The sequence below is a fragment of the Centruroides vittatus genome, unplaced genomic scaffold (assembly GCF_030686945.1).
Source record: "Centruroides vittatus isolate TY-2023 unplaced genomic scaffold, ASM3068694v2 contig_3063, whole genome shotgun sequence".
Classification (NCBI taxonomy): Eukaryota; Metazoa; Arthropoda; class Arachnida; order Scorpiones; family Buthidae; genus Centruroides; species Centruroides vittatus.
This window is the reverse complement of record NW_027121966.1, coordinates 286726-358814: the sequence shown is the minus strand read 5'-3', so window position 1 is coordinate 358814 and position 72089 is coordinate 286726. Positions and strand designations below refer to the sequence as shown.

The 72089-nt window shown below is 30.7% G+C and overlaps 1 protein-coding gene across 2 annotated transcripts; it reads left to right on the top strand.

Annotated features, from left to right (window-relative positions):
• The first annotated feature begins 15625 nt into the window (after positions 1-15625).
• On the top strand, positions 15626-62735 carry LOC136972923 (synaptophysin-like protein 2). 2 transcript variants are annotated; one of them, XR_010880416.1, is made up of 7 exons: positions 15626-15840; positions 30896-30959; positions 43626-43741; positions 46330-46543; positions 56807-56995; positions 60824-61155; positions 61704-62735. XR_010880416.1 is itself a non-coding variant. In XM_067267582.1 (6 exons), the coding sequence occupies exons 2-6, from the start codon at positions 30900-30902 to the stop codon at positions 61100-61102; spliced, it is 858 nt and encodes a 285-aa protein (XP_067123683.1). In that variant the 5' UTR covers positions 15626-15840; positions 30896-30899; the 3' UTR covers positions 61103-61608. The 2 variants fall into 2 exon arrangements, 1 of the variants encoding a protein (XP_067123683.1); XM_067267582.1 differs by lacking the exon at positions 61704-62735 and having other exon boundaries at positions 60824-61608.
• Positions 62736-72089: the final 9354 nt, after the last annotated feature.

The following is a 72089-nucleotide window of genomic DNA, read 5'->3' as shown; positions in this document are numbered from 1 at the left end:
ATTTATAAATAAATTTCACTAAGCATCTTTTTTTCTTTAAAAAAAATGGATTTCATAATGTATATTTAGAGTTTCAAAGAGCCCCTCTTTATTTGAATGTTAGAAAAAATATAATTTGGCCACATAAACTGTCATTAAAAAACTTACTGCTCCTGCTAAATTCTATTTGATTACTCAAAGAATAGCATAAAGGGAGCAACTTGTGTCACTGTTGCAGAAATTTGCCTATTGAGGAAATACAACTATGTTGCATGAAATGGATCTCTCTGATATTTTGATGAGATTGATGGACAATTATTTAACTGAGTTCAAACACAGAGCTTCTATATATATATATATAAATATAACAATTGTCATTTGAATATTTTTTAATGAGTAAAGTTCAGCAAATTATAGAAAGGCTATTTTGTGTTATATGTACAGTACATTGTAATATGTTAAAAAGAATGATGCATTCAAAATATTGCAAATTCTGTTATTCTTTAACTTTAATGCTTTTCACTTAGTAGCTGAATGTAAAGCACTAATGTCTATCATATACAAGTGTTTTGGTACAGATTATTTGTTAATTCATTATTATAAGCAACTGTTTTTCAATTATAAAAGTATGATTGTATTTATAAATTTTTTGCTAAATTAAATTGTTAATACAGTAGAGCATCGATTATCCGACCCCCAATCAACTGACACATCGGTTAACCGACCGCGTTCTAGTCAGCAAATTCAAATGTCTGCTAGTGATGTGGCACTACAATATTTGTGTCTTGGCTACTTTAATATTATTTTTGTTAAATTTTTGTGTGTTTTAGCGGCAACACTGGCTCAACCACAAAAGGGAGGCCAGTATTTAAACGAGACTTAATTTTATTTAACGACGCTATGGGTGCATTTTTTTATGCAGCACTTTACAGCTAATCCTCTGAAACCTGTTTCTAAATGGCCAATGCTGCTCGTGACGTCATTTCGCTACACTTTTGCTACATAAAAAAACGCACCCTATCCAATTGCTGTTTTTAAAACATGTGAGACATTTAGTGGCAAAAAAATGAGGATCAGCTGTGAGGCACAAGAAAATTTTGGACTTCTTTTTCTAATGTATAGGCCTACTTTATGTAAAATATGTAACCCAAATATATATATATATATTTTTTTTTGTTTGTTTTATACTGTATTTTTCAATAAACAGTACAGTACTGTATTTATTTTGTGCAAAATAAAAAAATAATTTTTAACGATACAATAGCGACAATTATTATTTTAAAAAAACTTTTGTTAGGCTTAACATCGATGAAAATTCAATGCAAAGTAGGTTAATAGCGATATACTAATATACTAATTACATGGGATATACTAATATACTATACTAATAATGTTTTTTTACATACTTTTCGGTTATCCATTTTTTCAGTTATCCGACCAACCCCAGTCCCCAATTGAGTCAGATAATCGATGCTCTACTGTAGTAACTAAACTGTTTAGCTTGTAACTTTTTTCAGATCATTATAGTCACCAGCTGTGGTTATAGTATATTAGTAGCTGTTTTAGAGTTTGAGAGTTGGCAGTGTTATTGGTCACTGCCTTTTGGGTGTTTTACAATTAACACTTTAATTTTTCTATCTGAAAAATTAAATTGTGTGTGTTAAGTGGTTTTTATTCTCATATAAAATTTTTAGAATTGTAATTTGTGCTGACTATTCCCTGCTATTTTTGGATATGATTATTATTGTTGCTATTGATATTGTTTATTATTATTTTGTACTGTTTTTAACAGGTATATTATTCTGCATTGAATTATTAACATCACTTTTGTTTGATGTGTTTGAATTATAATTGATTAATTGTAATATATTGTATGCTTGTTAAATACAGGATTTCCTTGTACTAAATAAATAGCTTTAGTTTGATTATAAATGTTAAATCAGTAAAAAATGTAATTTCATTATAAATCAATTATTATTATATTTACAAATCTAAACAAAAAATTTACCAAAATAAATTGTTGATTAATAAGATTTGAGAAACAACATTATATTACCAATGTGATGATCAATTTCCACAATTTTTTCAATAGTTGTAGGTTCCATTAATGAAGAAGTTACTCTTTTTTCTACAGCTAGTACAACACCTTCAGAAGTCTGAATACCTATAGCAGTTGATCCAAGCTATAAAAAGAAATAAATTTTTTCCATTAATGATTACTATATGTATTTGTTCATTTTACACAGTAAACTAACATTAACTCTGCCTTAAATATAAAACTAATGTTTTTCACATATTTAATCATTTCAAACTTTCAATTACAAAACATTCAAAACATTCAATTACAAAACATTCATGGTTTACAAATGAATACAACATGTGTTGATTTACCAGCTCAACTCTTGGATCCTCCCCAAGTGACGTACATAAGCAATAAAATAGAAACAAAACCTTTAAATACCAGTAGCAGAATTTTAATGAAAAATGGGTGACAAACTGTGGACTCAGTTCATACAAACAACCTAAAATATTCCAAAAACCAGTAATTCTTTTCACGCATCCATCACCCAGAGATAAGACTTCTTACATTATAGCAGTTGTAGTGGAGTCTTGTTTCTCATCTTTATTGTTATGCTGCAGCAGTGAGAATTCAGCAGCTTATCAAAGACAAAAGATATATAGAGATAATAGTACAGCTGAAAGAAATGGTAAAAGAAATATTAAGAGAGTTTTTTTTTACAGAAACACAAGACAAAGATCCATCAAGATCATCTTTTATTGTGATGGAGTGAGGTGAATTTAGTCAAGTCCAAAACAAAGAAATATCACAGATAAGAGTGGCATGTAGGGAATTGGAAGAAAATTATCAGCCAGGAATAACTTACATTGTTGTAGGAAAAAGGCATCACACAAGAATGGTGCCAATGAATTGCAATGACAGAGTTGGAAAGTGGGTAATGTTTCTCCCAGCACTATCATAGATACCAGCATAACCCATCCAACTGATTCTGACTTTTTCTTGTGCAGTCATTATGGCATTCAAGGCACTATGTCATTCTGCTCACTATGCAGTACTCTGGGATGACAATAATTCCTCTTTAGATAAATTGCAGAAACTGTCATATTACCTGTGCCAGATCTATGTTCGATGCACTCGCAACATCTCCATATCCAGCCTCATGCAGTATGCACATCTAGCAGCTGCTTGTGCCAAACAGCACCTGATCAGTAAGATGGATGTCAACAGTTCAAACAGTGGTTCCTATGGTGATACAACAGACTAATATAGATTTGGAGCTGCTCAAAGTGATAAAAACTTTTTAAAAGTTCCATGTATTTTGTGTAGACAAACTATAGTTCATTTATTTAGAGATGCACAAAAAATATCTTTCTGTTGCTGTTTAGTAATAAATTTCTGTGCATATCAGTTCATTTGAATGTTTTTTGAAAGTTTTCCATTATGCTGTTGACATAATTTGTTATTTATATGCAAAGATGAATTGCAAAGATGAATTCTGTTATAGTACATTGTTATATTTTGTATGACATTATTTATTCAGAACTATCACACAATCATATGACTATTCTCTTTATAATTATTACATTACTTTATAAAATTTTTTTAATTAGTATAGTTATAAATTTAATAATTATGTAATAATTAAGTATTAATTAATATTCAGTCTTAAAATATTTAATGTAAAATATTACACACAAGTTTTATTGTATACGAACAGGATTCACGTCAATAGCGAGGTTGAGGCCGAAGTTTTAAACGCAAAAATGTGTACGTCAGGCTGAACGCCCTGCTTTCCTGTAAGCCTAAAAGTTTGACAATGGCGTTTGGAATGTCGAGCATGATTCCACTGACTTTCCAAACACCATTGTCAAGTCACTTCTAGGCTTACAGGAAAATAGCGCTGAATGTACAACGTACACGTTTTCGCATTTAAAACTTCAGCCTCAACCTCACTTTTATTACAATCAATAAATAATAAATTAATCCTACCTTAATTGCTTCAATAGCATATTCAACTTGAAACAATCTTCCTTCTGGTGAAAAAGTGTTAACACCACGATCATATTCTGATCTTGTTAGAAACATTTTCTGAAATAAGAAAATAGAATTTATCTAATAACAGTCTTCTTCTCAAACTTACTGGAGTGAGTAAATAAACAATCGCTAACAAAACCTTTTTAACCAGTAATTGAACTTCAATTACTGGTTAAAAAGGTTTTGTTGGTGATTGTTTAGAATTTATCTTACAAACATTAATTTATGTGCATGTTACTTATAAAAATAGCATTAAAAAATATATTTTACATTGTATTTTAAATATTATAAGTTATATTTTTATGTTAAACAAACAAAATTTTATATAAGATACAACAAAAGCAATGAAGCACTATTAGTTTTTTCCAATTACTGATTTCTTCTTTAGACAATGTACAAAATACACTCACATTAACAGAAAACAGTTAAGGACCAAGAAGGCATTGAATGAAATGAACCTTTATTAGGACAAACATAATGGTGGTAATAAGTCATTACAATATCTTAGAAAAAGAACAATTTCCTGTGAAAGAGTACAATTTAAACCAATACTATATTATCGTGTACAACTTTCTTTTGGCTGGATACATGCAGCATTAAAGTCAGGAATGGAGACATATAGTGCCTGTACATTGTCTATCCTGTGACAGATTTGCCCACAGATGCAATTGCCACTTCAGATTCCACACACTTATAGACAGCTGAACTGGAATCCCATCTGGTCTCATAAATACTCAATGAATGACAAATCTGGAGACTGGACATACCAAACAACTATGACAACATGCCAGAGATATTCATGACAAATCCTAGCTGTGTGTAGCAGAGTATTATCTTTTCGTACAAAAACTGTTTATATAGTCACAAAAACAACACACCAGGGCATAGAATTTTCTAAACATATTACTTTGCTGTTAATGTCTCTTGCACCAATACTAGGGATTCAGACTGTCACAAGATCTCCAACATGCACTCCACCAGTGGTTCTCCATGCACTAAAACAGTGGTTGTCTGTTCCCAAATAAAACTGGGATTCATCACTAAAGACAATACAATACTGGCAAATACAATACAAAGACAATACTGCCAGTTCATAGCAATCCACACTTACATGTTAGAACACTATTGCAAACAAAGCCAACAATGTTGAGATGCTAATGACAATGCATAGCAGTCACTGCAGATACTAATTTGTCTCTACTAGTTGGCTGCCAGTGGTACAGGAAGAGACATGGTTCTGTAACAAGACTTCCATCTGTGTCTGGATAGTGGACAAAGATGCTGTTGGAGATGTTTGTGCTTATTTCATAATCAGACAATCATCACTTCTTGTGGTCTGGATATCCAGAGCCTGGTTGTCATGTATGTATACTTTCATATATCCACTGGCCCAATACCGGCTCATACTCAGGTCACAGAACAGCTCAGATGCAAACAATTCAGTGCAATAGTCATTCTGTTTCTCTCAGCCTAATGATATGGCCTTTCTCATACTACATCAGTTATGCATAATGTCTGACTATGTCACACAGGCACTCAAATACCTCCATATATAATAACAGGTACTGAAAAATCTAAACACAATGAGCCTGGGCAAGCCTTTTTAAATACAGAAATAGCAATTTCAATGCACTCTGGTGTATATAATAAATTGAATAAGGACAGTGAAGCAATAATAATTAATTCTGAAACTTTTTCACCAAAGAAAAATAATTCTACATTCTATTAAATTTTGTAGCACAAATAAAATTTTATTTCTTAGTTATATGTTGCATTCAATCCATGATATGAAAATCATGATTGAATGCAATATACAACTAAGAACATAATACATACAACTACAGTATTTAGTTCCTTCTTGTAGTTGGTGCATAATGGACCTTTTAGATTAAGTTCTGTTCACCCTTCCATACAGATGACCTTAGATGTAGATGTTTGTTTTATATATATAAAACATTACATGTAAGTGAATTATTTGAATATTAATTTTATTGAATTAATAATAATAAAAGCAAAAATTTTGATGTGAAGGGAAAAAGTATATAAAAACTTTTTCACATTGAACAGATAAGTTTGTACACTCATGGACAAAAAAATTATACATCCAAATAGATTTGTCTGCAAAACTTGACATATAGCTGTGTCTCAGACAGGTATGTAAATAATTCCAGTTGTCTGATTGCACACCAGATAACAGTATCTGTCCGGACTCGACTATATTATATGTACCGGTAATCATTAGTGAAGATTGTTTTCAACTGTATTTATCAACATGGACATTAATCATTAATGTCCACGTTGACAAATATATAATAGTTTCAGAATTCTTTACTATGCCATACTGACATACTGACTTGAGGTTAATATTTCAGTTTTTGCACTATTTGAAGACAATGTTCTTTTTCCTTGTAACAGAATCGCATCATATTATTCACTATAAAACAGCATTTTTGATATATAAAAGTATAATTATGTTATAGTAAACAGGCCTGTTTAAATTGTTTTTGTGATGTTAATTTTTTATGCAAATAAAAAAAACAACTTTTTATAGTATGACAAGGCATATAATTAATAACTTTGAATAGAGAGATTGCAGCAAAACTTCAAACATGTACAGCAAGCAGAAGTATACATCTGGCCTCTGAACTCCAAGAAAAACACATTGTGGTACACTGTTACATTGCTCAACGTATCGCTACATTTGTTGTAAAATGGCAGATGCACTCAAGAACGATAACAGTGACCAGCAAAGGTAAAAAAACAAATCAAACTATTTAAAAATATGTATAGGATGTTTTAATAACACTCAATAATTATTTGTGACTTTAATTAGAATTGTGGTTCCTACCATACTTTTGTTGAGGGAAAAGATGGCTATAAATCCATATAGAGATGACAATCCGAAATAAGCCTAAATTCTAGAAATTTACAAATGAATTAAGCTGTTGATAGTGGAAGATGCTTGAAAGAACAAACCTACTTCTACAATGTTATGATAAACTATTATGAACAGAAATATAAAATTCTATAAGCACTTCACATCACTTGCAAAACATTTGAATAATTAAATAATTTCTGGATTGAAATAGTCTGATTTTACAATGTTATTCATAAATGTTTAAATAATCAATATTTTAATAAAATATGTCATAAGTTTAACCCAATACACAGTAAAATGCAGAGGTTTAAGCTGTACTTCTACTTGCCAAGCTTGACATTCCAAACATCACTGTCAAACTTCTAGGCTTCTAAAAAGCTGACACGAGACATTCAAAGTTCATGAAAACTTTGGCTGCATCCTCTCTAATATATAGTAAATTCTCAACTTATGTAAATTTGTAGATATGCAGATGTGACACTCCAACTTAAGACTAACATTATCCAAATGCTTTTAGCATTTTTGACTGAAAATTTTTTCATACTTGGCACATATGGAAGTACTTACTTCCATATGTGCCAAGTATACTAATATATACACACACACAGAATTCCAATTATCTGAGATAATTTAGACCAATGCTGCTATCTTGGATAACTAAAAACTTGGATAAAATGGATGATCTTGGCCATTTCAGATTGAAAATTAAAAATGTAAAAGATTTTGGATAAAATTTTTAAGCCGCTTTTCATACTGGAGAATTTAATCAAAAATAACATTTTTTACATCATTTATCATACAGCTAATCTATAAAATTCTTTTAAAAATAAAAATATGTATTATTGTAGTTACATTTTAATATGAATGGTTTGTCTCATATTGATGTTAAACAATAAAAGGTAACAGAAACAGATCATTTTGTAATGCATGTTATTGTTTTAAACTTTCCTGAAAAAGTCTTTAGAGTTTTTGATTTTAAAAGTGTTTCCTCCCTTCTTTGCAATAAAGTTCTGCAGCCACCTCAGCAGAAGCCACTTGCTTGGTAGTCAAAGTTAAAATAGCCTACCACAGTACTTACACATTAAGTGCATTCACACTTCATGTCATTACATTTCGTCAAGGAACACCAGCAAAAGAGTGCATTTACATTTATTAACATTAAATAACTCATCGAACGGAGAGATTATAGTCAACTGTACAGACACCACATTACTTCACTGCATTTGGCAATTAGCTGCATTCAGCAGACTCAACAGTCATAACCGAGCAAATCAGTAGCCGTTACGTAACAACCCAGATCTGCCAAACGACGTTGCGTCAGAACAAAAACCCTCATCAAACAGTTTCATGTAGTGATAGGCAGTGGCGTAGCGAGGGGGTGCAAGGGGGTCTATCATGCACTGGGCACCACTCACAGAGGGGCACCCAAATGGTCTCCAAGACAAACTATATGCGTTTCTGGAGGGGGAAGGGGGCACCAATAAAGTGTTGTGCCCCGGGCACCAGTTATGTTTGCTATGCCACTGGTGATAGGTAGCGTAAATGAAAGACACTACCAAACGTGACATCAAAATTCCAAACACGTTCTGAAAGAGCGCAACCATAGGGGGCATTTGGCAGAAAAATACTCAACAGCTCCAGAACCATCAAGTCTGCCCTGAACACAGCCATTATAAAATTACTACTCGGACAAGTGAAGCTTCTGCTTTGGCACTCCTGTTGCACTGCCAAATTCTGCAACGAGTGGTAATTCTACATATTATCAATAGAGAAAAACTCTTGTATCTTCAGGTTTCATACATACTTTAGTAATAAGGAAAACGAATAATTCTGTAATGAATATTAAAGCAGAAATGAATGTTGGTCAAACGTGTTGCTTACGTTTCCTTAAATTTCATCTTACTAAAAAGATTATTGAATTATTTAAAGTCATTGCTGTGCATTTTTAAGGTGAAATTCGAATCATAGAACTAAAATTCTTGTAGTTTCGTTGATTTTCGATACTAACAAAACGTAATTATTAATTAAATTTACAAATTATTCGACACTTTTCGAACGTTTCGATGAATACCGACACAATAAATTTTGATGTAATTGAAAAAATTAACAAAACTAACAATAAACTTAAATTTTACACTCTTATGATTATTTTTTCGTGTCCAAGTTAAGAAGAAATAATTTTATCGATCATTTAGCATTAACATTTTTACCTTTTAGCGAAGAATCAACAAACTTGCAGAATGAGAAAGCGTTTATCGAAATTCGACTAAAGAGCCCTCTGACGATATAATTCTATTCAATGTTGCCAGATTAGTTAAAATCTGTAGTAGTGACGGGAAAAGTAGTTATTTGTAAATAATAGTAACAAGTTGTGTTTGTTATTTAAAAATAACAGGCAAAAATAATAACTGTTATTTTACTTGTTCCCGCGTGTACCGAGTGATTGCCCACTGAGTGTTTTTTTTCTTTCTTTTGGTAACTCCGCCCTGTGGGCACTAACAGGGCCTCTTATAGCAAGCCCATTATGGACCCGGTCAGGCCCACGAATGGGGTGGCCGGACAGTGAGAGACGGGCATCATAATGGGCTTGCTATAAGAAGCCCTCATCCGGACGAACCACCCCCGAAAAATTCCTGGGGATTTTTTGACCCGTCCGGATTCGATCCCAGATTGAGGCTGCTAACCTTGACCGTTCGGCCATCCGGCCACTGCCAACTGAGTGTATAAAACTACACTCATTATACGGCTAGATACAACCGACCTCCAATGAGACCTCAATGCGACGACTCATTGGAGTCTCATTTCAAGTCGAAAAGAGTATTGAGAGTAAAGATTTCGATTAATTGAACCGAGACAAAAGAATAGATGATCTTGTTAGAGACGCGTTATAGCTTTGTAGTTCCAGGAAAATTTCAATTAGGGGTCTCATGTACAGTGTTGACTTCAGACATTTTTCTTAGTAGAATTTTTTTGGGGAGAATGTCCAGTATCCTCGTTCGTTTCAATATCTGTTTTCTGTCTAATCTATGGTTTTAACATTTTTCATAATGCTTTATGCAGTGGACGATTGACGAGTGTTTCTGCTAGCTTTGTAGTCACGTGGTATGCATCCGTGACCCTCTAGCGCGGACTGTGATCTTCTGTGCTGTTGTCGGAACTACACATTCTTACACACGCAACGATATTACAATTCTGCCATCGGTTTTCACGTTCCAGCCTCCGGCTCGTTTCTTTTTGAATGATCCTCATACTATGTCACAAAACTTTTACAGAAACGAAATTAAAAAGCTTTCGACGGTTTATGAGCTTAAATTACATTTAATAGCTAAAGTAATATGTATTTTAAACCTTTTTAGAGTATAAAAATATCAGTTTAATAAAGATTTAAAAAAAATTATACACATATTCTAGAGTACCTATATTATGATAATATGGGTATTCTCAGTGGGGATATTCGAAATAGTTAACAAAGGGTTCGCTAGCAGAAAATTTTTCCCTGACAATCACCGACAAACGAAATGGAAGTTTTGGTTTGAAATAAATACAATATCTTTTCTTGCGATATATCTAATAATCAGTGGTGTATTTGGAACGTAACGAGCCCTGGACGAAGACCAGCTAACAATAGTATATTGTGCTGTCGACCCTTTTTCTTTTTTTAGGCAGAGAAATTTTTCACCCCGAGTGGCACTGCTGATAATAGACAGATGTCATCATCTCTGGAAATACAATATCCTTTTTATTTCGCTGTCCATAGCCCGACACGTGTTCCACAGCCATCTTGTATTATCTCGCGCGCGTGAGATTTGTGGGATCTCTCTTATGACTGGATCTAGTTTCAAGAACTCTCTTGAATCGATCGCGATTAAACCTCGTTTCGGTCGAGAGAGATCGCACCAAGACATAGTCCCCGACCTTGCTCACAATCTAGATTGAAATGCTCGGTGCGAACGGGGTATAAGGCTCTAGTTTAGTAGTATTATATATTCTTTAAAAAAACAAAAAACAAAACCACTGAGAAATGTTCCGTGTGTTTAACAAGGTTCGGAAAACTGAAAATTTTTACAACGGGTTCGGCCGAACCTGTGCGAACCCGCTGAATATCACCACTGGGTACTCTAACATATTCTATTACTTTTAGATTATTTTATGTAAATTTCATTAATTTTATTGAAATTAACACAAATTAGAGTTCAATTAGCAATTGTTGCTAGTGGTAATCAATGGTAAAAATTGGACTTCTACATTACCACTACAGCTGGATATTCGAGTAAGCTCAACCACTTCGTCAACATCCTTGAATGGATGGTTTTTTTAAACTCTTATCCGCTTTGTGGGCACTAAGAGGGCTTCTTTTTGCAAGCCATTATGGGTTCGGCTAGTCCATAATGGGGCGACTGGGTGGTGAGGGACGGGGCCTGACATATCAGGACGGACTGTGGCGACCGAATAATTGTAACGTAGCGCTGCATACGAAAATCTAGGGGGCGCTTTATTGAGAATATAAAAACTCATGCTGGCCGCCGGCCACAGCTCCACTGTTGCCACGTCTACCGATTTTTCGGTAGATCTACCGATTTTGATTCCGGTTTACCGATCTACCGATTGAAGCACCAAATCTACCGAAAAATTTGCGATAATTCAAAAAAGAAATTTTTATTAAAGAAATTATATAACAACCAGTCCAATCGAAAATATTGATTTTAAAAATCCAAGAAATTATTTAGCTATAGAAAACATGTATTTTGGAGCAAAAGCCATCCCTTTAATGACTCAACTGAACCTTACAGATGAACAGATTAAATTTTTTCGATACGTTGTTTGGATTTTTACATTTTTTTTTTTTTTTTTTTTTTTTTTTTAACTCTTTCCGCCCTGTGGGCACTAAGAGGGCCTCTTTTAGTAGGCCCATTATGGGTTCGGCCAGGCCCACAATGGTGCGACCGGGTGGTGAGGGACGGGGCCCGACATATCCGAACGGACCACCCCCGAAAAATTCCTGGGATTATTCGACCCGTTCGGATTCGATCCCGGGTCCCCAGAGCGGTAGGCTGCCACCTTTACCGCTCGGCCATCCGGCCGTCTGGATTTTTACATTGAAGGCTGCACCCAAATTACTGTTAGATTTCCTCTTAAAAACAACTCTATAAAAAAATTTAGTTTTTTGAACCCAACCGTTGTTAAAAGTAGGACTATAGACACAATTACAGATGTTGCTTTGTTATTTCCTGATCTCATAACTGATCGCGAGCTTCAAAGTTTAGATTCCGAATGGAGACTATTAAGAAGTAATCAAGAAATACAGTCGTTTAGCAATGATGTTCGAGTTTTCTGGCGAAATATTAAAACTATTACTCTGGGCGATGAAACTCTTGCTTTTCCAGTGTTGTCTCGTTTTGTTGAGAATATCTTGTGTCTGCCTCATTCTTCAGCTAATGTGGAAAGAATATTTTCGTCAATAAATCTGTTAAAAACAAAACAAAGAAATAAACTGAGGTCTGAAACAATCACTGGCTTACTTCTCACTAAACAATTAGTTGGAAAAAATTACTGTTACGATTTTCCTGTGAAAGATAATTTAATTTCAAAAATAACAAATAGTGTTAAACAACATAGAAACGGAAGATATTGAATAATAATAATTATTATTAATATCTGAAAAATAAAAAGTAATTTTTTGTTAGAAAAATAAGACAAAATGTACCTACTTAATTAGTAAATTATTCTCAATGTCAGATATGGTAGCTGTATATACGTAATGTGAATGTATGTCTCTTTAATCCGAATGAATAAATCCGGTAGACTTCCTTACAGCTATCAGGTTAAGTACACCTTTATTGGAAATTACAAATGCATTTCGGCCTATGTAGCATTTAAGCCCTTCCTCAGTGTAATGCTACAGAAATATTAAAAATAAAAATATCAAAAAACTTAGTTAATTTACAAAAAACGCGCTACATAGGCCCGAAATGCATTTGTAATTTCCAATAAAGGAGTACCTAACCTGATAGCTGTAAGGAAGTCTACGGGATTTATTCATTCCGCTTAAAGAGACATACATTCACATTAGTAAATTATTTTTTTTTACGTAAGTGTTCTGTGTTAGTTTTTTGTTTTTTATTGTTTTATAGTTTATAATAGAATAAATGACAAAAAACACTTTATTGTTTATGTGCAACCCTTTTTCTGCCACAAAACGTCGATCTACCGAAAATTACCGATAATAACCTAAGGAATCTACCGATGGCAAGCTAATCGGCGTGGCAACAGTGCACAGCTATTTTCCGCTCTTATTTGGCTTGTTCACTTCTCCGCGGATGACTTGTATTGTTCTATCTTGAATATTTAGCCGAAATCTCTTTACTCGATAAGTGTAGCGTGTATTGTAGATTACTGTAAATAAATTCATTTGGAAAGAAACCTAGCTTCGGATATTTCAAATCTTAACGAATATTTAAGTGGTGATACTAGACCGCCACACGGATCACTCCCCGAAAAATTCCTGGGGATGACTCAACCCGTCCGGATTCGATCCCGGTTCCCAGAGCAGTAGGCTGCCAACTTGACTGCTTAGCAGTCTGACCGTCAAATGGAAGGTGGTATCACCTGTATTCTTTCTTAAACCATGGTTTAGTCTTTAGAATGCTTAAATTTAATTGTAGTTTTTATTAAATTTTTAAAAATAACAGTTTTATTCTTTTGAAATACTATATAATATTTTAGGAAGACACCAAAAGAGAGAACAATTAACAACACGTTCTAACGGCAGAATGGCCGAAGCAGTCTAGGCATCAATCTATCGTTCTGGGGAGCCGTGGTCGAATTGGGGCTGGTTGAAATATTTCAGGAAATTTTCGGTTGTAGTCTTTCTGGGATACTGTCGGATCCCGTTCCACACCACCAGACTGTCAGCCTGTCTGAACCCACTCTTGCCTGAAAACTCACACTTTTGAACGATTATAGGGTGTAAAGAGTTTTAAAAATCCGGTTCAAAGTGCCGCGGGACGGATGCTCAAACCGTCCCACCTAAAGTCGGATGTCAGGCTATTTTACATGAGAATCTGAAATTAAATCTGATCTAAATTCCTAATAGATTATGAATAGTACAAAATAATCATTTCTATCTTTCATTCATACTAGTTACCCGACCCAGTTCTGGATTAGACCCACCAGTAGCCAAATAAAACTACTGATCATTGGTTATGGATTCACGCATCGAGCAACTGGCTGGCCATATGGTAATTTCCGGGTTTGTTTCAGGTGTCTCACATATCTAAATAGAGATCAGTTTTCCTTAGAAAGTCATTCCAAGAAGCACTCTTTTGATAAATTGTCCACTTTTGCGTTTCCTCATCCCATCAAATCAAACTGTTGTGTATTAGATTTGCCAGCAACGGGCGGAAGTGTAGTTTCAATATGTTAATTTCTCGTAATAAATCAAATCATTTATACCAATATTTCCTATTCTGATATCTTTGTGCCCTTCTTAAATTTCCTTAAGTACTGAGTACCTCTTTATTTATCACAAAAGAAAAAAAAAGTGAAAACTATTCAAATGCAACACTTATCGTAACTTGAACAGTAGAACTCAAATGAAACATGTAATTTATTGGAAATACTGTGTGTACATTTAAAATAGTTCGTTATTACAAATTTTTTCCTAAAATGTCTATTTCTCGCTACTAATTACAGCTGAAGTTATGAGCACTTCGTTAGTTTCATGTTGTGTGCAGTAAGTTTTTGTGCCACATTTAACAAGTTTTTATCTTTGTGTTTTCACGCTTTTGTACTAATTTTTGTATTAATTCATTAATTGAAGAAAAAGAATGATTCCGCCAAATAATAATAGTTTCCTAATGACTTTTAAAAGCATTTTTCTTTCTTTTTTCAGCGAACTTCACAGATATTTACAGATTTATGCGTGCACTGTGTGGCAGCTGCGTAAAACTTCAAACATTCGTAATTTCTGATGTATTGTACTGTACATCCTTCGAAAAAATGTTTTAGATATAAGTTTGTTTTATTTTTGATGTAGAATTAGAATATGCAAATAAAAACGGGTGTTCCAATTTAAGAAAATGCAGTCGACTCCGTTTTCACCGATTGTAGTGTCATGTATGACGTAGGGTACTCTTTTTTTTTTTTTTTTTTTTTTTTTGTAACTCTTTCCGCCCAGTGGGCACTAAGAGGGCCTCTTATAGCAAGCCCATTATGGGTTCGGCCAGGCCCACAATGGGGCGGCCGGGTGGTGAGGGACGGGACCGACATATCCTGACGGACCACCCCCCGAAAAATTCCTGGGGATTTTTCGACCCGTACGTAGGGTACTCTAGTATGAAGAAACCGATAGTCCCCTCTTGTGGTACCCTTGCAGTCTAACATTTTGTTTGAACGATGCTTTTTGTAGAATGCATATTTTTCGAGTTATTCTACTGGATTGATTAAAACGGTCTTCCTTATATAACCGAAAATTGCCACGTACAGCGAAACCTCCTGAAGACCTATGACATCCCCCCATTTTGGGAAACATTAGATTCCCCCCAATTCCTCAATCGGAGATTTCTAATATGAATCAATTTTAATTAAATATACACATAAAAATTAAACATTAAAGCTATTTATTAAAATTTATTTATTTAAAATAGATTTTTTTTTACAGATAATTATATTGAATTTTATAATAATCAATAATTTCAGATGGCGCTTAAGACGTTTTGTGTATTGATCATTGGTTGTCATAAGCTATATTGGTTGCCTAACTGTCTGGAAGGTTTTAAAGCTATAATTTTTTTGCTGTATATATGAAATATTGACTATCGATAGGTGACGAAAGTCTGGTAGGTAGAACTCTCGAATTAAAGTCGAAGCCGAAAGACTTAAGAAATAATTGGTAAAGTTTGAAATACCAAAAAATATAGCAACTAACTAGGTAATTATATGTTGTTATTATACAGTGTGTATAAATAATGTTAGTTTCTAAGTATAGAAATCATAAATTAATCTTGTTTGTCTATATAAATAGAATGAATGCATGTATAGGATAAAAATAATAGATCATGGTGATCAATATCAACCTGAAAAATTTCTCTATTGAGTAAATTCGATCACTAAATACTTGCTATTAAAATAGATTTTATATTAATGATGAATTATATACTTTTTGAAATAGGAATGAACTGTGGGCAGTGGAATTAATTTACAATTGGAAAATAATCAATTTTTTTTTTTAACTTAATATTTAAAACTACTTTGAAATATAACTATTAATGTTAAATATGAATCATATTTTCTGCAAATTTAGTCTTTATAAACATTTAACTTAATTAGGTTACTAGAACATTAAGAAAATATTTTAATTTTTCCATTTATTATTATAACATCCTTCATTGTAATTGAAAAATTCTATCTACAAATTATGTATTTCTTCAATCTATTTCTTTATCTGCACTAGAAAACACTTTCTGACAAATTCTAGTATGTTTTGATGTTCTCTCCAATCAATTAGAATTAACTAGATTAATTCTTTCTAGTAAACATATAGAAAGTAGAATGAAAACTACATAAAAGGTCTAGATTGAATGTTCCAATTAAAATAGAGCACTAATAGTTTATATATGATAGTTGGAATGAAGAATATTATAATAAAAACTAGATAAATTAAAATATTTATATGGAAATGTTTCTTTTTTAAATTTTATACAATAGTATTTTATTTTTTTGTTTTATGTAAATTTCATACAATAGTGTTTATATATATATATATATATTTTTTATCAAAACGTTACTTGATTAATATTACTATAGGTAGCCAAGATTGCGGCTCGTCTCCAATTCCAGCAAGGAAACAGTGGGACGCACGTTCTAACCTAACCTAACCTATTCGAATAATTTGGTTGCTAATAATTATGGTAATTTATTAGAATAGGTTAGGTTAGGTTAGAACGTGCGTCCAACTGTTTCCTTGCTGGAATTAGAGATGAGCCGCCATCTTGGCTACCTAAGGTAACATTAACCCGTTATTCATGTTAAAAATGTTACATATAATGTATTTACTTGCATATAAGACAAGATTTTTATTCATTTTTCATTGCTTCGAAAACCTAGGTCGTCCCGTATGCACAAGCGAAGGATTCTTTCCGTTTTTGCAATAATTTTTGTGAACCGTGTATTTGCATTTTTTACCGGATCTCGCTCTCTGGTGTTTAAAAACAAAACTTTTTATTTGGGTCGTTTGAATCGTTCTTGTGTATTGTCAGGAGTAAAGATGAATAGCAATAGGAAAAGCAAAGATTTTGAATTGAATTCCAAATTGAAATTCCAAAATCAACGAGAGCGCAATATAAGTTTTACTCCATTCCTGTGAAAACAGATGATTATTCAGAAATCAGAATTTGGAGAAACTCATAAGTGTGGATTCGACTGTTAAGAATTGGCAAAGAATGTTTCTGATTGTCCAGCTTTATATGAACAAATTATGTTGTCGATTTTACAAAATTTTTCCTTAAAGTTTAAAATGCCAGTAATTTTTGTGGGATAATGTGTGCATTTACATGCATTTGATAATATTTTATTTGTGATTAAACAAAATAAAATTAGAATTGTATAAATAAATTTAATTTTCTTTATTTTGATCTTTAAAATCACACCTCATCCTATATGTGAGATCATCTTATATGCAAATAAATACGATATATATTTTAAAATTGTAATAAGCATATATTAAAAAAATAAGAGTGGAAAAAATCTAATTGCATCAACTTTTAATTATAGATTACTATTTCTTTTTTTGAAATTTTTTTTGTTTCTAAGTTTTGAAAGTCTTTTATATAATAAACGTCTTCCCTAAAACACCCTTTCATCCAAATAGAATACTAATCCAGTATATCCATTGAGTTGGCTTATTTTTATATTTTCACTTAAAGGATGATGATTATCATTTATATAATGATTCCAGTTGATATATTACCTTGTCACCTTTTCACGTCATCTGACCCAGAAATTATGGCAAAGCAAAGAAAAAATTTGTAAATTGTTATTACAGAAAATAAATTGAAATAAAATGCAATTATTTTTATTTTACATAATTGCTCCTGCAGATCCAGTAATATAGGGGCCAAAGTTTGGGACCCACAACTAGAAATTTTTTAGTTTATAATAAAGCATATACAAGATTTAATATGGAAACTTATGTAAAGAATATCTTATTTTTTGTTTTATTACAATAGCAAACATTAATCTTAAACTATTTTATTAATAAAGTGTGTTTTTGTATAGCTAACCAAATCCTGTTTTGTTTGGCTATATTTTATATCAACACTTTTGGTTGATGTTGTTTCTGGAAGAATGCTTTGTTTATCCATTAATAAATAGTGTTATTGACAATCTATTAGTTACTTTGACCAAAATGCTAAACAACTTAATGAGTTGTTTCTGTTAAAGTTGACAAAATCTGAAGATAAGAGGTCACAAAACCACTATAACAGATACTTTGATTAAACAAAAATTGGTTGACATACAAAAACATGTCTATAGAGTAATTACTACAAATCCAGTATTCTTTTATCTTCACAATAACTGACTTCCAGGAGATCCATATTCCTCAGCTATCTAAAGGAAATGTCTTTTTGCCTGTGGTGGTTTTAAGGGGAATGTAGACAAAACATTTCTCAGTGATTTTTACAGATGGCTAAGATAACCATTTACCTTATCAACATAACTCATTTATGTAGATTTATATGAAATTTTCTGATAGAAAATTTTTAGCAAAAAGGAAATTTAAAAAAATAACATTAAATAACTTAACTAAAACTTTATTTTAATTCAATCAATATTAATAATGAAATTTGCTCATAGATTTGCAACAGGTAAAAGGTGGGTCCTTAAAAAATTTTGTAATGGTCCTTATAGTTTTCTATTATGACAGTGATATAACACAGGTAATTAAACACTTTATTTTCGTTAATCATATGTATATAATTAACACAAACAAAGTGTTCAAAACAAAAATAAAATAAAAATAATAAATTTGCAAAGGTTCAAACCTTTGCAAATTTATTATTATTTTTTTTTTTAGGATTCAATATTAGGAAATGACATCAGGTTTAAAACTTGTTTTTATGAGTTTTAAACATGAAGAATAATAATAGCAATAATAACGCTAATGATACAGTAAAATAATAAAAGAATTATGTTACACATTAAAAAATACTAAAATCATAAAGGCTCAAATTCACATCAAGTAGCACCAGTAACTAGCCTCTTATCCATTTGGCCATCACAATTTGAGAAGTGGTGAAACTTAATGCACCTCAATAACCTTTATAGACCACTAACAACAAATATTTTTGACCATAAACCACAGGTCTTCATCAGGTTTTTTAACCAGTAAGATTTGAACATGGAATGTGTGGAACAACAATTTAAAAACTACAGAACAATTTAAACACATGTAGATAACTTGTAACTGTGGATGTTACCATAGAGATAGAAATATCTCTACACCATAAACAATAATTAATAAGATATAAACAACGGTATAGCAAAGATGCTAAATGCTAGTGTTGCCTGTTTTTTTTTTTTCTCATAACAATACCTCCATGTGTAGGGGACCTTAATGGCATCCTTTGAGTTAATGATGTCGGTTAGGCCAGCTTTGTAAATTTTCAACATCTTAAGGTTTTAAGGTGTTCAATTTGATGTGACCATCTAACTAACTTGGCTTTGTGGAGGTTGGCTTGTATTTTGGGGTCCGATGCATAGGTGGACCCCAAAATTCATTAAATGTTTGTTGTTACTGGTCTATAAAGGTTATTGAGGTGCATTATACTTTCCAGTAATTCAGTAAGAAGTTGTTTTATGTGGTGAAACTTCCAAACAAATAAGCTAAACACTTAATTTTCAGAGGACTGTTTTTTGAAAATGCTTGAGAAGTTGGTCCTATTATCTGGACAAGGATGTTTTTGGCCTTCGACCTTTAAGGAGACTCAACAGTTAAGATGCCATTTTAATAGCCACTTTATTATTTCTGACACAACTGCAGACTGCCAGATTACAAACAATGTAGCCAAAGTATGGTCAAAGGGTATACATATAACATAGTATAAATTAGTATTAAACAGTATGGGCAGTTAGGAAGAATGTTAGAATAAATTGGAATAAAGTGATTCTGTTAAGATGAGAAAGTAGTGAAGTATCATTTAAGACTCTTAAAACAAGTATAGATTTTAATTTTTGGTAAATACAGACAAATCACAAATAAAGCATATTCACTTGATACAACCACAGAAAGTGTTAATCAAGAACACCAAATTCCTGAATATGTGAGTAATATAGTTAGATGAATCGAATCATCAAGCACTTATAAACATTTAAATTCAGATATTAACAACTGTATTTGAATAATTTAGCATGCTAAGAATATTAACTATTTGAAAAAGTGTTCTTCATTAAGTGGTACTAAGATGGCCAAATGTATGGTTGTAAACATTTTTATAAATAAAAAAACAAGCAGCTCCTGAATTAAGAGTAGTTAATTGAAAAGTTTTTTATATAATATGGTACTGTGGTTTACTTATTTTGAAGATTTTAACATATATATTTTCTTTTTGTCAATTTTTGTCGAAAAAATCGACAAAAAGAAATTTTAAAGTACCGTCGCCAGGGTGCAGCTTCAAAATTTGCATTTTCCAGCGCCTGTTCCAGCAGATAAAAAGCGGAAACACCCATGGCCGGATGGTTGAAGAGAGACGTCTGTATGTCACCGACTCCTTTAGTTTTAATTGGATGTTTGTGTTTTTTTAAAGGACTTTTTTACAACTGGCGACATGAAGCCTAAAAAGGAAGGCCTGTTGCCATACGTGTATGTTTTTAGTCTGAAATGCAAAATAAATGGTGGTCCCTCTTGGGCAGACTTGTCTCCAAATTTGATTAACATATATTTTCCTTAATTTGATTTTCTTGTTTCATTATTAATTGCTCATTTGCTTCTATTTTGTCAAAAATAATTATACAGTCATCTACATACTTATTATAAAATTGAATTCTTTTTATGTTTTTTATTTTTTCATCTATTGGTATCATGAATATTTCTGCCAATCTTGGTCCAATTCTTATATTACTTCTTTTCTGTTTTCATAACTATTACTTGTTTTGTTTTATCACCTTGTAATAAATCTATTTTGTAATAAGAATGTTTTTACATTATTGAATTGCCTTTGATAATTTCTTACCTTATTTATTGTTTTTTTATTTAATTTTTGATTTTTCAGTATATTTTGCATACCTGATCTTATTACATCTCTTTCTTCTGGAATTTTTAACAACAGATGTTTTGTAAATATGACAAAAAATCTTCTATTTCTATTATAGTTGGTCCATTAAAGTTCATTCCTAATTCTAATACTATTCTTATTGAAGTAGGTATTCACCAATCATGAATAGTATCATTTATAGAGGGCATAATGAATAGAAAAGTACTTAAAGCAGAAATAACAGTAGTAAAGATAATAGAAAAAGGAAATAAGAATATGAAAAAAACATCAAACGGAAAAAATAACTAACCAAGATCTGCATTATTTAAAGAACGTTAAGATGGGCATGTTACACTCTGTTTTTTGGATACTTTGTCAGTATTGTTGTTTTAATATTGAACAATAAAGTAAATAATGTAAACTTGCTGAAGAGGAGCCTTTGAGTCTGAAACACAAAAAAGAGTGTACAGGCGAAAATAAAAATATTTTGTTTTGACTTTTAACTAAGATTTCCTCCTTTGATAATCAGAAACTACACCAGTATAATAAGTCTTATTAAAAACAAAGTCCAAGTAGATAATATATATACAGAAAAGTATGATGTACAGGGGCTTGCTAACAGGAAAAGTATATTGTACAGGGACAAGACACTAGTAATTTGAGATGGAGAATATATATTTTAAATAAATTTAAAAAATATGATTAAAAATTGCAGCCTGGCATTGTGACGATGTCACAATAAATAATTGCACGTTATTATTCATTTTTAATTATTTTCAAGTAAGTTTCCATCGTGCTTTAAGACAAAAAATTTTTATAATTAAAATTTATTATGAATACATGGGACTAGTAAAACATCATTATTAAAATCACAAGGATAAATAAGTCTTTAATTTTTGATATCTTGCTAGTACACAAAGACCAACAAATTTTGAAAAATTTTTGTACAGTACATTGCATTTCAATGCAATTATTTTGTTCAGTATACATCATATGCCTATACACATGCTTATTACAGTTAAATCACAAAAACCTATACATCATACTGTTTCCTCAGAAGTATTACAAAACAGACTGTAGCACAGAGATTCAAACAATATTAAGATAGCTTTATCTTATGAAACTTTGAATTTTGTAAAAAAAGAAAATGACTCATGCCTTATAACAAGATAGTTTCAGCTTGCAATCTAAATACATTTAAAAAAACTATTTTTAAAGAGATAGAATTATAGACAAATCTGTAAACAAAAAGATAAAATTACTCTTATCATTTTGTTTATAGGTTCAGTCCATTAGCTTTAATGAATAACTCAGATTTTTCTTTTTTTTACAAAAGCAAAATAACAAGATTACTAATGCAATACTACTGTAATTCAGAATATTTTTTACATAGAATTCTTATTTTTCAGTCACAATATTTCTATGCTATGTTATCTATGTATTTTATTTCAATTGCTGTTCATTTTTTAAATTTTTTTTTTCAGTTTGACTTAATATGATAATTTATATTTAAATAATTTAATTCCTACTATTTGAATAACTAAAAACTGTCATAATATTTAAAATTTTTGTAATTGGCTACATTATATAGCTATCACAATTTTTTAACAAATATGTATTTTTATAACTTCAAAATTTATCTGTATTTTCTGTTTATATTTTTTAATATTATTTTTAATCATTAGCATTGATAGATAAAGATTGTTATTAATCATATTGTTAGTATGTTATGTAACACTTTTGTTTTATATACATATATAAAACAAGTGTTACATAACATATTGCATAAATGCAGGATGGTCAAAAGATAACTTTATAAAGCTAATAATATAAAAAAATACTTTTTATTACAAAAATAAAAACATACAGGATTTATCTATAAACAGTATTCTGTTACTTAACAAAATCATTGTAATGTATAAAGAGCTTGTTCATCCCATCAACAAAAAGTTTCTGTTCCTGTTACTGCAGCCACTTAGGAATGATAGCTTTTGCTTTTTCATCAGTAGTGAAATGGTAACTATGTATGTATGTATTTCAAATGTGGAAATCAGAAGAGATCAGATCCATGGCTTTAAGGGAAATGACGATGAAATTCCCATTGAAATGTCTCTATCAAATCTAAAGTCTAATCTTTCCTCACTCATATTTTCCTATTCACTTGCAAACCTCTGATGCCATTATGCAATAAGTCTTTAATTTCTTAGTAAGCTTAGCTTATTAGTCGTAATTTCTTGTTAAGCTTAGCTTATTAAAGCTAAAATAAAAAGGCACCATGATAGGACATGACAATGTCCAAATATAACTTAATGAACTGACAATGGATTTCAGCAGATGGAATCTTTTTGGCCTGCAAAAATTGAATGATTACTTGGATTTCTTTGTTAGACAACTTTTCTAACCTTGTGATCATTTGAACATGTAACATTGCAACTGTACTGCACTTGCATCATTGTAACCACTGAAGTTGTCAATCTGAATCATTACTAACTACTACATTGTCGTTACACTCAACAATGTTTTGTTTTTAATTTGTGGGCCTTGTAAAGTTTTTTATCACCCTACTTATTTTAATATTGTATGTTAATCTGTACAATACTTTTACTCTAAAGTAATATTATACGGTCTGTTTGGATTTAAATTTGAATATATTAGAATTTAATTAAATTCTTTATGCATTACGTTTTAAAAATTTGATTTCTTACATAATCTAAAATAGATATCAATTTCTAACAAATACTCCTGTGTTGATGTAGCTTCATGAATGAAAAAAGAATGTACAATTTTTATAAAGTATAAAAGAAAATGAAATGAACGAAAAAACAAAAATTATAAGATATAACCCACAGGAATTTAACAATTTAAAAGAAAATTAAAAAAAGATAAAATAGTTACAAAAAAAGATAAGCTGTGCTCAGAAAGTCCTTCTGCCCTATTGGATAAGCTATGGCAGCTGATGGAAGCCAACCCACACCTGACCATACACAAAATGAGCAAGACATTTGATTATGATCAATCCACTGTAGTTTGTAACTTAACTACATTTAGAAAGGTCTGCAAGATCAGTGTTTGGGTTGCTCACAATCTGAATGAAAATGACAAACTTTGTTATGTTGGTATGCACTGAACTCCTCTCTAAGAAGCTTGTTCCTATATTTGGCTTGATACCATCCTTACAGGAGATGAAAAATGGCGCCTATGTGTCAACTTAAAATACAAAAAGTTGTGAATGGACATTGGTCAAGCAGCACAGACTGTTCAAAATCAGAATTGCATCAGTGTATTTGGTGGGAGGTTTGCAGATCAGTCTATTGGGAGATGCTTCCATGGAATATCACTATAACTTCCAAAATCTACTGTGCTAATCTGCAATGTTTGGCCGATGCTATCCACACTAAGTGGCTACAAATGAACATTGTGCACTTTCTTCATGACAGTGCATGACCACATGTGTCAAGGTTGACCTGATAGAAGCTGCTTGATCTCAGCTGGGAAAATGAGGGTCACGTGACTGTAAATGAGGTCTATCACATAAGAGACTGATCAAAGATGCAGTTTCTTCTGACACCACCTACGTCATGAGTATCTATATGGAGACTTGGGGTAAGCAAGTAGAGGAGGATTTGAGAGACAATACAGAAATGAATCACTCAAACTAGAAATTTATATTATTAAAGGAATTTATTAAAGCTAAAATAAAAAGGCATAAATGAATAACTAACAAATCTATTGAAAATTTATGAGCATTTTCATTCATTCATGTCTATCTATATGCAGAGATAGCTACAATCAATTTTCATGATGATATTTATCTGGGGTTCCAGAACATGGTCCTTGATAATTGTCCTGGGAGATCTGTCTTTGTTGGTGCAAAATGTCCTGTTAACTCCTTGAAGGTAATCCTTCACAAAAAGAAAGAGCGTACTATCATCCTCTTGTGAATGAGAAACGAATAATGGAACTTTCCAAGGAAAGATTGAGATTTCTTTGAGGCAAATGAGAGCAGACCCTGGGAACCTTGGGAGGAGGAACCCTGCTTTAGGCCTTGTCTCTCTTTTTATACCTTTCCTTTCATCATTAGCATTGGCATCTGACCAAATTTAGTCATTTCTGTGGTTCCTAACAAATGTCCAATGTAATAAATTTAAACTATTTTAAACAACACTTCCCTGAATGAGTAGTGATCTCAGGAAGATGTATCATTGAAGAAGGGAAGTTAGAATTTAATAAAAATTCATTAACTTCCTTATTGAAATTTGCAACATTAGACTTGGTTAATCTTTTAACAATTATTAAATACATAATCAAATTGCCTTAAATAATCAGGCTATTAATTTGCTATTTAATGATATTTAAGGCAATTGTTTGGTTATTTATTTATTTATATATATGTAGGCTTCAGGATGTTTGATATACAATTATTCAAATCTGGTGTACTATAGATTACCCCCTATGGAATTTCAGGACTTTGATTATATATTGGAACTCGGGACCAAGACGAATTCAACGGTACCCTATTTTTGGACCGGAGACGAAAAATAAAAAAGTTACCAATACTTTTTTAATGCTCTCATGAAGACGGCACCATAGTTGCTAGTACTGCCATCTTGCGGTAAAGTCTGCAAACCATGACGTCGGACTACGGTCATCTCCAGTAGGGTTAAACATGCGATACGAGAGCGGAGAGAGCGACGCAACTTCCGATCATCGCGCGATCGCCATTTTAGTTAACGTTACTTATGGCAGCGAACGTGGCGGCCGTTCTGACTGTTTGTGCTCTTGACTGACCTCCGGGAGGGGAGCCGCCGGCAGGCCGCCATGTGCTAAACGTCACTAGTTATTGATTCACGGTAGTTATTGAACAAAGTAAAAAAAGGGGGGAAAACGTCTACTAAAGGCAATTTTAATGGCAAGCAACGCGACTCCCAATCGCGATAGCGAGGCCGACTTAGCGGTGAGAGCGACGTGACTCCCTATCATCGCGCGATCGCCGGAAAAAAGTATGATAACTTTTTTATTTTTCGTCTCCGGTCCAAAAGTAGGGTATCGTTGAACTCGTCTTGGTCCCCTCAGTTCAGATATATACTCAGTCCCGAAATTCCATAGATAATAATCTATAGTATCCCCTTAAAATCAAAAGGGAAATTAAAAATAAGATTAAATGAACATCTTTGAGCGATCAGGAGAAATTATGTAAATTTAGTAGTAGCCGAACACTGTAACTCAACTGGATGTGAAATAGTATTAAATATGGTAAAAATAAGGAAAAAGGAAAAAAATAATTATAAACGACAATTATATGAACATATTAATATAATCAAACAAAAAAAAAAAAATAATAGAATGAATAATAATACCAGAAGAGAAATACACCAATCATGGAGAAGATTTGTAGAGGGAGGGGAGAGTGTGACATATAAAGAGAATGATCAAAACATGTTGAGATGTAGTGTAAGTCAAGGTGAACAATTGGAAATATAAGTGTAGTAATAAAATTTAAATGTAAAACAATGTGGTAAATTTAATGGTTAACTTAATAATTTATGTTTTAATACAATAATTTGTCTTAAAAGTTACTGTTAATAATGTTTAAATTTAATTTTTAATTACTGGATGGAAATCAGAATGGAAAGAATTAGCCATGAAATTGTAAGAATTTTATATTACTGTCGGTAAATTTTTTTTAATAAGATTGTTGGGAAATTTTAAAAATTTTGTAAAAAATTTTTATGTAGAATGTGTCATATAGATACCTGCTGATGAGGGATGAACAAGTCTGAAATGCAATATTAAAATGTATGTGTCCAGGTAAATTAAATAAAACAATAATTTTATAATCTGTGAAACTGAGTTGCAGTATCCTTAAAGCCAGTTTAATAAGTCCTGTTAAGAGATACGCAGTAGTGGACAAAATAAGATTATAATAAGTTAAGGACATTGAGGCATATTAATTTAACCACAGTTTTTTAATAATTTAACTACAATTATTAAAGTTCATAATTCCTTGTATCTCCATACATTATACCATACAACTATCATCTCTTTTATTCCATGCAACACTTTGAGTGAAAGGCAGTTTGCTGATGATGAGATGAAAATTGCACTTGTAGAGTTCAAGTCAAAACAATCTGAGTTTTATTCAGCAGGAATCCTTGACTTGCCCAATTGATGGAAGAAGGTGCTGCTTGAATGTAATGGCAATTACCATATTTTACGGACTATAAGACGCACTTTTTTTCTTCGAAAAATTGCCTCCAAAATTCAGGTGTCTTATAGTCCGTAGCATCTTACAGGTATTTTTTTTAAAAAATTGCTTAAAAATTAAGGTGCGTCTTATAGTCCGTAAAATACGGTATTTTCTTGAATAAATTATTTTTTGTTTTTGAAACATTGTACTATAAAATTCTAGAAAATTCCAGAAACTTTCTGCAATAGTAATGAAAAAGTAAAAAAGAAATATATAAATTATATTTCTTTTTCAATTATTTTTGTAATTTTTAATTAAATTTTTGAAATAAATCTGATATTAATGTTATATTGTAATAATAATTATAATAAAAATTTCATTCAAAATCAAAAATAAAAATAAAATTATACATATGCAAATATTAAATACATAAAGGTTGTTTATGAATTGATATGCACATGAAAATAATAAAATTTATATAGGTGAAACTAGAAGATGGAAGAAAATTAGAAAATATAAAAGAACACATTTATTCAATAAAACACTACTACTAAATTTTGTGTAGATATTCTGTAGTTGTGCATAACCTGTGATAGTGTATATCCTGCAGAATTTACAAGAATGAAATTAAAACTTTTGTATAACCTGCCCTACTACATACTCCATGCTTCTAGGGCAGTTGTTGAAAGCAAGATAATTACTGGTATGCAGTTTAATGATTACTAAATTTAATTCAGAATAACGATTAACAAAATTGAAACTAAAGATGACATTATCTTTTTGCTTTATTTTTTAAACTCTGTAATGTAGAAATCTATTCACCCCTCTACTCACTGTCCATCCCTGTAATTTCATTGCAGATGTTTGTGAACTGTCCCAATTATGTAAATTAAGTGTAAAAATAAATATCATTTATTATTTTAATTTTATGACTAACTTCCTTTGTCCAGTAATCATGATAAAATAAAATCAGAAAAAATTAACCTTGTATGCATGAGTGTTTAATTTTAAATTTTCATAATGTAATATCTGTACTATTATTTATTGCTTTTTTTTTACCAAAATTTTATTATTTTTTTTATCATCAATTTAAGACAGTTTAATGAACAGAATACTGATTTTTGGAAATATTTGATATATTACTGGTCTTAGTTATACATTAGAACTTTTAAATTAGCATTTAAAGTTGACTTTTGCAAGTTATTATTTCTTTTGAATGTTACAAAATCTTTCCATTTTTCTATCTTTGAAAAGCAGATGAAACCTCTTTTTTGTTTTTTGCTTCTGTTACAGTTTTTCACAACTGTCATTCCATACTACATTATTGCTTGTGAATTGTGGCAGTTTCTAATTGTAGAATATCATTCATCATCTCATGTTGGGTTTTACCAATTTCTTGCATAAATATTTTGAAAACAGCTGTCTTTTATAACAGTTTGCATTGTGTGTATGATTCAGCAATGTGTATAATATCTATGCATTGAGCACTGTAATGTCAAGACTATTGTAAAACATAACAATATGCTGGTGTTTTGTTTGTTTTTTACATGCATACTGCTGTACCATTTTATCTGTAGTATCAACACTTTTGGTTTAATTGTAGTGTTACAATTTCAGATTTCTTTTTGTCATCTAATTCAATAGTTGCATCTTGATGCATTGTGATTATTTTTTTTTCTTTGTAGCCATGTCACTGTTGAGATGTACAACAGTGACGTGGCCCCTGTGATCAAAAAGTACAAGAATGGTTTAATAAAATGTAAGATTTGAATTTATTCATAAAAATTTATTTTGTCCCTTTCAAAGTAATCACTTCCCACTGCAATGCACTTACACCAATGTTTTTTCAATCTTCTAAATATGCTTTAAAGTCATTTTTGTGAAACCCTTTCAGGAACAGAGAATTTTGTTTAATGGCATCAATTGACTCAAAACAGTGACTACTAAATAGAAATTTTAGTCAAGGAAATAGGAAAAACTCACATAGTGTCATATTAAGTGAATGCAGAGCTTGCTTAACCATATTTGTTGAATTTTTAGCCAAAAATTCATGAACAACAAGAGCGTTGTGTGCAGGTGCATTATCATGGTGCAAAATCCATGCGTTTTCAGGCCACAAGCCAGGTTGTTTTCTATGAATTGCTTCATTCATACAAAGCAAAATGTTCAAATAATATTCTCTGTTGACAGTTTGCCAGTCAGAAGAAATTTGTGATATACAATTCCACAACAATCAATAGGACCTTGATTTTTGACTGACTTTGACATGGTCTTTCTGGTCTTGCTTCACCTTTTGAGTGCCATTCAGCTTGATTGTTGAGCTGCTTCAGTGTCAAAAACATAGATTCATGTTTCATTACCTGTAATTATGCATTTTAAGAATGATTTGCTTGAGAAAACATTTCCTCAGCCACTTCAACATATTGTTGTTTTTGGAAAAATTTAACATTTTCAAGATACTTGAGAAGTGACACATTGCAAGTCCAAATGATCTGTTAAAACTTGCTTGGCAAGATTCAAATGATACCTGAACACATTCAATAATATCCCTGTTAGACAACAATTATTGAGCACCAAATCTCTGACTTGATACATGTGTTGTTCATCAGTTTAACTGGATGGTCTACCAGAGAGTGGTTCATCTTCGTCATGTTCTCTGCCTTTATTTTTTTTAATGTACCTTAATTTCTGGTATGTCTTGGTTAAGTTAGAATGCATGTCTTAGTATGGCTGTGAATGTAGAGATCTTAAATTTGAAGGAATCACATGATGTTTCTGGGATGTAGAAAAGGGTGATGGTCTGATTTTTTTTGTATACTTTTGTGGTAGCATAACTGTTCTTGAATGTTATTGACAAGTCCAGAAAATTCCCTCTTTTATGGCTTTTTCTTCAGTTTGAGTTGTAGCTTGTATGAGTTATTAATTGTTCTTTAAAACTTTTCGATATCTGGGTCACCACACCACTGAATGAGAACTTCATTTACATATCTGTTACAAAGGACAATCTCATCTGGAAACTCTGGTAGCACGGAAGATCTGCATTTGTAATTTTGGTGTGGCTATGTGCAACTGCATTATGGAGCTTTACAGGAGTAGGATGGTAGTTAAAAAATATAAAAATAATGTTATGTAATTTATGGACAATTCTTTATTAAATATTAATATGAAATAAAATAACTAGTGCTTCTCACTCTTTTCCAGCAAGTAGTTTCTAAGAGAAAATTAACATTTTTGGTCGCTTTAGTGGCCCTCTTCAGGTAAAAGAACATAAAAGTTTGGTTGAGTTTCTAGATGTTTTGACAATTTAGATCAGTTAAAAAACAATTAATTAAATTTTTAAAAATTTTATTGGTGGGGTTTTTTTTTTAATGAGAAAAGAGAAACTACCTACTGGAAAAGAGTGAGATGCATAAATTATTTTATTATATATTATTTCAACTTCTGAGGTATATTTGATTATTAACATGAAATTTAAGTTTTTATTGTAAGTGAATTTAAATATTATAATTTAAAATTCTATACTGATAAAATATCTCATATTCTTCTAGTAACATGGACCTGAATTTGCGAGTATTGATTGAACCTCGAGGATTCATTAGAGTTATTCAACTTGTAAGTCATTTACTTCACTTATTTTGTTATTTTTTGAATTTCTGATTATTTATAAACTGGAGGTCATGTTTTACTATATTCATTGAATAAACTAGGTAATTAGCCATCAGTTACAAGTTGACATGGCTGTTTAAACATAATTTTTTAAGAAATATGAATGATTACAGATTAGATACTTTTGGAAATTAAAGTAAATGTATAACATCCAATAATGATGGTCAAATATACATGTAAATTTATAATATTAAAATATCATTTAGAATCTAAATCATTAAGACTAAAAAGAATAGTATTCCATAAATCAATGTACAGGATAGGGTTTAATAAAATGAATAAAAAACTTAATACCCTAAATTTAAAAAATGTTTTTCTTTCTGTTTACAAATAATTTTTCTGTTCAGACACACAGGAAACAGGAAAACTGTTTGTAAACAGAAAGGAAAAAGAAGAAATTAAATTTTTGAAAGAAAAAACAGAAATTGTAACACTAAAACTGCAATAAGCTAGCTGCCTGTCACACTCAGTTTTTACTTTTAAACATATAGAAAGTTTGTAAGAAATCTTAAATATTTTTACATTTTTATTTTAGTTGTAGCTAAGGAGTAACATGGGGTGAATTTACATGTGTGTTTTAAATGAGGTTAAAGTTATTATTTCATAAAACCAATACTTAGAATAAAAGAGAGAGTTTCAGACTTCCCTTTTATTCTAAGTGTTGGTTTTATGAAATAATAATTTTTTAAATCTTAATACTAATTAATTCACTACCTTTTTGTCTAAACTTAAATCATCATTATAGTTCTGTTCATATAAATAAAATCAAATATTTTAAGTTAGTAGCTATATGAGCTTTGGAGAGTTTATAAATACAATATGAAAATACTTTTATTATTGTGCTTGCTTACTTAGTTAACAAATTAACAGTGATTATTGAGGTGTCTCACATCATATGTTCACACTTTTTCAAGTATAATAGATATTATTGCTACAAACTGAATGTATTCCACATTTCATAAATGGACTGAAGAGCCTGTTACAAGTGATAGGCCTCTTTCACATGATCTGGTTGGAAGCTGTGCTAGCCAAGGTGCCATATCTAAGCACAGCAGCTAACCATGTCTATTTATGGCAACCATGCATACAATATTTTCTGTTTTCAATTGTTTTGTTTTTTGTACCTGGTTGAAGCAGTGGTTTGTGATGGATCAAAGAAAATATGCCACATCTGTCTATCTTTATTACATAAATGAAAAATGGTCAAATAACTAACTGGGTCAAATAGTTCACCAATGTAACTGGTAGACATAAACTACCAGTTACATTGGTTTAGAAAGAAGCTCGATGGGAGCATTTTCTACCTTATTAAATAAGATAAGACAGGACAATTACATATTTTTTAAAATTAATTTGATATGTATCAATATTTGACAAATTATTAAATCATATTTGTTCTATTAAATGTAAATTTAAACAATTATTTTGTTTATGTACACTTAAATTCAAATAAAAATACTTACAGATGTTTGTAATGAAATACAATTTTTTTATTTTTAATAAGAGGTACTGATACTCTTATGGAAATTTAAGATTACTGGTGTATCTATATATATATGATCGAGATGGGTTGATAATATAATAATAATAAGTTCAGAGCCCAAACAGTTAGGAGTTGAAAGTTGGTACACAGTTAGGGTATGTCATGAGAATGTACATTAAGAAGGGATTTTTGGAAGTTTTCTCTCACGGGGAGAGAGAGGGGGGGTTAAGGGTTAACCTGAAGAACTCAGCTTTTGCAGAAAGTAAAATTACTCTTCTTTCCGACACCGGGGATGAAATACTAAATACCGAACCTGTTACCGGTGTAATTTGCATGAAAAAATCTTCTTTCCACAAACGTTTTCGAGCTTTCCAAACAGCTCTTCTTCAGGTAGAGAAAAAAAGGTTCCGACGAAATACTTCGAAAAAAGACGAAAAAAGAACGTAGACATTTAAATAAAAACGGAATCTAAAAATAGAATGCAGATGTTTAAACAAAAAATTACGGAACTCGCATATCAAACGAACATTAAGGTGGACATGCGCATTCGTGCGCCGATGTTGCTATTTATAGATCGTTGTTTATGAGGGCCTGCCACACTATAGAAAGATTAATCTCATCCTTCCGATTTATACATGTGGTCCGATGGTTAGCCTTACAGATGGATATAGCTTCCCGCCATTTTAGTTGGTCCAGGTGGGGCGTAGTGTCGATGATGTCAGCTTTGTCGAACTCCGGTTCTATATCGGGATCAGATGCAAAGGTGGTTAGGGCCGTGGTGTACCGCCCGTGCCGAAGGTCCGCCTGATGTTCTTGCACTCTGGTATTTAAAGATCGCTTGGTTGAGCCGATATATACAAGGCTCTCGTTACATCTGTTATCTTTCAGCGGGATAGAGTACACGCCAGGAAGCCTGCCACGGACTGGACTGCCTTTTTCATTTCTGAGGATGTCGTAGATTGTCGGGCCTCTTCTATAGGCTATTTGTAGTTGTTGTTTTCCAGTGATCTCAGCGTATATCGCTTTAACATATGGGTTAAAGGTGACTGGGAGGCGTGTACGTTCATCCTGGTCAGTGTTGGTCCTCGTACGCGTAGTGGGTGCGTATTGTGAGCGTTGAAGTCACTCAATTAGACGGTGTGTCAGACCATGGTAACCGTGCTTGGCTGCTATCCTCTTGATATAATTCAATTCGGTGTTGAGGGCTTGCATGGTGGACGAGTGGGAAAAGGCCCTTTTAATCAAAGTATTAAATGCTGCAGCCTTTGCTCCCTTAGGGACATTTTGCTTAATTTGACTCAAGATCAAGCATTACACCACCAAGTCATTGACTTAGCCCATCTGATCTGTTATAATTCTATCTTTGCGTTCGACGGAGAGGTCTACAAACAACAAAGAGGAGTCCCCATGGGTAGCCCAGTATCTGGGGACCTATGCGAAATGGTCGTTAGGCAACTGGAACAAAAAATACTTCCGCTGTTCCTCCCGAACATCTTACTCTATAGGAGGTATGTGGACGACATCCTCATCATGTGGAGGACAATACCTGACATCTCTAACTTCGTACAAACCGTTAACGATAATCCCTACGGCCTAACGCTGGAAATGGAACAATCTAGCAATACTGAGGTCCATTTTTTGGATATAAACATTAAAGTAGAAGGATCCGCCATCGTCACGTCGGTATACCGTAAACCTTATGCCGACCCTATATACATACCGGTAGGTTCATCTGACCCATTCACCTACAAGGCTGCAGCATTTAATACTTTGATTAAAAGGGCCTTTTCCCACTCGTCCACCATGCAAGCCCTCAACACCGAATTGAATTATATCAAGAGGATAGCAGCCAAGCACGGTTACCATGGTCTGACACACCGTCTAATTGAGTGACTTCAACGCTCACAATACGCACCCAGTACGCGTACGAGGACCAACACTGACCAGGATGAACGTACACGCCTCCCAGTCACCTTTAACCCATATGTTAAAGCGATATACGCTGAGATCACTGGAAAACAACAACTACAAATAGCCTATAGAAGAGGCCCGACAATCTACGACATCCTCAGAAATGAAAAAGGCAGTCCAGTCCGTGGCAGGCTTCCTGGCGTGTACTCTATCCCGCTGAAAGATAACAGATGTAACGAGAGCCTTGTATATATCGGCTCAACCAAGCGATCTTTAAATACCAGAGTGCAAGAACATCAGGCGGACCTTCGGCACGGGCGGTACACCACGGCCCTAACCACCTTTGCATCTGATCCCGATATAGAACCGGAGTTCGACAAAGCTGACATCATCGACACTACGCCCCACCTGGACCAACTAAAATGGCGGGAAGCTATATCCATCTGTAAGGCTAACCATCGGACCACATGTATAAATCGGAAGGATGAGATTAATCTTTCTATAGCGTGGCAGGCCCTCATAAACAACGATCTATAAATAGCAACATCGGCGCACGAATGCGCATGTCCACCTTAATGTTCGTTTGATATGCGAGTTCCGTAATTTTTGTTTAAACATCTGCATTCTATTTTTAGATTCCGTTTTTATTTAAATGTCTACGTTCTTTTTTCGTCTTTTTTCGAAGTATTTCGTCGGAACCTTTTTTCTCTACCTGAAGAAGAGCTGTTTGGAAAGCTCGAAAACGTTTGTGGAAAGAAGATTTTTTCACGCAAATTACACCGGTAACAGGTTCGGTATTTAGTACTTTTGCAGAAAATTGAACATATTTTTAGACCCATCTAAAAATTCTCTAATTAGTCTCGGAAGAGGGGAGGCCTAATTCTTTCACCTGCTGAAATGGGTAAGATAGGCTATAATCTAATAATCTTAATCTTTGCTATTGTTACTTTTTGCTTGAGCGATACTGGGCTCATCTGCTAGTAAGAAATAAAATGTCAAAATTTTCATAAATACGAGGTCTGTTCAAAAAATAATCTAACTTTTTGAATTGGACAAAAACAGTATGAAGTTGACAACACTATGTTCATGATAATGTACTGAGTAAGCCATTTTTTTCAGATTGTTGATATCTCGTTTCATTCCCACATTATTGTTTTTTGAGTGAAAGGTGTTTCAGTGTTTGTGGCGATTTTTGCAATGTGTGATTTACAGAAGAAACGATGCAATGTGAAGTTTTGCATGAAACTGCAGAAAACTTTTACAGAAACATTTTAACTTTTGAATCAAGCTTATGGAGGCGATGCATTGTACATAGTGTTATGAATAATTTACCTGATTCAAAAGTGGTCATCAATTAGTTGAAGATGACTCTTGACCTGGATAGCTTTCAACCTCAACTGATGACACTCATGTTCAGAAAATCAGTGTGCACTTTGAATTTTTGTTTCAAGGTCAAACAGTCAACTGTCAGTACTATGCCGGTGTTTTGAGACAATTGCATGAAAAAATTTGCAAAAAGAGACCCAGAGTTGTGTGAGACAACTCTTGGTTCCTTCACCACAACAACGTGCCTGCTCATTCAGCCTTGTCAGTTTGCCAAAAATCAAATGACTGTCCTCCCCAGTCTCCCTTCTCACCAGACCTGGTTCCTTGCGATTTTTTCTTGTTTCAAAATTAAAATCAGTGCTGAAAGGACATCGTTTTGACACAATTGATGACATTAAAACAAATTTGCCACAAGCATTGAAGGACAGTCTGAATCAAACTTACCAGGACTGCTTTGCAAAATGAAAACATTGCTGGGATAAGTGTGTGAATAGGGGAGTACTTTGATGGGGACAAGGACCAATAATCTGTAACTTAAAAAATAAAAATTAAAAAGAATAAAATTTGGTTATTTTTTGAACAGACCTCGTACTGGTCTATGAAGACTGAAAACTTCAGAATTTAAAATTATATCATTTGTACTAGTATAAAAATACAGTGATATAATGCAAAATATTTTAAAATTCAAAACAATCTTGCAAAATTTGGCATCAGACATTAGAATCAATTTATTGTTTCTTTCCTTTGGTAAAATCATCTTAGCCATATGGAGCAATTTGTATTTCCTCAAAGTACTTTCACTGATACATTTTTGGAAGACCTCTCTCTTTAGAATTCTTTGGCAAAGCATCGGTCTTTTCTTGCAATTGCATATTCAATACTTCGTTAAACAAAAGGCTTCTGCGCACTTCAGGAGGTTTGTGAATGTCTTTCATTAAAGCATCAATTTTGCTGTTAGGAGTTGTAGGTACAGGTTGCTTTTTTGCATCTCGTCTTTGAAGTTTTTTTTTTAAGACTCAATTTTTCGTTTCATTTGAACTATAGTTTCTTCCTGTTTTTTTATTTTTCAGTATGCTTTTGCTCTATCTTTCCTAACTTGTTTTCTTCCTACTTGTCTTCTCACTGAAGGGATTGCGGCTGACTCATCATCTGATTGTGGTGGCGTATTACTTATTATATTTGCTAATGCCTTTTTCTTCTCTGTATTTTTTCGATGCTTTTTTCCAATCTTTTCTCTGCTTTCGTTTTTCTCGCTTGGTCATATCAGCAATATTCTTCACTTTCTTTACTGCTTTTTTCTTTTTATAATATTCCCTGTCCTTAGTCCTTTTAATTTTTCTCTTCATTGGTCATCTTATCTAAAAACTTTCTTTTTCTAGCATTAGCCTTTTCTCTTTGGTGCAAATAAGCCGCATTATCTGTTTTAAGTTTCTTTTTTGTTCCTTTTTTTGTTTTTTTCTGCATCGTGAGTATCCATATCCATATTGCTATGAAGAAAATACCAACAAGTATGTTATCTTATTGGAAATGACATACACACAACACACAAAGTAAGTTAAGAAAAATTGTAAGAGAATCTGCTTCGGAAACAAAATCATCATTTTGAGAACATGTCATCCTGTTCAGGAACATTGCCGAAATGACGGTTAACAAAATGATGATTTCAAATTAACAGGTGCTTTGATTTTATGGCGGCCATCTTAGACGTGGTCTGACCCAGTTAATGTAAAATGTTTGAGGTTAGTTTGTTATTATTGTACTCTAAAAAGTATTTTACCAATATTTAAAACTAATAAACGCATTCCCGGGTTGATGAACTATTGATGTATGCTCTGTGAATAATGAATTGAAAGGTACTTACCACTTAATTATAATTTATTTGGCTAGAAACACACTGACAGTTGGTTATGTTATCACTTTTACCCACTACTGAGGTCTGGCATGATATGGTTGTGTTCACTTTAAATTATTTTCGGCCAATTACAGCTGCGTTCAATGAAATGACGCATGTGCTGTCGGACAAAATATTTTAGCATATTTCTATTTAAAAGTAAAGTTTTTTTTAATAACACTTCCAAAAACTAGTTTTTGGATAAAAAATACATGATATAAGTAATGATAACTGTTAAATATTGTTTATTTTATATGATTTCTTGGAGATTGTTTTTGAAGATCGTACTTTAAGACGTGTTTCCGAAATGACTTTACGTATATATACAGTGAAATAATATAAAATTTATTTTACTTTTAAAGTATAATGTATGGTGTATGGTTAAAATGAAGTAATTATAGTGTTTCATTATGTTCATTTACTCAATAAAGTTAAGATTTACGTAATTAATTTGTTGGCGAAGCAAATTTTTCACCTTGGTGATTTTGAGCCTTTAATAATTTTGATTTTGAAACAAAAAATATTAACTTTTGATTAAATTTTATCTAGTTCATTAATAAATTTGTAAAATTTATTAAAAGGGCAATTTAATAAATTTATATTTTTGTAGCAGATTACACTGTTTTCAATATTTCATTGTCAATAAAGAGGTTAGTGTCAATGTTTTATTATTTTTTTGTTAATCAAGCTTTCTTTGATCCTTGCATCTGAATGAGCCATAGCAAGTAAATAAGTGAATGAACTTTTTTCAACTATGAGTATACCATAATTTTGACAACCAAAGTGAAACATACATTTTTATAAGCATCTCTTAAAATCCCTGTTGCACCCATCTGGGAAAGGCAAGGGAGAATTGCCCTCTCATTTTGAAACATAAATTTTAGCCTTTTGGATGTTCATGCAAAGAATGGCATTAAAGCATAAAGCACACAAAATGTTTTTCCTATACAACACATTATTTAATCAGATTTCTTGTTCTCTTTTATAATGAATAGAATGGTCATTTACCTGGAGTTTAGATTAATAAAATCCAAGAGAGAAAGTTGCTAAGGCTCATCTTTGGAACTGTAAGAATATTTTTTATCCTTCTTTTTGGTGAAGACTTAGATGCAGATCCACTGAAAAAACTGAAATTGAAGGCTCAAGGTTAGGGAAGGGATGGATGGAATTGGTTGTAGCAGTTGCTTTTGAAGGATATTTGGCACATGGAGATCTTGCTTTCTCTCGGGATATAATGTATTCATTTCCAAGAAATTATCAAAATTCTCATAATAATTAGTGCAGTTAATCTTTAATTTTAGTCTTGTGTGTAATTGAAAAATTACCAATTGTTCATATTCCTTTTGTATTTTTAAAAAGATAAAAATCCACTTAGTTTTAATTACACAAGTAATAGCATTTATTTTTTATGTAGAAGATATCCTGTTATTTCTGTATTAAAAACTTACATGAGGAATTTTTATAACTTTTACATAATTTTATATGAAATGTAAATACAGTGGGTGATTGGTTAACAAACATAATCCGTTCCAAGACTGTTTTATATCCGAATTGTGCGTTAACCGATTATCAGTTTACCATAGATTTTTATGGAAATTTGATTAATCCATTCTGGAGACCCCCAAAAATAAAAAATATATACTTTCTTACTATCGGGTTGTTCGGAAAGTTCGTAGCGATTTTTAAGAGAAATAAAAGAAATTGTTTTAAAACTAAAAATATACTTTTATTCCATTATGTATGCACCATTGTTTTTAATGACATGTTGCCATCTATGGGGGAGCTTCATGATACCCTCTTTGTAGAACTTTCCAGTTTTTCCTGTGAAAAACTGATCCACATGGTTTTTGCAAGCTTCCAAAGTATCAAAGTTTTTATCATGAAGGGAATTTTGCAGAGAATGGAACAAATGGTAGTCTGACGGAGCAAGGTCGGGTGAGTAAGGGGGGTGGGGTAAAACATCCCAGCCTAGTTCCAATAATTTTTGGCATGTTCATAAAAACGTGTGAGGTCTGGCATTATCTTGGTGAAACACAATGCCTTTTCTATTGGCCAGTTCTGGACATTTTTCTTTAATTGCCATGTTCAGCTTATCCAATTGGGAACAATACTTATCAGAATCAATTGTTTGATTCTGTGGAAGCAGCTCGTAGTACAGGATTCCTTTCCACTCCCACCAGACAGTGAGCATGACTTTCTTTGGATGAAGACCAGCCTTTGGAGTTTTTAATGGTGATTCATTTTTCTTACCCCATGATCGTTTTCGGCTGATGTTGTTATAAATGATCCACTTTTCATCACCTGTCACTAAATGCTTCAGAAAAGGGTCATTTTCATTTCATCTTTCAAGAGAATCACAAATGGAAATGCGATCCAGTAAGTTTTTTTTCGTTAAGTTGTGAGGTATCTAAATGTCGTAGCGATTCACGTATCCGAGCTTCTTAGATGTTGAAATACAGTACTGTTTGATGACTTCACTATGTCTGCAATCTCTCGAGTTGTGTAATGAGGGTTTTCATCCAATAATGCTTTGATCTGGTCCTCTTCAATAACAGGAGGTCTTCCTGAGTGAGGAGCATCTTCAAGGCTGAAATTACCCGTTTTAAATTTTGCAAACCACTTTCGAACAGTTGATTCTGATACAGCACTCTTACCATAAACATCACATATTTTTTTTTTTTTTTTTTTTTTTGCTGTTTGTACAACATTTTTGCCTTTACGAAAAAAGAAAAGAAACAAGTGTCAATAATGCACGTTGTTCGCATCCATTTTTGCAATGAGAAATTAAACGCTATTTGAATAATCTTAACGGTTTTTTTTGTAATGGACGTGTCTCAAGGTAATTTATTGTAATATTCATTGGTTTGTACAATTCTAATCATTTTTGCGGCAATCGATGTCTCAACTGTCGGCTATCAAAAATTGTTATGAACTTTCCAAACAACCCAATATGTTTATTTATATGTAATAATAAAAATACATATATACACAGTCTTCCATTTTTATCAGTCATGTTTTTTCCATTTATAGGGGGTTAAAGAATCTGTCAATGTCTGTGTTTTTCCCTCTTCTTCAGGATTTTTCGGAAGTAATTAATAGCATTGTCGTTGTAGAGATCTCCAAGTCTATTAACCTCAACCTGGTTTGGATGCCATTCTAAGACCGTTGTTCTGACATCCTCCCACTTCTTCAAAAGATCTTTAATAGTAGATATTGGCATTAATCCTCTTTTTCAAAAGAAAACATATCTTGGCGAGTTTCTTGGTGTTCTTCTGTCGTCAGGTCAGTTTCAGATTCCATTATGAGCTCTTCAATGTTCTTTATTTCTCAGGTGTGATTTTTGTCACTCCTTTAGCTGTTTGAGTCTTCTTGATTATACTGTATCTTTCTTAGATAAAATTGAATTGTGGTCTACTGTAGACCTGTTCAAGTCATACTGCCCAGCAACATCAGACATCTTCTGCCCACTCTCTACCTTTGCTATTATACACTCACCTTTCAAAAATAAAACCCGGTGTGAAACTTAATGAGTGCCTGCCTGACAGTCTCATGAATACTATAAAAGAATTGTTTCTGTCAGAAAAATAAAAGGCTGGAATTACAAGGGAGAGTTTCAAAGTTTGGAGGAATACTATCTGATCAGTATATACCGGGTTGAGCATCAATGTTGACGTCTCCTGCACTCCAAAATTCACGCTTCAAATTGTTGCCCGAAGACAAGGGAAGACCAATCAGTATTCATTATTTTACGTTGCTTCTTGTGTTTGTTCTGTGAGGTATTTGTTATCCAAACATGTGTTCATTGTCTGAACATAAAAATCTTTTGCAAAAGTGTTTGTTATCCAATTTGTTTGTAGTCCAAACTGTTCATTAACTGATCACTCACTGTATACAAAATAAACAATACTGTCTTTTAGTGTTAAAATTCTTTAAGGGTAGTAAAAATAGCAATTTAGTGATGTCAAAAACACTTGCTAATTTTTTTTTTGTTATCACATTCACATAGTCTTCAGGCAACATAGAATGTTTTCTAAAAAATACTATTAGAATATTCATTCAATGGGGGAAAAAATAATGCATATTTAAATTTGCAAATATTAAAATTTGGAAGTACAGTAGTCACCACTGAACTTAGACCAGGCCGCAGTTAACATGTCATCCAATAAATAGGTTTAAAAAAAAAATTAGCTTTGATTCATTGCATGAATGTTTTACATGATTTAGAACAAATATACAGTAATTAATCTTTTTTTTTTAAGTAAAACTAATAAAAATACATGGCCGATGTTAATTACATTTAATAAATATATAAAAATATAAATATAACTATTACAAAGATAAAACTTTGCATTTTGTCCTTCTTTTTGCCGTTTACACCATCAGCAGTCCTTAAACAATTCACAAAATTTCAGAGACAACTTTCCTTTTTAGGCTACTGCCTCTGCAAAAAAAATGTAAAAACAGGTAAAGCCCTCTGGTGTTCTTGCCACAATCATAATATCACATTTTAAGTAAAACTAATAAAACGGCAAAAAGAAAGACAAAATGCAAAGTTTTATCTTTGTAATAGTTGTATTTATATTTTTATATATTTATTAAATAATTAATCTTTATTTTTGCTAAATATCAACTTGATATCTTGCAGGTTTAACAAGATTGAGCCAGTCAAACTTGAGTCACAGGCATCAAAAAACATAGACTACTGCGTCACCCCCGTCAATGAACATAAACCACTTCATGTTTAATATTTTGTTGCATCACCTTTGCAGTAAAAACACCTTTCATACATTTCGGCATGCTGTTGACTAGGTACATCTGCTGTTATGTCTAAGCATTCATCTGCTGTTATGAAATTCCAGATAGTTAAGATGGAAGCTTTTAGTTCTTCAACTAGTCGAGGCATGTTTTTTGCAGACATCTCTTCATAATGTTCCATTCATTCTCAAATAGTGAAAGATCTGGGCTGTTGGATGGCCAAGGAAGAACTTCTACGTTCTTTTATGCAAGCCATTGTTTTCTTTTTCTGCTTGTATGGCCCCATCCTGCTGGAAAATGCAAGTTGATATTTAGAAAAAATAAAGATTAATTACTGTATATTTGTTCTAAATTATGTAAAAAATTCATGCAATGAATTATAGCTACTTTTTTAACCTATTTATTGGATGACATGTTAACTGCAGCCTGGGATAAGTTCAGTGGTGACTACTGTAAATATAAATGAAAATATTGATGATATAATGAATTTTAAAAGAAAAGCAGATAAAAGAATAATACAAATAACCAGTAATAAGTTAAGAAAAATTAGGAATGAAAATAAAATAATAATTGTGAACATAAACATAAAATAACAAAAATATAAATTTAAAGTTTTGATGCAAGACATTGAACTAATCATTTAAAAGCTTAAATAGTGTGATCCTATGCCTTGGATTTCTAAAGTAGGCTTGTTACATGATTCTAATGTAATAATGTATAAATATTTCCAAATGAAAATAGCATTATGTTCAATGCATTGAGTAATGATGTTTTGGCTTATAAAGTTAAAAGATTAAGATTAATACATTCCTGGATAAAATTATCCAGCAATGTAAATTTTAAAAATGAACATTTTTTGAATCAACGAGCAATTATTTATTGGCAGCCTGGCATTGTGATATTGTCACAATGCCAGGCTGCAATTTTTAATCATATTTTAAATTTATTTAATTTAAAATATACAGTATATTCTCCAACTCAAATTAGTACTGTAGTGTCTTGCCCCTGTACATCATACTTTTTTGTTATAGGTCTACAATTTTTTCAAATTGCAACCCAATTAATTAGTTAATGAAGTAAAACAAATAACCAGTAAATATTAGTTGTTTTTAAATTTTTTTGTGATAATTTCTGTTAAAATCAAGTATATTTATTTTAAAAGACATTATAAATATAAAAATTATTATAAAAAGTAGGTTTAAATGAAAATTATATAACTGAAATTAAAATTTATTTCTTTTTTTAGCTGATGTCAATATTTGCTTTTGCCACCACATCTGGTTTTGATGCAACTACAACATTTGATGTTGTATGTACAAGCTGGACAAAACCATGTCATTACAAATTTGAATATCCATTTAAGTAAGTAATTAGCAACTTTCTTCTGTCCAATTCTTTGATCTTTCAATTCTTTAAAATTTTTGTGATGTAATTGAAGAATACACAAATTACCAAACTTTATAAGTTTAAAATATAGTATTAATTTTAACTCAGGACAAAAATTTAATTTATTACCAGCAATATAGAAAACCTGATGTCAAGATGGAAGTCCAAAAGTTTAGAATAAAAGAAAATTGTTAATAACTTTGCTTCTTGCCCTTACATTAATATTATTTAACATATTCGTTTTTTACATAAACAAAGACTGTTGTAATTCATATATTAGGGCTTATCATACACAGCAATCAAATATTTGAAACAATTTATTACACTTTGGTTATCATAAAGACTCTACCATTTAAAATTTATGATTATTTTCATTTATTTTCATCAGTCATACAATTAAGGCTTGTTTAAACCATTTTATATACTTCACATTATGATTTTAACAAATACATTTAAAATACAAGTACCGTATTTAACGGACTATAAGATGCACCTTAATTTTTAAGCAATTTTTTAAAAAAATACCTATAAGATGCTACGGACTATAAGACACACCTGAGTTTTGGAGTACTACCCAATCTACTAGTCTGACTACCGGTTTATTTAATTCGTAAACTCTTTTCTAACCTTTGTATCCGGTACTTCCTTTACTGTCCAAAAACAAACGTTTTCGGCCTCACTCGTGGTCTGCTTCAGGTTAATCGAACAAAAGAACAAACAAGAACTGGCTTCCAAATTATTTGAATTAATCCTCGAGGAACTTTTAGTTTTAAAATATATTCTAATTTTGAATATAAGCGTGCACTATGTAGCGTTGCCGTTTTTGTATTCTTCACATACGTAACGCCATGCGTATGAAAGGGCGTTGCCGTCCTTAAAGTTTATGCATTTCCCTACTCGGTCGGCCCTGTATATTTCCAGAGCTTCGAGGGCCCTGATGTCATCCATCTGAAAGGCCCTATTTATCATCTGGCGTTGGATAGGTCAGCGTGAACTTCTGGATCAGTGGTGTAGGTGGATAAGGCGGTGGTGCAATGAGCATGGTTTATATCGTATCTGTGCTCCTTGATCCTCTGTTGGATGGAACGTTTAGTGGAGCCAATGTATAACAATTCACGTCCAAATCTGTCATCTCTCACTGGAATACTGTATATACCTGGAGCTCGAAGCGGGTTCATTTTGTCCTTGGCGTTGCGCAACAATTTATATATATCTTGGGACCTTTTGTACGCCACTCTGGTACCAGTTTTGGTTGCAGTTTCCTTATACTGTATAAGGTCTGTAATCGCCGATTGTATTCTACCACCATGTATCGTCTGGCCAGTTCCTGAATCCGATCCCCATGCGTAATGGTTCGATTAACCTGAAGCAGACCTCGAGTGAGGCCGAAAACGTTTGTTTTTGGACAGTAAAGGAAGTACCGGATACAAAGGTTAGAAAAGAGTTTATGAATTTTGGAGGCAATTTTTCGAAGAAAAAAGTGCGTTTTATAGTCCGTAAAATACGGTATACCTCAGGACACTTTTTTTTAAAATAAATGTTTACATTTTACTTTTAACCTTTTCAATTTTAAAATATTAATGGAGTTTAAAGTAGTAATATTCCAATACTTCATTCATCATTCACAAATAACTAAACACTTAGTAATCACAATGTTACAATGTGTGTGGGGGGAATGATTTTGTTCATCTGTTTGAAGCTTAATAACTTCTGTGATTTTTGAATTGGCAGTAGAGGATTTCCACATGGGTGTGTGCTATTCTTTTATATCACTCCATATTTTTTTGCCAAACAACTACCAGATTCCATTGGGCTATTTATCTGCATTTTACACTTAATTAATTTCTAAAGAATTTGTTCTAGAGGAATGTGTTAGGTGCCATCTTATTAAATTTAATAATTATAATTAAAACTAAATAATTTTTAGAATATTCTGGAAGAAAAGAATTGCCCAGAGTGGGACTTGAACCCGCAACTCCCACTTACCATGCAGATGTGTTTCCAGTTACACTACCTGGATCTAAATTCTAAAAATTATTTAGTTTAATTATAATTATAAAATTTAATAAGAGATGGTGCCTAATGCCTTTCTTTAGGACAAATTCTTTAGAAATTAATTAAATTTAAAATGCAGATAAATAGTCTGATGGAATTTGTTGGTAGTTTGGTATAATACAAATTTATCAGGTTTGAGATATGTTTGTTTATCCATATTTTTTTCCATACAAAGCTATGGTTTCACATAAAACATATTAAATTAGACCAAAATTTGTAAATATTTGTAGTCAATATTGAGATTAAAATATGTAATAATGTTTAATTATTAACTAAAAAAAAGCATTCAGTTTGTTTTTATTGGACAAGATGGTGAAAATTTGAGAATGGCTGCATTAAATTATTTTTAAGTGTATTTTGATCCAGTTCTAGAAATATGGCAGTCCTACTTATATGCCATTGAAGGTTATCTGCATAAAATTACAACAATTACAAGTTATTACTATCTTTTATAAGAAATTTTTAATCTTAGAATTAAAAATGATTTAAAAAACATTTTTTTATTTCAGAATGTCATCATCAGCACTTCGAGTACCAATTCAGTGTACACCTTCACTAGATAATATTACAATTACAACAGAATATTTACCATTTGATTTTTCTGGAAGTGCAGAATTTTTTGTAGCTACTGGGGTGCTCTCATTTCTGTACAGTATTTTTATATGTGTGTTGTATGTATTTGCTCATGGCCTGTACAGTACTAATCCCGTCACCCCCATTGTAGTAAGTTTTTTAAATTATTCATTTTTTTAATTATTGTTGTTTTAATACATTTTAGTTATGGCTCAATTACATTGGATGAGTTTAGTAGCTACTCACTGACTAATTTACTTGCTGCTATTAAATTCACAATGTAATTACTTTGGCTAGTAATTTATCCTTAACTTTATTCACTTGATGATTTATCCAAATGAATAAAGTTGAAGACAGGGCTACTTCTGTCACTATTCACTTGCAAATTTACTTAATTTGTGAAATTGGTATGTCAACTTCCAATTTCACAAAGTAGACAAATTTAGTGCACTTCTTCTGATTGGGAAATTTGCTCTGTATAATCATGTGCAGCAAGTAACACAGCAAGTATATGTCTACATCTATGAGGTTCCAGATTGGGCCCAAACCCAGAAAACATATGCAAAAATTGAAAGAATGTGAAAGTAACAGAAATTATTAATGAAAGAATTTATAGGATAAACAGCGTCACAATGAGGAGAAATTGTTAATAGAAAAAAAACAAATGAATATTGTAAACACATCCAGAAGAGTTAAAGTAGTGATGAAAGACACAAGACAAGTGTAAACGACGAGAATTTACAGATTCTTGCTCAGAAGGTTGAACCCTGACACGGGCAGTTGTAAATACAATGAATTGGTAAAATAGAATGAGCTTTAGTTAAATAAATTTTAGAATTATAGATGGGAGAATGTTATAACAGAATTGTTAAAATTCTTGATTGTCATAATATCAAAATATAATAGCATAAAATATGAGAAAAAGGGATAAGGTTCAATAAACAATTCTTGGACAAGGTCAAAATAAGATATTAAATTGTACACGGATGATTGACCTTTCTTGCATCCTAATCTGTGTTTTGTTACACCCAAAAACGGAGAGGGTGACCAATTGGGAAGTGAGGGAGGAAGATCTGACTCAATCAGAATGCTTTTAATCTGTTAAAACCCTATATAAACAGCAGAATCAAGAATATGGAGCATTTTTCTGCCAATTGTTCATCTATATTCTCTCTTCACTCCGACACCGGGGATGAAATACTAAATACCGAACCTGTTACCGGTGTAATTTGCGTGAAAAAATCTTCTTTCCACAAACGTTTTCGAGCTTTCCAAACAGCTCTTCTTCAGGTAGAGAAAAAAAGGTTCCGACGAAATACTTCGAAAAAAGACGAAAAAAGAACATAGACATTTAAATAAAAACGGAATCTAAAAATAGAATGCAGATGTTTAAACAAAAATTACGGAACTCGCATATTAAACGAACATTAAGGTGGACATGCGCATTCGTGCGCCGATGTTGCTATTTATAGATCGTTGTTTATGAGGGCCTGCCACGCTGTAGAAAGATTAATCTCATCCTTCCGATTTATACATGTGGTCCGATGGTTAGCCTTACAGATGGATATAGCTTCCCGCCATTTTAGTTGGTCCAGGTGGGGCGTAGTGTCGATGATGTCAGCTTTGTCGAACTCCGGTTCTATATTTTTTTTTCACGCAAATTACACCGGTAACAGGTTCGGTATTTAGTATCTATATTCTCTTTCGTCTGCCCTTCTTCCATAGCCGCTTCAGGTCAGCTTGAGTTCTAAACTTTATTTTGTGCCTCTGTTTCTGCTTCATCTTCTCAACCGAAATTACCAAGGATAGTTTTTAATTTTCCAACTAAACTCCATCTCGGCTCCACATTCCAGATCAATGCTGCCCCATGGCATCTTCCTCATCAAAGAACATGTCGAGGAAAAATCTTACATCTGGACTTAGAGACAGTTCTGAAGATTTAGGAGAACTTTTGTAAGCTCCTTTTGATTTTTTATAATAACTTTTGAAGGAGACTCACTTCTGTGTCCACACACTTACAAACTCACAAATGCCACTCATCCACCTTGACTAGGGATAAATATTCACATACACCCCTCTGTAAACAAACCTACACATCTTATCTTTAATATTTACATAATCAAGATGTTTTATATTTAATAATAGTGGGTGTTGTTCATAAATAACTAAAGAATTAATAATAATACAGTTCCATTTTCTTGAGAATTTGTTTCAATAACACAAAGAATATCATACTGGCCAAAAAAAAAAAAAAATAACTTGAAGTTGCTACCAGAAATTTTTCCCCCCACTATAGTTTGGGCTAAAATTTGAAATGTGTATATAATAATTATTTCAGCTAATAATTTCATTACTTTTGCATTAATTTTCAGTCATTATTCATAAGTAAACTGAAGGAAAATTTACTAGTCCAGTATAATTGGAACTTTGTGTGTGTGTGTAAATTCAGTCACACTTCAGAAGTTTGCATGCTGGTAAGAAGCTAGTAAACATGCCAAATGTAATTGAGCTCGTAAGAGAGTTGGGAATTTATTTAATTTAGACATTTTATGTGCATAAATGCTTAGTTCTTCAGGAATCTTATTCTAGATTTTAAAAATATGAACAGAACTGGAAAAACTTCATGGATAATTATTATAGCATTACCAGTAGCTCTGTACATGATAATAATTAAAGTACTTTTATTCAGTGCTCTCTGGAGGAATATGTAAGAAGTCCAAATGCAATTAAATTTTATAAGTTAGTATTTCAGAACAAGTGGAAAATTCTTTGCAGAGGAAAAATTTTGAAATTAAAGCAGACTGCTTTATTTGGAAACTATATATTTTAGGTTTATATTGAAAAGTTGGAGTAGAATGTGTGTGGAAACATTTAGTTTCAAAATTCACCACTATGGTACTTGTGGTATTGAGAGTAGAAAACACACAGTTTCATATACAATGTGAAAATTGTTCATAATTTATGTGTATTATGCACATATGCTAAGGGTGATTTCTGGGGTATAAAATTGCTCATGGGTATTTGGAATACCATTCATATTATGACAGATAATCTGTCGTAATATGATAGTCATGATTTTGCTGGAATGCATTTTTCTTGTGAAGTTGTTTTATGAAAACAATGGTAATTCTGTGAATTGTTTTGAGAGTGCCGACACTTTAAGAAATTGTGTCAAGGATTTTGACACCATGTGCTCTGAGAAGAATGATTCCCATCAAATTGAGGAAACTGATGTCTACATATACAACCAGGATTATGCCACAAATTTACCACTGCATAAGTAGTGGGAGACATTGTCAGATGCTCAATGGACAACATAATGATAACAGTTTCCAGCAGTGTCATACAGATGACTGTATATACTGCTGTGGGAAGGTACTGTATTCTTTTTCTATACAAGATCAACATATCTAACAGTTGTTTGACAATGATGAGAAGATGAATCTAAACTTTGCATTGAACTTCTTTGCTAAAGATATACACTAAAACACTAAAAACCAGCAACAAAGAATTTTGATTCCTTTAAAAAACTTAAAATGACCATTTAATATGTTGGAAACATTTGTTTTTACATTTTTACATTAAAATTCTTCTTTGTTGGTATTTTAGTGTATTTCTCTTTAGTAAATACATCCAGTATACTATTGATGATTGATATTCTTTGCTAAAATGAAGCGGATGATATTTGGCTGTGGGAAATCTTGGGGTCTTATGAGGTATGTTTTTATCTTATGAAACAGTAACTGTCACATTTAGACTTTGCAGCAGCCAAATGCATGTCAACTGGCTCTATTGCATTCACCCAAACTTAATATGATTCAGCTTCACAGTCACATTTATTCTTGGTCCACTCTTTGAAGATGCTAGTTTTGTAGACCCTGCTGTCTAGAGATAACATGAGATGAGCAGTTTTGTTTTTTTACAAAGCAGCAGGTCTCGTTTAACGCTATTTCGCTTAGCACTTTGTCTTCTAGGAACGCATCCCCCACGTTAAGCGGGGTCTTACTGTAACTGTTACATATTTAAAAAAAAAAAAAAAACTGAAGTTGCCTAGAATTGAGCCCATATCAAGTAGTTTCAGTGTCTTCAACCTTATCCACTTGGCTACTGCCATTCTTACGATATGTAGAACTTCCAGACTTATAAGCTAAATACTTAATTTTCAGAGGCCCATTTTTTGGAAATGCTCAAGAAGTGGGTCCTATTATTTGGACAAGGAACTGTTTATGTTTAGGGCTATGTGCTCGCCAAGTTTTATTTGAATCGGTCTGGCCATCTCCTTGTAAAAAGTAAATTTATATGAATTATAATTTATGTAACAAATTTAAAAATTCATTTCTCATCAAAATTATGAAAAATAAAATTATATTTGTAAACATATCCAGAAGTTTAAATACAGTGGTGCCTCATATAACGTACTTAATCCGTTCCAGGTGCACATCCGTTAAGTGAAACGTCCGTTATACGAAACGCATTTTCCCATAGAAATACATGTTAAAACATCTAATTCGTTCCGCAGCATAAAATAACTACTGTATCATAAAAAAATGAACATGGGGTGCGTTCTTTTATTCCTCCACGTAACTCTGCGCGAGCGACATCCGTTTAAAAATTCCTGCGGAACGCGTTCCTAAATTCCGGTGGGAGTGCGCGCCTTCGAACGGCAAAACGGCCGCTTGTAGCAGTAGTTTACGGTGGAAAGCAACATGGCGTCCTCCATGGCTCAGATAGTTTCGTTTCCGGGTCCATTATGTGGTTTTATGAATGAGAATTCAGAATATGTGAAAGCGTGAGTTAGCGCACGTGGTGATATAAGTGTCTTTACGAATTTTTTTCGAATGGTAGCCGGCGTTCTAATTTTTTTCGTGGCTATTTTGAATGCTCTTTCAACAAATAATCCATTTTATGGTTAAATTTTACAATTGGGACTCTTCTTTTGCCTTTAAAAGCTCATATTTTAGAATTATAGATTCCTCCATCATGATACTATCGATAGTGAGGGCGCTGCCATCTTTCTTTCTTTCACCGTCGTTTCTAAATGCCTACAAACAGCAGCGCACTCCCGTAGTAGCGGAGAAGCAGAGCGACCGCTATTAAAGAACGCACCCATGGAGCAGTCACCAATTATGCCAGAAAGTCCGTTGTTCGCAGCCAGTCCGTTGCTCGAGTCACATAACGGCCAAACAGAAAGTCCGTTGTTCGCAGCGTCCGTTATTCAAGGCGTACGTTATACGAGGCACCACTGTACAGTCAAACTTCATTAATTCAAATTTTTGGATAATTTGAATTCTATAAATTTCCCTTGAGTTTCCTAATAAATGTAAAAATTACCTGTTTAATTCAAATTTTTTTTGTAATTTTTGGATAATTCAAAGGTGGAATATCCTTATATTTTGAAAATTACTAGAGTTTGGAAATTTGAAGCTGGAGTAGCTTAACTTAGTTCACACTGAGCAATTAGTGAAAAATGAATGTGAAACTGGTCTGGACTGCAAAAAGCAATTGTGAATTTTGTGCAGTTATTCGCAATTGCTTTGTACTGTACATCATTTACAAGCAAAAGAGAAATGTCATTGGTAAAAACAAAACACTTCAGATGTTCTGTTTTTAATTACTGTTACATATTTGTTACAAAAAAATGAAAATTATATTAAAAAAGAAAATTATGTTGGGTAAAAAAAATATTTAAAAGGTGTGAATTGCAAGAATATCACACTGATTTTTGTCTACTCAGTTGTTTGATGATTTTGTAACCATCTTAAAAACTGCTAGAAACACCTGCAACAAATGGCACTGTCATAAGTGGTGAAATTTTTTTGCTAACAAAAATGTTTGATAATTCTGAGCTTCCAAGAGATGTGCAAAATAGTAAAATTTGCTGGAAACAAACTAATATCTGCCAAATTATTCACTCTGTTGTTTTGCTTCTGCCAGCAATTTGCTCTCAGTGTGACTTAAGCTTAACAAGAAAATGTGACCAAGTAATTACATTTTGATATTACTTAATAATTATCAATGAAATTGTTTAATTTGAATTTTGGATAATTTGAACTATTTTGAATTAACCAAGTTCAACAGTAGTAACAATTAACATTGTATTTTGTCTTAAGAATTTTATTTAAAAGTACTTGTTAAAATTTAAACAATGGAATTGGTATATTTTATAAGTTAAAAGGTTATATTTTAAAAAACGTAAAAGTTAAAAAAACTGTAAAAACATCTTAAAAACACAATCATGAGAAAATATTCTTCTCTGTCTTTACAGATTTTCAAGGAGAACTATAGACTACAACTTCCTTCTAAAAGGAACAAGCTTTATTTTATATTACCTCCAAATGCATTTTGCCCTGACTATAACAGGGCTTCTTCAGTGGATATAACATCACAATCCATAGTAATTGCTTTCCCAACTGGGTCTTAGTTTTTCCCGATATAATATTTTAGTTGGTCACACATACATACTAGTCTGTACACAACACCTGACTCTTTCAGTTTGCCTGTTTCTTTTCTTGAATTCTCTGCTGTTAATTTAGTTAACTTGTTATTTTTAGATGGACATATGTATGCCATGTGCTCTGACAAGTTGCTTGTCAGAGCACATGGCAGCAATAAGACTAAACAATAATAATTCACCTTGGTTTCGTCATAGTCAGAAAATTAATTGTAATATCAATATAAATAACATAAAAATTGTGTATAAAGAAAAGAATATCATAAAAATAAGAATTAAAGAACACTACACAATTTTTATGCAGAATAATGTTATTAATTTAAATACCTACATGAGTGTAGATGCATGCTGAGATAATGTAGATAGGGGTATAAATACATCCTCATGCAAGATAGTTTATCAAAATCATGATGTTTGTGAAGCAAATATTGTTAAGGATTGTGATGTTATATTCACTGAAGAAGCCCTGTTATAGTCAGGGCAAAATGAATTTGGAGGTAATATTAAATAAAGCTTGTTCCTTTTAGAAGAAAGTTGTAATCTACAGTTCTTGAAATCTGTAAAGACAGAGAAGGCTATTTTTTCATGGTTGTGTTTTTTTAAGAAGTTGTTTTTTAACTTTACCTTTTTTAAAATATAACCTTAAATACATCCTCTTCAACCTTAAGATTTCCAGTACCAAACTACAAAAGTTAACAAACTAACGTTTTCGATTCTCCACCAAGATCTTCGTCAGGTTCATTGACGCTTGCAAAATGGAATGCAATGAATGTAGGAACGTGTGAGGTTGCCGAATTCGAGATTTCCAAATGTCAGGACTTATCGTATGTGGGGTGAAGGAAAGTGAGGCAAATAGCTGCAGTGACAAACAAACCCGTTTATTTACACTAAGTCTTACAATCTAGTGTGTCTTGTGTGTCTTGTCTTCTGGTGGCTCTTGATGGTTCGGTTGTTGGCCCCGGGGCAGACACTTGATGCTCGACCGTGGGAGGTTGTGACGAATGGTGAAAGCCCGAAGTTCAATCGGATGGTGTCCACTTGTAGAGGCAGGGAAAAGTCTGGACAGTTGATTATAGTTGTTAGCTGGGGAAAGTCTGAACAGTGGTTGACACGGACAGAAGCTGGGAGAAGTCTTCACAAGGGGAGGCAGAGAAAAGTCTGCTTTGCCCTTGAGATCCAGGTTTTTATAAGATCTTTCTCCCCTGGATCTCCAGCTCCTGATTGGTCGGTTTCCTGTCTCTAGGCAGACGACCGACCATTTCGAGCTATCAAAGGTTTAAATTCGACACTGTGTTTTATTCTGATCAAGGGAATTTAATCGCAACTTGAAACCTCTGCTCGTATTCAATTGTTTCGAATTCTTATAAGTCTGATACATAATATCAGCGCTGCATCTCCTTTTAAGGTTAAAAAAAGAACATTTTTCTCTCGATTAATAGCTTTAATATTTCCCGATTTAAAGTATCCTTCCAATTTCTACGAGCATCAGAATCAAAAGTTTGTTCCCCTGATTTGACATTTTTATGATATCAAAAACACATGAGCTCGAGTATCGCTCGGGCTTCACAAACGTTTTTGAAATTCAAAACATTAATTATCTCCAGTGTGTAGTAACAATCAAAGATTTTGAGATAATTTACTAGACCGGATTCTTTCATAATAATAATGCGGCCTATCTTCCCAGGAATAATACATAACTACCAATGCGGATGCCCATCACAGGCATAGCGCCACGCGTACGATATTACGTTACCATCCTTGAAATTAATACATTTCCCTGATTTGGTTGCCTTGTAAATCTCAAGGGTCTCCAAGGCCCTGATGTGGTCTGTTTTGAATGACTTTTTAATGAGGCTGGTGTTATTGAAGTCGGCTCTTAAAATGGGGTCCGTGGCATACGTTGACAGGGCGGTGGTGGGCCTTTTTTTTTTGTCAACGTCATACTTATGTTCAGTAATTTTTTTTTGAACAGACCTTTTAGTGGATTCAATATATACCAGGTCTCTTTGGAACCTGTGATCCCTTATTGGGACCCCTGGTGCACCCCTGGTGCTCTTAAAATATCTGGTTTGTCTTTTGCATTTCTGAGAAGCGAGTAAAAGATTGCGTTCTCGAGTATGCCCACTTGGTGCCCTTCTTTAGTGCTATTTCCTTGTACAGGGAATGCAAACCCTTGTTGTATTGTACAACAGTGTATTTCTTAATTGGGTCCTGGTCAGGACTCAAATTGGATACCTCCTGTTCCATGGAGGTGTGATGCACTGCGTTTATATTAAGGAAGTTACGAGCTAAACTATGGATAAGGTTACTTCTGTATCCATGAACAGCGGCAATTTCTTCTATGTGTTTAAGCTCTGTGACTGTGTCTTCCCATTTAGAATTGTGTGTGAATGCCCTATTTACTAACGCTCTGAATGCCGCAATCTTATATGGATACGGGTCCTCAGACTCAGCGGATATGTATATAGGTAGGTATGTAGGTTTGTAGTATACCCTTGTTTCAATATTGCTTTCAGTGAACTGAATGGTGATGTCTAAAAAATGCACCTTGGTTTTTGATAGTTGATAAAGTTTGAGGGTTAGACCATACGGGTTGTCATTTACGCTGTGCAAAAAATCATTGACTTTTGGCTCGTTTTTCCATATGATAATCACGTCATCTACGTATCTATGGTATAAAATAATATTGGGTGTGAACTTGGGAATGACATCTCTCTCTAATTGCTGTAGAACCAATTCACATAAGTTGCCTGAAATGGGGCTCCCCATGGGTGACTTATGGGGCTCTCCTTTTTTGTAGATATGTGGTATTGCCGAACCTAAATAGCGAATTGTAGCACATTAGATGTGTGAGCTCAAGTACGTGTTTGCAGTGTGCCAGTAAGCTATACTTGGCTAGTAAGACGTCCCTAAGGGCGCAGAAACAAGGTTGGAGTTTAATAGATGGATATAGAGCATGAAAATCAAGCACAGTGATGTGAGTGTTCACTGTTACTTGTGTACGCTTCAATGCGTCGATTAGCTCTTCGGAGTTCCTCACTGTTAGGGCATAACTTTCCAGATGTTTTGCTAATGTGTGGTGTAACCTGTTCTCAAGGATTCTAGTGGGAGCTCTAGCTTTATCTAGTATTGGTCTGCGTGCAGGTGTAGGCTTATGCGTTTTTGTGAAAGCAAAGAGCCTGGGTGTGTCCAGTGACGCAACCACCACTTTTTTAAAAATATAACCTTTTAACATATTAAGAATTTTAATTTAGATAAAAATTTGAAATTATATTTCTTTCAAATACTGCATCTTCCTTAAAATAATCTTTAAATATGTTTTATTTAATAACTATGAAAATTAAATTTTTTTATTTGAATTTTGAAGATAAATTTATCAAATGTAGCTATTAAGAAAATTTATAATATAAAAAATTATTGTATAGAATTGAGTTTTTTCAAGTAAAACTTTTTTTAATCAACATTTTTTGATTTTTAACTTGAAGATTTTATTGTGTTATATTATTTGTTTACTTGTGAAGCTACATCATATTGAGTTTAGATGAATGCAGCAGAGTCTGTTGACATGTATATGGCTGTTGCAAAGTCCAAATGTGACAGTTATTGATGTTTACTGTTTAATTACTGTAACATTTGAACATTAATAATAATGTTTATAAGATTTTGATGCTTTGACTTCAAAAGTAGCTTCATGATTGACTGGTCAGTCACAAATGATTTGTTGCCTAGTCTTTTAATATTTAATAATTAAATGTCCTGCACTCTTAAAAGGATTGTCCAAGTATACCAGAAATCAAATAATAATTGGAATCAGTAATCTAGAATTTACAAAATTGATTTTAAGTTTTGTCATTTTACTGATATTATAGAAATTTAGTGTTTTAAGTGCAAAATATCAATAGTTTTATAAAATATACATAACATAAATTAGCTTATATTAAATTCTTAAATTTATTTTTAAGGATTTAGGTGCAACTGGTGTTTTGGCTATATTTTGGTTGGCAGGCTCAAGTGCTTGGTCTCAAGGAGTTAGTGATTTAAAATATTACACCAATCCAAGCAATTTCTTTGAGTATTTGGATGTTTGTAAAACATCTGATACATGCAAGGCAGTATCAAGTGGAAATTTTGCTTCATTAAATGTGTCTCTAGTAAGTCTTATTTTATATTTATTACATATTTTTTAGCATGAATATAAATTTCATAGTATGAACTGTGTATGACTGTGTATGAAAATTTTGTGTTCTTTATTTTTGTTTATTTTAATATACACATTCCTGTATTCAAACTTTTCTTTGAATAATATATTTTATTCAAAGAAAATACAGCTTACAAAAATCCAAATTAGGACAAAGTAATACTTGTACATTAATAAAATAATAAAAACAAAGAAATAACATATGCATCTTAATGAATTAATAAAAATTACTAGATGGTTGGCATTATAATAGTAAAAAAATGACTTAATTTTACAATATAATTTAGACAGTTATTACAATCATTAATTTTATTGTTCAGTTTTAAATCCTTAGAAGAGTAATAAACAACTGTAAATATTCTTTTTATGAATTATATGAATTAGATTAAAATTTAAATTTAAAAGTATTTTTAATAACGTCTATGTTAATCTTTTGGATTTGTTATTGAGTTGAAACAATTAGCCAGTCTTTTTATCATTATTGGGCCGAAATTTGAAAAAATTTTAGACCTATAAATTCCCACTGTCATTCATCCATTTGCATGTCTGTTCTTCCTTAATCTCAAGAACAGAGTTAGATACATGAAATAGAAATAGAGGTAGAAAGCTTAGGGGCAGAGGCTCTGATTAACTATATATGAACTTCCAATGCAAACTGGAAGTCATGTTGTTTCAATTCAGAATGTTTTCCCAGAAAGGAGTTAGTTAGATGATTGGCATGAGTCCATTGCTAGCAGAAAAGTATGATGTACAGGGGCAAGACCCTACAGTACTAATTTGAGGTGGAAAGCATATATTTTAAATTAAGTAAATTAAAAATATAATTAAAAATTGCAGCCTGGCATTGTGATGTTGTCACAATAAATAATTGCTTGTTTAAATTATCTTATAAATTGAAGAATGACTTTTACAGTCTTACATACTTTTCTGGCCATATGTTTCTTTAGAAAACAATCTCTTTTCCTCTTTATAGCTTGTATTTTCTTAAAAACTAGCAGTTTAATTGTCACTCATAAAATGTTGCCTTCTCATTCTTCAAGAATTAGGATTATGTTAAAGAAACTTCATTTCATTGTAAAGTGATTTTTATATGCACACTGCATATTACTAGAATAATAAATAAACTGCAATGTTTTAATATTACAGTGTGTTCATTATTCAACTCCACTTTCTGGGTCTTGGGTATTTTTCTACTCTTAGGACTCATGACATTTGTTTTTGAGTCCCAGGAATTTCTAGGACAATGCAACTTTGACCATGAAATTTATTTTAATTTGAAATGAATTGAATTAAAATAAAAATTTTTATTATAAAAAAAATTGTATTTTGAATTAATGCATACAAAGTAAAAATTTAAGCATAAAATAAACAGAAATATAGCAAAAAATATATCACATTTTATGGCATAAGATGCAATGTTTGTCTGAAAAAAGGCTAAAAAAATTGCCATTCATCTTATGTGTGAAGCTGCAAACTATCGTAGGCTAATGAATTCTCCAAACACCTTCAGTAGGCTACAGGTAACTTCTACCTAGTCCAACTTTTGCATTAAAATTTTACTGTTAAATTAAACACATTATTTTTTTCTGTAGTTAAGCAGCTTTAAAGCAATACACCAACCAAAGCCAAATTATCGGGCTAGAAACGGCTATAATAATAATAATAATTTATAAGATAATTTGGTACTAGAGTTAGGCATTAGGTGCCATCTCTTGCTAAATTTAATAATTATAATTTTAATTAAATAATTTAAATAATTTAGAATTAACTGGAAGAAAAGAATTGGCCCAGAGCAGGACTTGAACCCACAACTTCTGCTTACCGTGCACATGCGTTGCCAATTATGCTACCCGGATATCCGATTCGATCTCCAACTCGTGTTCCCTTCATTCCCTGAACTCCCAGTGTTCAGGGAACGAAGACCACTTGGCCACTGGTGGGCCCATTTGATTCTGACAACTTTTTCTTGGTGCACTAATTTTTATGGCAATGATTGTATTTATGGGAAGGACTAGTCTCTTTAAAGCTTATTATATGTAATGATGCTGGAATGGCAATTTTTACAAGAATTCAACACTTTATTATGAAAAAATTTCAGATTCTTGACTTGAGTGACAATTATTTAACTTTTATTTTCATTCAGATATGATAAATGTAAGAAAAGAATTCTTTCAGTATGATTGCATGGTGTTTAATGTTATAGGATTGTTCTCTTTAAAGACATTTTTGATAAAAATGCAGATATGTAAATAGGTCAAAATTAAGTTTACAACATTATTTATTGTTTTGCATGTAGAATTGGAAGGGACTAAAGAGCTATTGTAGCCAATAAGTAAAAATAATACAAATTAAATTTAAAAAAAAGCATTTCTATATCTGTTCTTCTGTTTAATTCAATGAATTGATATTCAGGATGATTGATATATATATATATCAAAGGAGATGGTATGCCCTATCTTCTAATGTTCTGATCATTTTTTTTTAAATTCTATTTTATATATTGGGTTGTTTGGAAAGTAATTTCATTTTTTTATTACTAGAGGAATTAGTTGTATTTTTACTAGCCAATTTCATTTTATACCACATTTTCATTATATATTTTGACAACTGACATTTTAAGGCTTATTTGTAAAAATTTTGTTTGATTCTGTACAATTGTTTTTTTTTTTTTTTTTTTTGTGTTCCATCAAATATGGAAAATCAAAAGTGTCATTTTTGGCATATTTTGCTTTTTTATTACCAAAAAATCAAAATAATGTTTAAGCAAGAAAAAAATTGTGGTACATGTATGGAGAAGATGTGTTGAGAAAAAGACAGTGCCAAAACTGGTTCACAAAATTTTGTTCTGGCACTTTCAATATTGAAGATGCACCACATTCTGGATGGCCAGTTGAAGCCAATGAAAACAAAATAAAGGTATTGATTGAAGCAAACTGCCAAATGACAACACGTGAAATCACTAAGAGATTAAATTTGTCAAATTGAACCGTTTATGATGAAATGAATTGGTTTCGTTTCAAAGCTCGATATATGAGTTCCACATGTTCTTAAAGAGAGATGCTCTCTTAGGTGGGATTTTAAAGAAATTTTTTTTGAGCTTCTACCAGACAATTTAGCAATTGATTCAAAAGTGTACTGCCATCGAGTAAACAAATTGAGTAATATCATCAAACAGAAAAGGCCAGAATTGATCAACAAAAAAGGTGTAGTATTTTACCATGATAATGCCAGATCTCACACAAGTTTGGTAACTCATCAGAAACTGTTACAGCTTAGATGCGATGTGCTATCACACCAACCATATTCTCCAGATCAGGCACTTTCAGATTATTACTTGTTCTGGTCTTTACAAAATTTTTTAAACTGTAAGACGTTAACTTGAAATGAAAATGTCAAAAATTACTTGGTTCCATTTTTTGTAAGCAACGATCAAAACTTTTACGAATGTGGAATCGTGCTACTACCAGAAACAATGGCAACAGGTATTTGACCAAAATGGTCAATATATAATTCAATACAATATTTATTTATTATAAAAGAATTTTGTTTTTTTTTCACGGAAAAAATGAAATTACTTTCCGAACAACTCAATAGAATGTAGAAAAATGGTCAATGTAATTTTGAAAATGTTTAATAATAGAATGCAGTTAACTTGGTTATGGATTCTTTTCATGAGATATTAGTAAGAAAACTATACTAGTGTAAGACTTGAAAAAAAATTTTTATTTTAAATATTTATAGTAATGAAATTTGATTCTTATAATGTATTTCTATTTTATAGATATTTGGATTTGCAAATTTTTTCTTGTGGACATCTAGTATGTGGTTTGTATATAAGGAGACATATTTCCACCTTCAACGACAATCACAGATGGGACCAAAATACCCATCACCTCCACAAGATGACTTTGCTCCTAAAATGCAATATCCTAACCAGCAACAATTTGTTCAACAATCACAAATGCCAGGACAACAATATATACAACAAGGATCTAATTTTCAGCCTCAATCTCCTGTTCAACATCAAGATTTGGGACAACCAATTGGTAATAAGTATTAAGAAGGGATATTTTGAATGCAAAAAAGGAAGTTTAAGAAAATTTGGCACAAGAGGTTATCAGATATTTAATAGTATTAATTATAAATTACTTGATTTATCACATTTTGTAAATAATCATTATTATTTAGTAACATATTTCACTACTAACAATAATAAATTAGTATAATAGTTATTTACGATTAACAGAAATGAAGGTATTCAAGTTTTTTTAATTTAGAAGAAAGCATTTATTTTAGAGTTTCTAATGATATATTTAATTGAAAATTTATTTTCATAAAATATAGAACTAATGAAACATAATTTCTGACTTTGTTGAATACATCTTAACAATTTTATTTATATAAACATCAAATTTTCTCTCTGACAATTAAATGAATCACACTATAATAAGAAAAATACAGATCAGAACTTGGCTATTTGAGATTTACTATATTAAATTTATCACTTTGAAATAAATTTCATATTTTAGCATACCATTTAGAATATCAGAAATTAATTTAAAAACTTATGTGAGGTTTTTAAAGTAGGATTAATATATATAAATATTTATCTTTTAAAAGATAAAATATATATATATTTATTTATTTATTTACTTTTGCAGATTTTAGAATAAAATATAAAAGATGGAAAAAATATTAATTTAATAAAATTGAAATATTTGTTTTAAATGGAGACAATAAAATATACATATCATTACTGAAATTTATCTGAAATTGTAATAATTTTTTTACAGTACATCTAATACATATTTTAATTGATTTTAGAAAAAAAAATGCTCTAAGTGTCAATCTGTGTATGTATTTATATGTATCAATTTTTGCATTCTTTTGAATATGTATAAGTTTTGTTTACTTATTTAATAATTCTGTGAATGAGTTATGATATATTAAGTTGTTTTTTTAAATGAACATTATAAAGAAATGTTCATAATCATATAGTATTTATCTGAGATTTTATATTAGTTATTCAAAAGTATATAGAATTTTACCTATAAATTATTTTAATATATTTGTTGTCGAAGTACAGATCTGAAAGATGGCACACACTGATAGTCAGACAATTTTAATTTAATATCTATCTATAAATATTTATAAATAATATTACTAAATTATTTTTCTCATTAGTTAACAAAATATTGTTACTGGAACAGTTTTGTTGACTAATAATAATAGATTGAGAAGTTTATATCAGTGTTTTTCAACCTTTTTCTTATCACAGACCAGTAAAATTATGTTATAATTTTATGTGGACCAGTAATTATCATCAACTATAAATTATGCTTGTATATGCTTATTTAGAGTTACTGTACATAACAAAGTATCTGCAGTAGCTCTAGATTACTGCTGAATTATCACCTGTAATCAATTGTGCCCCAGCATAAGTATTATCAAGTAATTTTTTGCAGATTGGTGAAATGTTTTCATCGACTGGTAGTTGAAAAACACTGGTTTATATGACCAATTATGAAATTCTTCAGATAGCATGAAAAAGACATTCAATGAAATATATTTTATGCCAGAAATTTTGATTATTTGGTAAATTATTTTATATCACTGAGTTTAATTTAAATATTAAAATAAAAAATAGAGTTAGTTTGATTTAATTTCTGTTTCATTCACTACTGATGAATACTGATTTTAAATTTACAAGTTATTTTTAATAAAAATTCTTTTTGTATGAGTTGTTCTTAATCTACTTGTTCAGTGTTTTATATAATATATAAAGCACTGTACTATTCTCGTTTTTAACTAGCACATATAATCAATATATTAAATACTTTTAACTTTATCAATTGTTGATTAATTTTTAAAACAGTTTTAAGCATAGACAAGAATTGAATTTTATTTTCATACTAATATAATAAGATGATAAGATTAGCTAGAAGGAAAACAATTGAAATTTTTTCTAGCAGGCAGATAAGAATTCACATCAATTTCTGGATTATTTAATTTCTGAAATATATTTGATATAGATTAATATCTTTATAAATTGTTTTTTAGACAAACAAATCGTGCCATTAAAAATCTAAATGGGAATATCTACTTAAAACTTTATTTTGTGATAGCTTTTATAATCTAAAAAATACTTAATATATTGTTTTCTAATAATTACATTTGCAATAATTATAAATTTTTTTGTATATATAATTTCTAATTGCGTTTTAAACCAATAAAAAGAATTGAATTACCAAATAATATCAATGGACATGAATCTAAAAATATATATTAGAACTATTAAAGATGATGTAGCAGTGTTGAATTATTTTATGTCAATGTGTGTATGCATATGTACAAGGTCATATGTACATAATACTGTATACTATACTTTTCTAGATGAAATAGTAATGATATATTGTATTTATAAGATCAAGAATACAAACTAGTTTATCTGATTGTTAATGAGAAATCAAAATATAATTAAAGAAATAAATATATAAATTTGATTATTGATTAAGAAATATATACTTTATTTGTAATTTTTTCTAGATACAATTTTCTAAATATAAAATGCTTTTTTCTAGATACAATTTCCTTTAAAATTCTATTTGATGTATATTTTCTATATATTATATTTACTGTTTTCATTTCCAAACAAATATGAATGAGCAACAATTAATTTTTATTATAACAGATATCAAATATCGGTATTAGAATTTTGGCATGTTTGAACAGACTTGAATTTATTTATTTATTTATTTTTTTATAAACTGATGATAATAAAAATAGCAAGTACAAACTGAAACAAAATTAATTTGATATTGAAAAATAAGTGTGTACAAAACTTGTTTAGCATTCCCAAATGAGATGCAAGGTTGTAATGCCAAATTTGATAAGCAAATCAAATAATGCAAACAAAGAATGAACATTGCAGAATTTAAATTTTTCCAATTTAAAAGAATAAAAGATCCATTAGACGTAAGGTTTTTCACATTTCTGAAATTTGTGTTATATATCACTAGATATTTGTTGGTTAAATTATTACAACAAAAATTGACAGAAAAAGTTTAAATGAGAAAAGTCTTTACATTTTACTTTTATTTTTAAAATGTAGTCATCTTGCTATGATTAAGTTTATAACAACATGTAGATTATATATTTTGTGTAATAATATCCACAGATTAAATCTGTCATAATAAACAAAACATTTTATAGTGTGTTTTCAAATTTAAAGTTCAGAATAATCATAAATGTGATGTTAAATTCCTAACAAAATATATTTATTCACAAATATTGTTTACAAAAGAAAAATTTCTCAAAAAATTACAAATGAAAATTACTAGAGCATTACCATTCTTAATATTATATTAAAAATACTTGTAACAACTGTTTTACATATATGATTATCAAAAATGCAAGCTGTTATCAATATAATCTACTAGCTATGATTATATTTTATCAGTATCTTAAAAATGACACATCTTTTTTATTCAGATGATGATGAAACATTTTAATGAAATATTAATTTAGATGATATTTTCAACTAAATTTTGAACTATTTTATACACAATTTTACAAAGATTACAAAAATTATATTTTTGTTAAGTTGTTATAAATTTGTTTATGCTTAATTATTAAAATAATAATGAAAAGGAATATAAATTATAAATAATTAAAATTATTTAAAATTATAAATAGTTTAATACCTTCATGATCATTTTATTGAAAATATTGTATACAATTTAAATTAATTAAATATTATAAATATACATATAATTACATATTATAAATATGTATAAAGTATATAAAGGAAGTTGGAGGTGCCATTATAAAAAAAAGGTTATAAAACACTGGTTTAATGTGTCTTTGTGCTAATACAAATACTGTTTGTTTTGTGCAAAGACTTGTTGAATTGTGCTTAAATTCTTTTTTTAATCTTGCATACATACTGAATAGGTATCACTTAAGATGAGTATTTGAATATTTTGGTTAATTCCTACCTCAAGCAGACTAACCTAATGGATGTTATAAGTCAATATGAAAATAACTTCTTCTACTTTGATATTCTACATAGTTTTTTTTCTAAAATATTGAAGTCCTATTTTACTTTATCAGATTTGAAGCATAAATGAGCAAGTCTTCTCTAGTACAAATCTAATAATAAATTATCTTTTTAGTTGTCTTTCATTTGGATTTCTATTCCCTTCAAACTTTACTGGTGAATCAAATTAAGAAAAAGTATAGTAGTATTTATTTTATAGATTATTATTGTATGAATTTAAAAAATATATATATGAACAGAATACTTTCATTTTCTGAGAATGTTAAGGTATAGAAACTTTTTAGTGAAATATTCAATATTCTGATTTAAAGCCTGCATATGCATAAATGACAATTTTTATGATATATAATGTATAAAGTACAGTACATACAAAAATTGACACATTCACTCAAAATATTTTTCTCTAAATTATCATTAAACAGATCAGTTATGTCAGATTATTGCTGTAATTATTTAAAATGATTGTTTTTAAATATTAAATTATAAATTTCAGCTTTTATTTGTGTAATATGATGATAAAAATAGAAACTTCATAGATTATAAATTGCTAACACCTGCAATTATCATGTTGTCTTTGAATGTTAACAGGAACTAAACTCAGTAAACAGCAAAACTAAACACATGAATGAGTAAATGGTCAAAAAGTTATTTAAGAAATATGCTTCTGTAATAATCATTTAGCAATTTTCTGTTGAGTACAGTATAATTCATCCATTTTCATAGGAAGTATACTTTAATTAAAATCTCAACTATTCAATTAATATATAATGACAATCAAATCAATATGATTAAATAAAATATATTAAATGCATAATTGTTCAATTAAAAAATATAAAGAAAAAATTTCATTGTTTAGCAATACATATATGCCTGTGTTGTACAACGAATTTTGTTTCCAACTAATCATGAAATTGAAATTAGGAAGATTGTATTAAGGCTTTGCAGAACAACTTCAAATCTGGAGTTTTTAACCATATTCTACTAATGTTCTATGATTTAAAATAGTGTTTGTTTTTATGTATTGTCATGTTCAATTAAGAAATTGAAGTTTATTCAGTGTTGAAAAGTTATATTTTAGTTATATACTTAAATCATTTATATAGAATTAAATTGGACAAACGTTATAAAGTAACTTTTTTTTTATCATAATTAGTGTGACCGAAATATTTCTTTTTAATATTAATTTCATTTGACACTTCAGTTGAAGCTTTAATACTTTATCAATGTTCTGTACATCTGATTTATTATATCTAAGTTGCTATAATTATTATTATTATTATTTTGCAAAAATAGATGAGGGTAGCAATTGTAATCATAAAGTATAAAAAATGTATCATTTCTGTGAGTGAAATTTAGTTAGTTAACAGGCAAGAAGAAATGAAAAGTTTTTGATCATTTTGGAAGACTAATTCAACATAACATTTGAATAAAACACACACAAAATATATTTGCAACTTGTTAGCTATCTTAATCTCTAGAAATATTTTTCTAGAAATTAAGATATTGAGCATTTAAAAAGTTTTCCTTTCATTGAAGATGGGCATGTATATATTTTTATAATCTAATATGTTTTTTGATATATAGAATCTTATTTTTTCTCTTTAAATGAGAATAAGACTACATATTTTTTTACTTGAATTAATTATATTAGAATGTATAACATATTGTTACTTTGTATGAAACAATTCAGGCAGAGTTAATAAAAACTCAGTTCTTAAACATTGTTAAACCCACTGTTAAACAGTAGAAAGTTTATTAATAAGAACATACAAAGAATTTCATCTGAACTAATTAAGCTTCTGCAACTGATAATTTTTAATTTGAAAAAAATTATTATAAATTGTTTTTGTCTGCTTTGATCAACCATCATCAGGTTCAAAAAAAAAGATGCAGTTATATATGCTATGCAGTTTTCTTTACAAATCTGATAATCTGATGTTGATTAATCCAAAGTGGTACAAAATGTTAATTTGTAATTTCTTGCTGGATTAAAAACTGTTGGTTTTAGATTCATTTATTCTGGTTACAATCTATGTTAATATCATTTAGTTAATAACAACAAATGTTAAGATAAATCTATTTCAATAGAAACCAATAGAACATAGTTTTAATATTTCAAGATTTTAAAACTATATTTTTTTTTTAATGGTAACTGAGGAAGCCTAGTTAATTTAGCTATTCTTAATATGTTTATTTTTTATTAAAATTTCTATTGCTTAACATTGTAATTGACTTTTTAATAAGTACTTTAAAGCAATATGCAGGTAAATCTATGATTCTAATTCAAGCTTAAAAACAAAGGCAAAATTTTTTATTTTGTTTGTTTTTAAAATAATAAAGATTGAATAAGATTTAAAAACAAAAAGTATTTAAAACGTATTTCACTTTTTTCTTATTAAATGTTTGCATTTATAGTCTTACAAATTTACAGAAAAAAAATTCATTTTTAAGTAAACAATAAAATGTTTAGCTGATTGTTTTAATTTTGTAATGTACTATTTTTTCCATTTCTGTTTTGTTTTATTGAAAAATATTTGTTTAAATCAGTTATGAAATTTAATTAATGAGAAAATATATCAATTTTCTGCACATCTATTTTTTTTTCAAATATAAAAATGATAGAAACTAATAAATTTGAAAACTCAACAAAACTGAAAATAATAGAAATATTTGAAACAGTGATAATTTGATTATTTAAATTTTTCATTTTAAGCATGGATATAATAACTGAAGTAACTTTTTAATTATTAAAAAGTTTATTTGTTGTTTTATTTTGTATATTCAAATTCAGTTTGAAATTTGAAAGTTATTGGGAAAGTCAGTGGATAATGTCTCTTGTCATAATTTGATAAATCTGAGTACTGAGGTGATGGATAAGAATGATGAAAACACCAAGGAAATCATTCTGTACTTTTTTTTTAACTTGAACACAACTTACTTTTTCAAATACACAAATTAAACTGAATTTGATTAATACAAAGTGACATATCACCTACATTGAAATGACTTGCATTTCGGTTATTACTGTTAGGCACTAGATAAGACATGACATGACAACAATAGGGCATTTGATTTTCCATTTCTTGTCTTCAAGGTAACCACTTGAACACATCTACCATTGTGAATCTCTTCAGTATATGTAATAATTTATTAAATTCTGTATGTGTATGATAAGCTTTGATGTAATAATCACTGAAGATTAATCACAATTGCATTTTATTTTCTGTTTTAGAGACAATTTTATTAAAAATTAGATTATATATCACAATTTTATTCATTGCTTTTTCATGTGTTAAAATTACAAGTATTTTATTTTATTGAAAAGTTATAGCTTTGATATAACTTAGGTTTTGTTTTTGTATTAATCTAACAAATTGTTTTTATTCTTTATGAATATTTTCAAATTAAATTTTTAAATTTTTTGATTAAAAACTATACTGTAAGTAATAATAGTTGATAAGGACAACTTTTTAGAATTATTATACAAACAGAAAAGGATTTAATAATTTAAATAAAAATAATGCCTAACATATATACTATACTGATAACTAATATGTTATAGTATAATCTTATCAATTCAACTACAGTAGAGCGTCGAAAAGTGGAACCAATTGGGGACTAGGGTCCTTCCAGTTAATGATTTGTTCCAGTTTCCGACTTTGTACGAAAAAATACATTAACCTGTCCGATGTTCAAATTTTTCTCCGTTGCGTGTCGCTTCGTGTTGAATTTTCGTCGATTTTAAGCCTAACGAAAATTTTTATAATAATCATCGAGGCTATCGTATCGTTAAAAATTATTTCTGCATTTTGTACAAACAAAATAAATATATTAAAGAATATAAAAAAACATGAAAATTATACTTTAGAAGTAAATTTAGTATCAAAAACATTCGATTCAGTACGACACAGTCCGACTGAAAATCGTTCCACTTTCCGGCCATTCCACTTACCGACGTTCCACTTATCGACGCTCTACTGTATTTTAATGAAATAAAGTACTTTAATAAGGAAATAGAGGAAAACTTTTCTTTTTAACTAACCTTTATTTACATTCTTGTAATAAAAAATTTAAACAAGTATTTGCAGAATTACTCTTAATTATTTACCATCCGAAAGATGCCTGATCTGATGTAATCTTTTGAAAATATTTTTTCTCTGTTTTTTCATTATGTACATTTATATACTTTTTCTTCACAACAAACTTTGATACTGTATAGCTGTTGAAGAGAATCTTCTACTTTTATGAAATCAGAATGAATAATCTAATTCTATTTTATTAATTTAGTCTTAGATAGTGATTCATTATTTTTCTTTATTCAGGTATGAGAATTGAGATCATTATAGATTTTACAGTACAGCACTTAAATGTGTATAAGTCAATTTTTGAGATGATATTACTAATTTTTAATGATTTTATGTGAATGAAAGACCTAATTAAATCCATATATATATGAAAATATATACTAACATATGTAATTATTATTAATATAATTAGTCAATTGAAATTAATTTTGATAAAGTTAATATCTTAGCAGATTTTGTCAATTTATTTCAAACGCTTGTGCAGGTTTATAAAATTATATTGTCAGAAGTTCAAAGCATTTAAATTAATTTTTCCATATAAGTAATTAAATAAGCATATTTAATACAATTTAATCTATATATACAGAATATGCTAATTGTACAAATAGTTATGCTCTAGAGTTTATAAACAATTATTTATTACAAATTATATTGAAAATGAATTGTATTACTTGTAATGTATTATGTATTACCAGCAATTAATGGGCATTGATTATACAGGATGAGAATAATCTTTCCTTTATAAAATTTTAATACAAAAAAACTATTAGTTACAATGAACAGATTTTACCAAAATGTAAGTCAAGATAAAGTTGTTTTTGACATTTTAATAAGCTTCCACATGTGCATTCTTTGTAATCCTGAGTATATCTAATTGATATTCAATTTTTTTGCAAAGCTTTTTCCAACATCTCCTCAGAGATGAAGCAGTAGCATCTGTTATCGTTCTCTTCCTAAGTGTGTCAATATCAGGTATATATGATGAATAAACTGTCCTTGACATAGACCCACAGGAAAAAAACCAAAATATGTCTGACAATTGTGTTGGCCAGGATATCCATCTCTCAAAAAATGTGGCATTCAGAAAGTCTTAAACACTTAATTTCCAACATGGTGATGCACCATCTTGTTGGAAAATCACTGGAGGATTTAACTGGTTCACTTAAGGTGCTACTATAAGCCCAATATGTCTAGGTATACAATAATTGCTATTGTTGATTCTGCAAAGAAGGAAACAGGGGGAAAGGAAATGGGAATGGGGAAAAAGTTAAAATGTTCCTTTATCTGTAGGTGCAAACTGAACACTTAACTTTAACAAATTTTTAAAAAAAAAAAAAAAAACAATTTAGAAGGGGAAAGTCTTTTTGCTTACCCTGTATATTATAAATTTTAACAAAACACTTTCATTGTATTCATTGTTTTTAAACATTTATGACAAACAGCATAAATTTTTAAATTTAAATAAATTATTTTTCTGAAATGCTATTTCTTAACTTGCTAAAGTATTTTGGATGAATTAAAACTAATTAATAAATCATTAAATATATTAAATCAATACTAGCTTTGCATAGTATAGTATAACTTAGTTTCATAAATGATAAGCAATTTCTTGGAATATATTTCAGTGTTGGATGATGAAAAATATAAAGGGAGACAACTTTATGAATGTTGCTTCATTGTATATGAAATTTATAATGGAAATAAAAACTTACTGTTGCATGTTTTGCAGCCTATCACATTTTTTTGTTTTTATGATAAAATATTCAAAGTACTTTTAACAAAGGTTTATTAAGAAAAATATAGCCTGAGGTATTGTCAAGTCACCTCATACCACCATCTGGCCTTGGTATATGAACATTATCAAGAGAGTAAATAAAAGATGAAATGATTAATTGAAACAATCTCTCAACACTATTGCATAATTACTAAATAACATTTTAATGTAAAATAAGTAAACTTAGTAAAGATGCATACTAAGTTGTTGTTACATTAAAATATGAAAAGAAATTACTTCGTAAGCATTGATCAGAATCTAAACTTGTGTAATTTTCTGGAATTCAGATTTAAAAAAAAAACTGTGTATAAAAATGAACTGCTGGTTATAATGAATTCAAATATGTTTTTATTAGTTGTAATGGGAATAAAATAAAAATTAAAACTAATTGATATAAGATATGGAATAAATATTAACTGAATCTAATCTTAAAAATATGCACTGGTATATTACTGTAATAATTATAATTAACTATAGTAAGGACACTAGTATCTTTCAAAATATTGAAAAGTGAATCTAGCTATTTTTAACCAAAATAGAAAGATATAAAATAATGTAATTAATTATGATATATATTATATATCACTGCCATATGTTTTACAGATTATGGTAAAATCACTGATTATTCTATCTTTAAATATGCTAGATTATTACATTCACATTTGTTTTAGAAATAAAGCTTTGTTAAACTATTTGGAAAGAAAGAATAATAAAATAAATGTTATCCTTAATTTAAAGAATTAAAATTATTTTAATAGCTTTAATATAGATTATAATATATATATATTATATATATATATATATCTTAAGAACTGTTCAAAACATTTTAAACAGTTGTTTGATATAACTGGAATTTTATTTAATGTTTCAGTTCTTCAAAGTAAAGCTCTAATTTATTTTATTGTTCCACTGTTTAATGAAAAAGTTAGCTCTTTTCATTGTAATTGAAGTTAATTAAAAAAAAATTGAAAAACTTGATCACTTAATTAGAAATAAGTATAAATTTATAAATAAATAATAAAAATTTATCTACTTGTTAAAATAAGACTATTGTTAAAAAAGAAAACTTAATTGAAATGATTGATCGATCAAATAAATAATCATAATATGGTTTTATTCTGATTCATTT

Bases quoted from the DNA above. Each gene is read 5' to 3' on its own strand.
- LOC136972923 (XM_067267582.1), top strand. From the start codon at position 30,900: ATGGACCTGAATTTGCGAGTATTGATTGAACCTCGAGGATTCATTAGA. The intron at 43,742-46,329 runs GTAAGTAATTAG...TTTTTATTTCAG, and splicing joins AAATTTGAATATCCATTTAA to AATGTCATCATCAGCACTTC. The intron at 56,996-60,823 runs GTAAGTCTTATT...TCTATTTTATAG, and splicing joins CTTCATTAAATGTGTCTCTA to ATATTTGGATTTGCAAATTT.